Consider the following 71,441-nt stretch of genomic DNA (forward strand, 5'->3'; position numbering starts at 1 on the left):
TCAATCACTTGTAGGCTATATTTGTGCAACTTATCAGTCTACTATCAATGTACTAGACAGCTCAAGTAAGAAAAAAGAGGAAACGTTTTTTTGCATGCCAGGTACATTTTTTATTGAATACATGTAAGAAAATATTGTGAGTGTGTATTTTCATGAATTTATTGTACGTATATCTATATTTATGGTATGTTTAGAAAATATATTGTACTTTATTCTGTTCTCTCTATTCTGCTTCTGTCCATGTCTCACAAATCCATCATATTTCCCTCTCTGTCAGTCCTACACTGTCTGCTCCATGCCCCTCTTCCTGAATCCTGAATCGTTCTTCTTTCTCTTGTCCATATCATCAAGCGACCTCAAGATCATATCTGTGTCGTCATCACTGAACAAGAACTCCTCCGAGTCCGAGCCTGTGTCACTCTCTGAATCAAAGCCTGTCTCCGGGCGCTCCTGCTCTTTACACATGGCTCTGTTTGCGACTGTCTTTTCACCTTCCATCGCCATGAACACTTTCTGATCCCTCAGTTCTTTGGCCATATCAACAGTTTTCCCCTTGGCTTTTTCCATGCATATTTTCTTCTCCTCCAGTTCTCTCAGTTGTCTGGTCTCCTTCTCCGCCTTAAGTTTTCTCTCTGCCTCAAAGACCATTAGCTTTTCCTCCTCATCAAAATAGTCCTCGTCCGAATCACTTTCACTGTCTGTGTCCTCGTCAGCTTCCTCAGTCTTCCTCCTCACAAATTCCATAGCCACTTTTCGGAGCTCTTCTTTTCTGATCTCTTCCTCTTGATTTAGCTCCTCCAGGTCTTTGATAAGGGCCTTTGGTTTTTCTTTGTCCTTGCATTCACTGGCCACCTGCTTATTCTCTTCCACAGTGATCTTCCTGAACTCATCTTCCTTCTTTGTCTTATCCATCTCGTCAAGCCCGTCAAGCGACTGCAAAATCATATCTGTGTCCTCATCACTGAACAAGGACTCCTCCGAGTCAGCGCCTGTGTCACTCTTCAGTTCTTCGGCCATATCAAGCATCCTCTCGGCTTTTCCCTCACTTATTTCCCTCTCCTCCAGTTCTTTCCTCTCCTCCTCTGCCTTAAGTTTGCGCTCTGCCTCTAGGATCATTAACTTTTCCTCCTCATCAAAATAGTCCTCGTCCGAATCACTTTCACTGTCTGTGTCCTCGTCAGCTGGCTCAGTCTTCCTCCTCACGAACTCCATCGCCGCTTTTTGGAGCTCCTCTTTTCTGATCTCTTCCTCAGTGATCTTCCTCAATCCTACATCTTCCTTCTTTGTCTTATCCATCTTAAGTGACTGCAAAATCATATCTGTGTCCTCATCACCGAACAAGGACTCCTCCGAGTCCGAGTCTGTGTCACTCTTCAGTTCTTGGGCCGTGTCAAGTGTCCTCTCCTTGGCTTTTTCCTCATCTATTTTCCTCTCCTTGTGTTCTTTTCTTTCCTTCTCTGCCTTAAGTTTGCTCTCTGCCTCTAGGATCATTTGCCTTTCCTCCTCGTCAAAATAGTCTTCGTCCGAATCACTTTCACTTTCTGTGTACTCGTCAGCTGGCTCAGTCTTCCTCTTCACAAACTCCATCGCCGCTTTTCGGAGCTCCTCTTTTCTGATCTCTTCCTGTTGCTGTTTGTCCTCCAGGTCTTGGATGAGGACCTTTGGCTTCTCTTTATCCTTGCATTCACTGGCCACCTCCTCATTTTCTTCCTCAGAAATCTTCCTGAATCCTATATCTTCCTTCTTTGTCTTATCCATCTTGTCAAATGTCTGCAGAATATCTGTGTCATCACCGAACAAGGACTCCTCCGAGTCCAAGCTTGTCTCTCTGTTCAGTTCTTCAGTGAACTTCATGGCCGCTTTCTGGATCTGCTCTTTTGGATTCTCACCTGTCTTGCTCTCTTCCTTGTTGTTGTTGTTGTTGTTGTTGTTGTTGTTGTTGCTGCTGTTGTCTCTGTCTTTCTCCTCTCTTTCTATTCTCTTGATGTCAACAGGAGTGAACTTAACCGTTTCCTTGCAGGGCTTTCTCTCCTCCAGGTCTTTGATAGGGATCTGGGGTTGCTCTTCATCCTTGCATTCACTGACCATCTCTTCATTCTCTTCCTCAGTGATCTTCCTAAATACATCTTCCTTCTTCGCCTTATCCATCTCGTCAAGTGACTGCAAAATCATATCTGTCTCCTCATCACCAAACAAGGACTCCTCCGAGTCCGAGTCTGTGTCGCTCTTCAGTTCTTCGGCCATGTCAAGCGTCCTCTCCTTGATTTTTTCCTCACTTATTTCCTTTATTGCCTTGAGTTTGCTCTCTGCCTCTAAGATGATTTGCCTTTCCTCCTCGTCAAAATAGTCCTCGTCCGAATCACTTTCACTTTCTGTGTACTCGTCAGCTGGCTCAGTCTTCCTCTTCACAAACTCTATCGCCGCTCTTCGGAGCTTGTCTTTTCTGATCTCTTCCTGTTGGTGTTTGTCCTCTAGGTCTTGGATAAGGGCATTTGGCTTCTCTTTGTCCTTGCATTCACTGGCTACTTCCTTATACTCTTCCTCAGTGATCTTCCTGAACTCATTTTCATTCTTTGTCTTATCCATCTCGCCAAGCCCGCCAAGTGACTGCAAAATCATATCTGTCTCCTCATCACCAAACAAGGACTCCTCCGAGTCAGCGTCTGTGTCACTCTTCAGTTCTTCGGCCATGTCAAGCGTCCTCTTGGCTTTTTCCTCACTTATTTCCCTCTCCTCCAGTTCTTTCTTCTCCTCCTCTGCCTTAAGTTTGCGCTCTGCCTCTAGGATCATTAGCTTTTCCTCCTCATCAAAATAGTCCTCGTCCGAATCACTTTCACTTTCTGTGTCCTGTGTCTTCCTCCTCACAAACTCCATTGCCGCTTTTTTGAGCTCTTCTTCTCTGATCTCTTCCTGATGTTTTCTCTTCTCCAGGTCTTTTATAGGGACCTGGGGTTGCTCTTTGTCCTTGCATTCACTGGCCACCTCCTCATTCTCTTCCTCAGTGATCTTCCTGAATCCTACATCTTCTTTCTTTGTCTTATCCATTCCGTCAAGTGTATGCAGAAGTACATTTGTGTCCTCTTCACTGAACAAGGACTCCTCTGCGTCAGAGTCTGTGTTGCTCTTCAGTTCTTCGGCCATATCAAGCGTCCTCTCCTTGACTTTTTCCTCACTTATTTCCCTCTCTTCCTGTTCTTTCCTCGCCTCCTCTGCCTTGAGTTTGCTCTCTGCTTCTAAGATGATTTGCTTTTCTTCCTCTGCAACATACTCTTCGTTCGAATCAGATTCACTTTCAGTGTCCTTGTCGAGTTGCTCAGTCTTCCTCCTCACAAATTCCATCACTGCTTCTTGGAGCTCTTCTGTTCTGATCTCCTCCTGTTGCTTTATGTCCTCCAGGTCTTTGACGAGGGCCTTTGGTTTCTCTCTCTCTGTCCGTCCAGCTGCCACTTCCTCCTCATTTTCTCCTTCAATGATATGTCGCCTCATCACCTTGCCCTCTTCCTCGTTTATTTTACCCTCCTCCTGCTTTCTGTACCTTCTCTCCTTCAGCACCTTGAGCTTCCTCTCTGCCTCTACCATTATTTTATTTTCTTCCTCATCAAACCAGTCCTTGCTCAAATCCGTCTCACTGTCTGTGTTGTTCACACTGCTTTTTTCTGACCTCCTAAACACTATCTTCATTCCTTGGTGTTGTCCTTTTTCCCATGCTGTTTTCATCTCCTTCATAAGCTGTGTCCTTTCCTCATCAAACAGTTTAAGCAGAGTTTCCCTCTCCTCCCTCAGCAGCTCCTTTAAAGGTAAACAGTATGTAATTTTAGTCATCTATTTTCCAAATGTTTGCTGCCCAGTCACACATTTGATCTTTTCATGAATATAAAAATAAATGATGAATTCATATTTACTGGTCTGATAAAAGTACAATAAGGCCTATAGCCAAATATATCTATGACTGACTGGTAATTCAAAATGGTGAACATGGCGAAGGCACCTATTCGTGTATGGCAAGTGTGTTTTTCCAAGTCATTCTGAAAAGAACCTACTAAAAATTACAGTACATCCTCTACCTTGAACATTGTTTGCTGTTTCTGCAAGAGCTTCTGGAATTGTCCCCTTTCTTCCTGGAGCAGTCCACTTATGCAATTTTGGCAGAGCCTGTTAACGTGAAACGAGACAGTTAGTGTAGTGAACACTGGTGTACTGAACAATGTAATGGAGTAGAAAAGACACCAAAGACAGCTACTAATTTCCTGAGTTTGAGCGTGCCTGATTATAACTAAACTACCGTTACCTGAATCTACCTACTAAGACACCCCCTTCACAAGCACACACATACACACACACACACACACAAACACACACACACACACACACACACACACACACACACACACACACACACACACACACACACACACACACACACACACACACACACACAGAGAGAGATAGGCCTAATGCCTGACCCAGACAGTTATATCAAAACTACTGGCTTCATCTAGAACTGAATTTCTGCCCACACTTTGCCTGCTACTCATAACATATTGATTGCATTTCATCACTTTTCTTTATATGACATGTCTAGTGAATGATACATACCTATACACAGTTACTACATCATCCTGCGGCGATGTGCTCTCTCTTGCTCTCCCTTCCTCCTTCGGAGTCGCGCTGATCTGTACTCCTGCACTGCTCTCCTTCTGCTGGGCCCTGGAGGTTGTTTCTCCCGCCTCCTTCCTCTCTACCTGTGTAACTGGGTTTGTAGGAGCTCCTCTGGTCCTCCTCTCCTCCTGCTGCTGGGTTAGATAGGTACGGTAGGAGAGAAATGTCAACCCAAGTGCTTTCCAACTTTCATTCATAACAGAGTCCATTTGGCTTGCTTCCATGCAGTTTATTATGAATTTCGAAACTGTGATTTTCTGTGGGGAAAAATAGATCTGCTTGGAGGTCCTTGAAAAAATGTAAGTGTCCACCTACTGCGGGTTCTCTGGTCCTCCTCTCCTCCTGCTGGTTCAGAGTCCTCCTATTTAGGGCATTGAGAGCGTGCTGCAGCTCCAGCGTTCTCCTGTCATTATCCTCCCCCCTCTTCTGCAGCTGCAGACGCTGCTGCTCTAACTCCTTCCAGCTACCTGGCTCTCTGCAGACACACACACACACACACACACACACACACACACACACACACACACACACACACACACACACACACACACACACACACACACACACACACACACACACAGTACATTACAACCCATCATGTGGAGGCCCTCTTTGTGCAGGCGCACACGTGCACACACACACACACACACACACACACACACACACACACACACACACACACACACACACACACACACACACACTTATGGGTTATGAACCTGGAACTTTCTCTGATCCACAAATTAACCTCTAGAGGACAGATTTTGCAATCCATGTAAACCAAATGTGTCGCCTTCTTAAAACCTGACTAGGTTATACAGTAATTGGCTACTCACCCTCCAGAGATTGTGGATGCCATTTGGACACGGGATGGCACTCCCGCTGAGATGTCCATGTCAGGCTTCCGTAGAAGCCGGCAGGACGATACACACACTGAGATGAATGTCTGTATTGACGTTGTCTTATAAATAACGCACACTGTAAACAAAATGAGTGTCCGGTTAGAGATACACATATACACAGCCAACAGTTTGCAAACAAACACACCACTGCACCCCCACCCCCCAAATCAACACTGCAACAACAACAACATGTATTTATATTGCACAATATCACAACACACACACACACACACACACACACACACACACACACACACACACACACACAGGGCCGCTGGCACCTTTGGCTGGGCCCAGGACAAAGTTATCTGACTTCATTTTTTCGATCTGACACAGAATATTTTTTAATTAGACTTAAAGACACAGCATGGGTCTTGTTTAAACGCTGAGAACCACAGCTCTCCATAACTGAAAACGGTATTTTCCTAGCATCTACCAATCCGAAGGTAGCCTACTTTAAGTGCGGGGTTACTTTTCTAAAGATAGCGTTTTGTTTCCTTGGAAACGGAACGGAGATGAAGCCAGACAGACTGACGAAGCGATAAATGTATGTCATTTGACTCGGTTTTGCATTATGGATGCATTTCTAATCTTGACATTCTAATGTACGATCTGTGCGAGTTTCAAAATGCGTTTTTATATAACATGGGAGTAAAATGTGTTAACAGTACGCCCGTCTGGCATTTGTTAGCTAGTCCGCTAGTTAGCTAGCAAGTAAGTAATAGATATTAGAATCGATCTGTCTCAATGGCCCAGGCAAGCATAAACAAAGAAACACCAGGATTTGGATGTTTAATATCAGCAATTTGTCAAAGCAAAACATTTTTGAAAACATTCACAGACCAGTTCATTATATCCACAGCCTTGAGTGTCGGCAAATCTTTCCACTTTTGACACATGATGTAGTGTAGAGACCTAGTACTTGCTAGCTAACTAGCGGGCCAGCTAGTTTAACAAATCCCAGACGGGATGTAAACATATTTACTCCCATATCACATAAAAACACATTATGAAATTCGCATAGATTGCCCATTAACATGTCAAGATTAGAAATACATCCATAATAGTGCAAAACCAAGTCAAATAGCGTATGCGTGACACATAAACCGCGTCCGTTTCCAAGGAAACAAAAACGCTATCTATGTGCTGCGAAGCTGCTCTCAGAACAGAGTGTTGTTACATGGGTCGCTCTGTAATGTGCTCTAAGAGCAGAATTACCGGTACATGTGTGCATCAAATATGCCCTGAACCTGCAGAAAAGGTGCCCTAAGAGCAGGGTTACATGCGCTGCTAAGCATTACCATGTAGACAATAAAGACGCCCTCAGAGCAGCGTTACCGATATGCGGTGAAGCTGCCCTCAGAGCATAATTTTCAAAAATGCCGCAAAATTCCCAAAGGAGCAGCTAAATGTATTGAATGTATCTGGATACCGATAAGAGCAGAGAAAACGGTACAAAAACTCTATTGTAAGCCCTAACATTATAAGTTGCAATGAGAGGAACATAAAGCCCGGTTTGACTAAGTAGGCTAAGCTAACATTAGCCACCAACTGCTAAAGTTAACGTCTACCGCCGGTAGGTATTATATATTTCATTCTTCACGTGACAGTCAATGACGTCAGACGTCGTCGTGAATCGGACCAATCAGGGCTGCCTTAAATACACGCCCCTCTAAATACACGCCCCTCTAAATACACGCCCCCTGTCCTCCAGGACGCAGTCGGACTCTATTGACTTTGTTGCCTAACCGTAATCGCTCACACACACTCAGCCTCGAACATTGTAACATCGATCAGAAAAGACTATGTATCCTCCTGACTACCAGGGGAAAAAAGGTTTAAAAATCTTTGTTTTTTTCACTCCCCCAATTGTTTGAAGGCAAAAAATGAGATTGACAACATTTTTTTCGAATTTTTATTTTTTATTTTAAAGATTTAATGTGTCCATTACAGTGGACATTGGAAGGCCGTACATTGAAAATGTACCTTAATTGCTATCAATCAATTTGGATGAAAAAGCATAACAATCAGTTTAATAATTAGTAAATTTGAGCATTTATGAGTTTACAATGAGTGTTTTATTGGTTTGAGGTGGAAACTGGATGTGTCTGTGACCATTATCATTCATGCAGGTCATCTCAAGTCAAAGCAATTTTGTTTTAAGCAACTGGACTTGCAGTTGAAGCTTGAATGACATGTGGTCCCTCAACTGAGAACTTTCACCAGAGTTGACTAATTTTATAGTTCTGATGTGTGAAATATGGATTATTATCTCTGGAACAAACATGTGTTCATGTCTGTAGGATTAATTTAGTCTTAATTTAATTTTTGGTTGAAATATTGTCCTGCATGCCCAAAGTTCAGACACACATCAGAGTCATGCTCCACATGGGGCGACAAATGCATCAATAGGAAACGTTTTGCTTATTCTGATTCTACTTTTCCTGCTTGAAATGAATCCTAAGAGGTCTCTGAACCTTCAGAATCTTCCTCAAACATCACATCTAGGATTATTTATCAATAATGTGCTGTAAAGTGTCTCTCCTTCTGATTCTGATACTGACTTTTTGACTAGAAAAATACTAACAAAATGGAAGATGTCACTACCAATGTCCATTTTAGAGGACATTTCTTTAACGCCTAAATATGGGAATTAAATAATGTTACATTAATTTAGAATGGTTTAATTGTGCTCTGAAGAGATTGAAATAACATATAAAGATGATGTTTTAAGACAATAATTTCCCACTTTAAAGTATTATGCATTTACTTTCCCTTTAGCCAAAAGCGGCCCATTTTTAATGGACACAATTTTCCTTGCAAAGAAATAGAAAGTTCCCAAAACCCCACCCCTACACACATGGTATCATTGGAAAGCTCTGAATGTCCTCTTCAAAGACCATTGGGAGTTAGCACAGTAGTGTGTATGGGGTGGTAGATATTGCGGTTTACAAATGTCCTCTAGAGAGGACAAAAATGAACTGCTGGTAGTCAGGAGGTTATGTAGAGGAGGCGTTCTCATTGCAAAATGGAAAAAATCGCCACCTCTGATTGAGCTGTCAAAATGCTCCCTTCACCCTTTTCACTCAAGAATTTGAATCGACTGCATTGTAAAATGCCTGAACATGGTAATAAGAAATGCACTGCTGGGGATGTTATGAAAATATGATTCCGGTCATTAAAAGACAGACATCTGCCAAAACAAAGCCACAATACGATATCTGCTATCTGGGAATATCTGTTTATCCCCATAGCACATGATTTCATGTAGAAATTTGCCTTGCGAGCCCACGTCGCATTGAAACCAAACCAACAGCAAATGACTGCATTAAACAACCCGTAGCCAGGCCCTGATCCCAAACACTTTCTCCAGTAGCCTATTTGCGCAAACTCAACTCAGTCTCTTTCATATGGCACGTTTCTTAACTTGCTCAAACGAGAGGCTCGCGGTTGTCAGCAGCCGCATGTTCTTATTAAACTCCGCACGAACGATTGCACACCCCTGTCCGTGAAATAAACAAAGTAATGGTTATTAAAACAGTCCTACGTGGACCGATTGAAACGCCTTCCGCGGAAAGTCAAGGTCGCTCATTTAGATGAGGCATCGCAAATCGACAGAACACCACTATCGAATAGGGCGACCGGTCGCTCATCTCGACGAGGCAACACATCTAGACAGGACACCGGCACAGCCGCGCTATCAGAGATTCTAGGGCGCCTAGGCTATTATCTTATCCAGTCTCTCTGGTGCTATTCTATTAGATAGTATTTGGAGCTGGACTTTTCAATCAATGTTCGAAGCAAGTGTTATCGTTATAAACACGTATTGTTTACACCCTATATTGTGAAAGCACAGTAGATTCATTTAGCCTACATATAAATCATAACATTTCGGTTTTGCAAGGAGGCCTTGCAATGGGCAGAGGAAAGATTTTTGTCCAACTTCATTTGTAGGTTGAACGGGAAAAACCATCAGGACCGATGCTGCCGATAACACTATCCGCACCTGAGGCGAGATGATAAGCCTCCATGTTATAAAAACAAACAAACAAACAAACAAACTCGTTAGTGAATAGCAAGACGATTCTATTGGCTGGACTAGGCCTATTACATGTTAATTTAAAATAAAATAAAAACCCCACATTCTCATGTTTTAAATATGGCAGCTTTGTGTCCTGCAGCTTAGCCCTAATTGTTGTCTGTGCGACAACCTGCACAAATAACCTGCACTTATCGGCAGGGTCATCTTTGTCTATATTTCTCTATTTCTAATGTGCCCACCACATGCGGTGTTATAAGTGAGTCTAACAGTCGCTTACCAGATTTTAAGTAAATATATCATTTCAATTGAACGACCACGTAGGGCCTATCTCATTTAATTTCCATGTAGGCCTATCGTTGCGTCCGGTGTGTAGGGCCTAACATCACATCAGTCCACACACCAATAGCTGCGGTGCGCCATAGTCATCGGATGAATCTGAAACGACGAGACGCCCACGAGTAACACAAGTGACCTAACTGCAAATCAGAAATATTTTGTTGTTGAACATAACGGTTTTGGCGAATGTCTTGGTCATTGCCTAGCCTATGGTCCCATATCTCACTCTCTGCCCCGGGCATCTTCGAGTTGCCATGATGGGACTAAACGACACGACATCTATTATTGTAACAGCACAGGAAAAAGCCTATCACTCAACAGATAATTTGGAATGTGGCAATGGATTTAATTTTTTACTGCATAGCTTTACTGTAGGCCTACTCTCTCACACATCTTTAAAGGGGTATGCCACTATTTTGGGGCTTAATACAGTTAAAATCGTTGGCTGGGGTTTATAAAGGTGGTAAAGTGTCTTATTTTTCATGTAAGCCGTTGTCTTATTTTAAGACAAGTTAAAAGAGGGAGCATGTCGCTAAGCTAGTGAAAGTCAATGGATCCGTGTAGCATGTAGCAATGCTACATGGATGCATTGACTTTCACTAGCTTAGCGACATATTCCCTCTTTTAACTTGTCTTAAAGCAAGACAACGGCTCACATGAAAAATAAGACACTTTACCACCTTTATAAACCCCAGCCAACGATTTTAACTGTATTAAGCCCCAAAATAGTGGCATACCCCTTTAATTCTGAGTTCTTATATGATGATCATTGCGCATTTCACTAGTCTTGTCCAAACTTATTTGAGACTTGTGTTGCAGTCATACAATTTGAAATGTAGGTGCATCTGATGGGGTCCAGTGCACACGTCGTCTCGTTGCTCATGATGGTGACTTGGAAAACAAGCAGTGCGCGTGTTTGTGAGAAGACCCTGGAGCACTGCGTGAAGGCCCAGTGAACATTGCATCCAGCAGGCAGGCCAGGAGCAACATGGTTTCAATGCCCATGCTCACGCTCCCAACAGTATACAAAATGAAAAAAAGTCCTCTTCAACCAGGATTTTTTTGCTCCCTCTTTGCTTCTTCTTGCAACTTTTTTTTTATTTTATTTTTTTTACATTTTGTTATGTTGTCATTTGGGTGTCCTGCTCCTAGGTCAGATGTTTTTAAGCTACCACATTCATCCAGTATCATACACAAAAAAGTAACAGAAATAAAACTGGAGAGGGAAACAGGGATCTGTTATAATAAAACCTCTTTATTCAACACATGTGAATTCAGAGGAATCACTTGACAGTACCTATAATCACAATTATTTTACAGAGAATATTTACACATTTCACCAATTTTTTAAAGGAGGTGGGGCATTCTGTGTATATAAAGACACATTTTTACAGATATTGTCCTTCAATAATGTCAATAAAGTAGGTCTACATTGTTTGTTAGGCATCCTCTCTTTGGATTTTTCCACAGCCCCAGTTTTTTGACAGCCAAACAAATGGATGCACAAGTGATAATAAAATAAAGACATCCCACATTCCCACAAAGAGCCACATCATACATGCCATCTCCCTGCATAAAAAAATAAATTACATTTAAAACCCTACCTCAAAGCACTACCTCATTTGTTTGTTTTCAATTTAAAAAGACTCATTGTTAATAGGCAACATGAAAGCACAGTACACCTGCAAGTCCCTTCAACACCCTTTCTTAAGATTTCATCTGGTGGCTTCCCGACAGCAACACAATGTATTTTTTTGCATCAAGTTATTGAAGACAGTTTGACACTCTTCTTGCATTTCTTAGTATTGTAACTGTACATCTTTCACCTGTGACATTGGAGCATGCATTTTTAAATCTAGCGCATGAAATACAGTTTTAAGCAAAATGGCAACAAGTCAGGCACTGACATTTTAAGCTATGTACAAAAAAAGACATGCACAGTATGAACCTAAATTAAAAATCAAATGTACATTTCAGGGCCAGGAAAATGCTACACCCACTGTGGATGGACAGCCAGTGCAGCACGGCACCCTATGAAGGAGCCAGGCAGGCACCAATGACAAGAAAGTATAGTACCGAAATCCTTGGCAGTGGAGCACTTCTGTACTCCCCTGTTCTGTGCTAAGAAAGGAGACAAACTGGAAACCAATGCAAAACAGGATTAAAAAATATATGAAAACAAAGCTCCCAAAACTCCCATAATACCTCAGCAGTGGAGGGTCTTCTTCTGCATGTGTATGTACAGTTCATGGAAACAGAAACACAGGCAGGACGATACACATGCAGGCAATTGGCTCACCTTGTCATTGGATTGGATTAAAAAAATAAGCATCATTATTTTTATGATGTCCTGGTTCACATGTCGCTCACACAGCGCTCTAAATTAACACCAGCCAACCGGCCAAAACCTGGTGAAAACCCTGTTTAACTGGTAGACAAGACCAACTTGCAGCCCCTTTCACCCATTCCTGAGTGTGTTTGGCTAGTAAGACAAACATCTACTACTTTAGCTGTTGATGAAAAAAGTAAATTTAGGGTCATGTCTGTCACAGTACAAGAAAAAGATATTAAAAGAAGATAACGTCGTCTTTTTTCGTGGTTCCTGCCCTCCTGTGGTGAGGATGGGGCTCCTGGCCGTGAGCTGCTTTCCGGTGCATACTGGCAGAGTGGGAGGGCTTGGTGTTGGGTGGCAGCTTGTCTGGGTGAATAAAGGTATCTGGAGGAAGAAGAGAGACAGCGTGTCGGTTATGTAGAGGTTAGTGCATTGTCTCGGTATATATGCATACCTGCACACAAGTCAAAAATAGACAGATGTACCTGGATGGAGCCGGCGAGGGCTGCTGGACCTTTTGGCCTTCAGGCTGCCCCCCTCTTTCCCAGCCACCTTGATGGGGATGACCTGGGACACTTCAATGGACGCTAATGCACAGAGCAGACATGGGAGGAGGATCAATTTAGGGCAATAAATGCTACCAAAAAGCATGACAAAAAATACAAATGGCAGAAGACACCTTCTAAACCAGTGGTTCTCAACCTTTTTTGAACAAGCGCCCCCTTAACCTCATCACAAGCCTCCCAACGCCCCCTTGACCTCATCACAAGCCTCCCAACGCCCCCTTGACCTCATCATAAGTCAGAACGCTCCCCATGGTATTAAAAAATTAAATGGACTAATGCCCCCCAATGGAAACCAAGCACCGCCCCCTCTCATCTTTATCCTTCTCAACGCCCCCCTAGACCTCCCCAATGCTCACTGGGGGGCTGTACCACCCCCGTTGAGAAACACTATTCTAAACAGAGTGCTATCTGTGGTGTAAAATCATGGATGATACTACGTATTTGCATGAATGAATTGACTGATGAAATTATGCAACACAAAGTAACTGGAATTATTAATTAATAATGAATTCTTCTTCTACTACTACTGTACAACTACAACTAATAATAGCAGCAGTAGCAGCAGAAGTAATAAAAGTATTCACAGCAGCCTATATGTGTACAGTATGATCCATACTACCACCCAGCTCAATGTCTCTGCTTTCACAGATGCTTTGACTGACCGGCGCTGTTGGTGCGGTGGTGGGACTTGCCCTTGCCGCCCTTCTCCTTGCTGCTCTTCTCTTTGCCGCCCTTCTCCTTCTCCTTGCCCTTGCTGAGCGTCGCCAGCTTGGTGGGGATCTGCTGCTGGATGGCTGCGCCGGCCTTGAGCGACTGCTCGGTGGTGGTGCTGATCAGGTGGATGGGACGGTCGCTCTTGGTGGCGGAGGGGCTGATGCTCTCACGCCGCGGTGGCACATCGGGTGGCCTCTCCAGGAAGCCTGAGGTGGCCTGTGGCAGGCTGGGCCGCACGTGCGACTTGGTGCGGAAGAGGAGGTCCTCGCTGGCGGGTGTCTTCACAGACAGACCCCATTCGCCAGTGGCCGAGCTGGCCAATAACTGTTGGGAAGGGGAAAAGATTGCCATAGATTGTAAAGGGCACATCATCACCTGTCAGCACACTACAAAAGCTCAATCAATGACCGTAAACATTTTACAAAACATGTCAGGCTTGATGATGCTGGAGCTAATGGGCAACAAAATCTGAATAATCTGAAGCATTATGTACATCTCATTATCTTATCCATTAAAATGTGTTCATTTGTAAAAATATATATATTTATGTTAAGAAACTGGCATGAACATCTAAAATTAACATTCCAAAATTTCCCATAGATGTAATTCATGATGGCTGGCCGCTGTGCCATCAGCCAGTTGGCTGCTCTGCCCTACAAAGGCAATAACTACATAACTTGTCAAAATTGAGTTAAGATTGAAAATGGTTTTCATTACACCCCCTTTATCTTCTGATCTATTATCCATCTATCTAGTTATTGCTATATCAAATTTGCAGTAACTACAATATCAAACCTAATACCAAGGCTTTCAAGGCATTTTTCGTAGGCGTAGTTACTTTCGTTGGCGTAGTCACTGCACTTTGCCTTTATAAAGTAGTGCTATGGTGCCCTAGCCCGACAGGCCAGACCATTCATTTTGAATTACTTTGTAATTCACAAAAGGTCTGATTACCCTTCTCTGCCGAGGGTTTAGTTGGCTACTAGACTCTGGCCATTTAGCGAACGCATAATAACATACGTCATGAATGTCAACTGTCAGCGATTGTTCAGAGCAGGTCCACTCATTTCAAACCAGAGCTGATCTCACTCCTCCCACGTAAGTGCCCCAGGGCATCGAGGATCCAGACCAAAAATGAATTACAAAGTCATTTATGTGGTCTGGTGAAACCAGGCTAATGGTGCCCACCTGCGCGGCCTCGTAGTTGAAGCTTCCTGGGTTGGAGATGGTGTTGGGCTTCTTCTGCTTCTCCAGTTTCTTGCGCTGCTGCTCCAGCTCGTCGCGCTGCTTCTCCACGGTGCGCGTGGTGTCCCGCAGCCGCTCCAGGTCCTGCTGGTAGGCCTCGCGCTGCCGATTCAGCTCCTCCTTCTCGGCCGCCAGCTGAGCCTCCGCACGCTCACACTCCTCGCGCCGCTGACGCAGCTCCGCCTCGGTGACCTCGGCCGCCACGCGCTGACGCTCCCGCTCGCGCTCCCAGCGTTCCGTCTCCTGCCGGTGCTGCAGCTGCAGCCGCTGGAAGTTGGCCTGCTCCTCCCGCTGCTTCTCCATGTTGCGCTGCTTCTCCTGCTCCAGGAGCACGTTGCCGCGCTGGCGGCTGGCACGGTCGGCGGTGGCAACGGCGCGCTGGAGCTCGGCATTGGTGTCGTGCTGGGCGATGACCGCCTGGGGAGGGAAGAGGAGCAAGAGAGGGGTGTTAAGACAATAGGCACTGTGTTAAGGTGATAATGGTCTTCATACAAACGTAATACATAATTCTTGGAACTGTAGACACAGAAGGGAAAAAATACTGCTCGCTGAACCCAAAAACAAGGATTTCCAGTGACATACCTGCAGGCTGTATAGTTTTTGGGACAGAGCCACCAGCTTCTCTGAAAACTAGAAGATAAAAAGCAAACCACCATAATCATCATACAGTACAGTAATATTACATATAGCATGTTTGAGGATGAAAGTGTGAATTAATGTCAAAATATCGACAATAAAGTTCACCTCTGCTTTGGGGAACATGGCTGCTTCCACCTGCTGGGTACTAGCGGTGACCTCCTCATCAGCCTGCAGAGTCAAGTCAAGTCATTTTTATTTGTATAACACATTTAACATAACATAGTTGATCTCAAAGTATTTTGCAGGCACAATAATAAAAGACAAATATATAGACAGTCATATACTACAGTATAGATAGAATATATAATAATAATTCAATAAGTCAATAATAATGATAATTTTAAATTAAAATTGATCATCTGTCCAATTGTTTTGACCACCCTTAAAATAACAACAGGACAGGTCAGTAACGGCGAGCATTCACTTCAACTCCTGCAGTCCTTTTGCAAACGTCAATCTTCGTTTGAGCCTTATCAGTGTGCTGTGTGTGCCTTTGGGGTTAGCCCAGTTCCTCTGTTTACATACAGGATCAAAGTCAGCCATAGTTCATAAGCAAAGCCAGTGACAGAGATGCATGTATGTTGAGAGAATGGAATGTAAATGTTGTTGATACTCGCTGACCTAGATATAGGTCAGTGTTGATACTACTACACACATGCCGTTACAATTAGCAAGGGCTTGCATGCCGACAATATTAAAGCAACAATGGGCTGTTTTTGGCAACTTTATATTTGCCTCGTTACCACCAAACCTAATCACAGATGAGATTTTCTTTCAGATCGGAACGATTGTGCAAGGCAGCATGGGATTTCCTAAGCTAACTTTACTGTATATAATAAATAATTCCAAAACTGTTTCAGTGGCTCGTCAACATCAATAGGTTACAAATACTCTCATACTGTATGCATGTTATTCTACTATAATTTATGACCCCACACACGGCCATTTGTTTCACCAGCACAAAAAAACGCCTGGATTTTGCTACTCGAAAGGTGGCAGGTCAGGTATGCTGCAGGGTTTATGATATGGTAAGTCGCACTGAGGTTCTGGGGGGATTGACCTGTAAAAATAGATGAAAATCTGTATCTTAAGCCAAGAATGTAACTCTGCTTGGTGTTAAATAAAAGGAGATTTAAAAAGGTGTGCTGCAGGGTTGAGTGTTGGTGCCGTACCGATTGCTCCATGCTCTCCTCCAGGTAGTGCTCCCTCAGCAGGGGATCAGAATTGGGCCGCGGTGCTTTCTCCTTCGGCATGCTCTCTGTCTGCAGCGCTCCATCTATCAAAGCACACACGCACATAAGTACAAAATTATACTGAATGTTATCTCCACACAGTAGCATTGCAACCTAATCCAAATGATCAATTCATGACTGGACAAATTTTATGTGGAGAACTCTGCATACCACAACCATTAAATCTAACTGCGTCTTTAACATCTGTTAAATGGATCATCAAGTCCCATTTCACCATTTCTCAAATAATTTAATTTGGCCAGACTGCCACAATATGACGTTACAACAATAAACACAATCATTATAAACACAGCAACACCACAACACTAATAATCCTAATGCAACATTTCTTCAACATTATAACAAAGGTATGACTAACTTCTCCTGTCGTAGCTCTGGAAGGTCTGAGCTCTGGCGAGCAGCGTTGCCGGGTCAGGCCCCACCGCGCCGTCCACACAGTCCTCAGCCTTCTCCGTCCTCAGGAGCAGCACCTGCAGCGCCTCCACTGGGGGACAAGTGACATTGCAGAATCACTTTGTGAACTGTTTGTCATTTTGCTCAATTACTGTAATATTGGCAGTGATTGGAAGTCGTTGTTGTATGAATGTAAGAGAGGTCCTTGCTTTTGGTGTTGTCCCCATTTCATGTCAAATGCATAAGTGCACGTGGATTAGGGCCCTGTAAATCTTTTATATAATAATCACTGACTGTGAAAACCATTTAGTACAATCAAGCAGTGTGTGTGCACTTGAATAAGGCACTCTAGCCTAAAACTAGAGTTGAATAAAGTAGAAGTAGAAGTGCTTTTACAGATGTAATAACACTAGTGGGATGATATTACATGGTTTCAACTTTGTAATATCATACTACTAGTTTTATAATTACGTTTGTAAAAGTACTTCTTCTTCTACTTTATACAACTCTAAAACAGCTATACTAGTACTTCCCAGTCTCGGACTCTTACCATCAGCTATGGCGCCTACGAGAAGCTGCTCCCCCTGCTGGAGGTCAGGGGTAGAGCCACGGAGCAGCAGGCGGTGGTGCGGTGTCAAGTCCTCCACTCCTGCTATTTTCTCTAGCAGCTTTGCAAAGGCGTGCAGCTTGTCCTCGAGGTGCTGTACAATCTGGGCGTCTTTTGTGTACAGTTGCTCTGTTCACAAACAAAGATATACTTTTTTTCACCACTCATATCTGATAGAGGCTTCAACAAAATATTACATAGAAAGAGAAGAACTGCTCTCGCAATACAAGATACCGGTCAGGGTCAGGTAGGAGTAACTCACAACCAATGTTGCGTCTCACTGAGACAAAATGTACATTACTGAAGCAGCAAGGCACTCAATCAGAGCACTGACAGTGTGTTCTAGCCTCTTGCATTACCTTGGTATTCTCTTATCTTTGAAGGGATGGCCTCGCCTTGCTCACTGGCTAGCTCCTCGTCTGTATCTTCAGGGCAGCTGAAAGACAACCCAAACTTAACATCTAAGGGGATGGGCCTCACAATCTGTTTTGAAGCATGGTCACTAAGCTGAACAAGCAATAGTATATTAATAATACAACAACATATGCAAGTTTATACATCTAGATATTGTTAGAAGAAAGACAACTACATAGACAGTATAGACAGTGTTAGTAATTACTATGTCCATATCTAAAGTATGTCCATGTCTGCATGGGAAAGTAAGAAACGTAATTTCATATTCTTTGTATGACCAGTGCATGTAAAGAAATTGACAATTAAACCGACTTGACTATACTATTACAGTCAGAAATATGGATTTTGATCTACCCATGACACTGACAGAGACAAACGGACAGGGCACACAAAGTCCATTGCAGTCCACTGCACATGTAGTCCACTAGTGTGTAGTGAATGTATACACAGCCCACCATAGCAAACAACAGTCCATTAAAGCCAAACAGTCTGTAGTCCAAGGCTGCGTCCCATTTCTACCCTGTCACACCTTTTTATGTTAAATATTCCAATCTGTTCATACATAGTGGGGATCCCACCCTCACTGTGTTTCAAGGGGAAGTTTGACGGGATTTCTGTCACACTCTCAAGCTGTCCTGTCCTGATTAAAGTCATTAAAAGCCCCCAAAAAACATATCTAATGCAATGTCATGGGGATTATTTTGAGGGTCCCACCTGCTGGCGGCTTGCCAGATGAGGCCGATCCAGCGGTCGCGCTCCTCTTTCGATCCCGTCAGGATCTCGTACATCTCCGGCACGTCAGACAAGGCAGAGATCAGGAATATGGCCTTCTCATCCAGCGCCACATTACGCACAATCAGCTTTTGCAGGGGAATCACAGACGATTTGTTGTCCTGGTGGTGAGGCGATGGAATGGAAATGTTACTTGTATTGGGTTGATTGCAGGTTGGTGGTATTTCAAGGCAACTAAAACTTCAGTCATTTTTTTGTCATTTAATAGTAAAATCTCACACTTACCATCACAGTGGAGAAGACGTATTTCTGGTCTTTCTCTTGCAGTAATATCAGCACATCTGTCAGTAACACTGCATTGATTTCTACAAAAAAAAAAAACAGAGCAAAAGAGTAGAGATTCAAACAAATGAGACAACACTGTATGTTTAGACAAGATCAGGCAGGTCATTGCAATAGTGGCAATACAATAGTGGCATTGGCTGTAGTTGCACCATCCTGTTGTTTGCTACTACAAAAACGTCAGAGACCCACACGAGTACGTATATATTCATCACTTTGATCACCTTTCAAGCGTCCGGAGGCGTTGCGGCAGCTGACGGGTCCCTCGTGGAGCAGGCGCCGCCCTCGGCACAACAGGTCATCTCGACGGAACAGCCGGTCGTTCTTCATGCGCACCATTGACTTGGGCTCCAGCCGAGCCGCAATCTCGTGCAGCCGCTGCGCCTTCTCGTACTCATTGACGTGGTTGTCCACCTGCGAGATGGTGTGCTTGATAAGTGCCAGTGCCTGCACCAGTGCAGCGTGCTCCTCTGTGCCAGCTGTGGACAACAGGGCAAAATGTCAATGAGGTCAAGGTCCAATTGATGAAACACTGCTGGGTGATACTGTACAACAGGCTAAGCAGGTAACTGCTTGGGCTCCCCAAGCGCCAAGATGGTGAATAACAGCTCACACAGAATCGACAATTTTGTTTAAAATGTTCATCTGTTTGAATTTTTGCTTGGGGCTCCAACTGACTCTAGAGTCCCCTCTGACACTGTAGAATAGGATCCACATGGTCACTACATGGTCATGGTCACCACAGACTGTAAGATGACGTGTTGAGCAAAATTAATCATTTTTAGATGCATTTCCACCAATTTATGAAGTAATACATTTTTGAAAGAAAGTTATGTATTCTTTTAAGTAATGTATTTTTGCATGCATTAGAATTTGTATTCACCCACCCTCAGTGTTTTTTATGATGCGTTCGACCAGGACGGGGTATTTCGTGATTCGCTGAGTGACCAGGAGAATGCACGCGGGGATCTCCAGCCGCCTCACAATGGCCAGCTGGCTTATCCTCTATACATGTGACACAAGTGAACGACAACATCAATACAATATAGAAGAGTACACTCGCCTCCAAAAGAGTTGTCGCCTACCCATCTGTTTGGAATAACAGCTAATAACCTGACTTTCAATTAATCACTTGGCTTCAGAAGTCACTCATATGAAAGCTACAACCCTCTCGAATGAAAATGAATGTACAAAAATAAATTTCATGCACCAAAGAAAGATTGACCCTTTAATGAACACAGACAGGGCAGATTTTGACAAGACAAAAGTTTTGTCGCCTATCGAACATAATGTGAAAATGGGCAGATAAGTCACTTCAAAACACTTCAAATACGCAGATCGGGTGTCATACTTAATCACTGATTCACTCACACCTCTCCAGAAAATCAACTTTGGCCTTAGATGTATGTTTAGGGTCATTGTAATCATGAAAAGCAACACAATGAAAATCAATGGAGTTCAATGAGAGATGGTGACATATTTGCTATTCGTAGAGCAATACATTTTTAACTTCATGATGTATTCGACTTATCTGCTCATTTTCACATTATGTTCTATAGGCGACAAAACTTTTGTCTTGTGAAAATCTGCCCTGTCTGTGTTCAATAAAGGGTCAATCTTTCGTTGGTGCATGAAATTTATTTTTGTACATACATTTTCATTCGGGAGGGTTGTAGCTTTCATATGAGTGACTTCTGAAGCCAAGTGATTAATTGAAAGTCAGGTTATTAGCCGTTATTCCAAACAGATGGATAGGCGACAACTCTTTTGGAAGCGAGTGTACAATATACAGTAAAATTTACAGTATATAGCGCAATATCACAGCTATGAAACCGACTCAAAGTGCTATCAAATGCACAGAAACATTAAACACATACACATTCCCACATTACCACATGAGCTCTGGAGGCTGCCGTATGGGGTCAGATGCAATCACTCATATACAGCATTCTGTACTGGGAAATGTGTCAACTTGTAGATACCTATATCTGTACTTAAATAGCAAATGAATTAAAAATGTAAAAATTATTTTTGGGCTCTATCTTTGAAGTAGTAAGTAGTATTACAACACAAAAAACACCAAGTTGTAGCTCTAGTTCCTGTTAAACAGCATCAGGCATAATCCTTACTGTACCCTCATGATATAGGTCAGCTTCTTGTTGTTCTGGACTTGCTCTTTGTAGAAGCTGACAGCCTCGTTGTGGTGGCTGCAGAAAACCCCATAGTGCTCCTTCATCAGGTCTCCCGTCTCTCCTGAAAACTGAACCAGGAAAAGAAAGAAAATGTCATTGAGACCATCACTTTTGGTGGTAACATGATATGGCAATCCCCCAAGTGCTTAAAGGGATATGCCACTATTTTGGGGCTTAATACAGTTAAAATCGTTGGCTGGGGTTTATAAAGGTGGTAAAGTGTCTTATTTTTCATGTTAAGTGTTGTCTTGCTTTAAGACAAGTTAAAAGAGGGAATATGTCGCTAAGCTAGTGAAAGTCAATGGATCCATGTAGCATTGTAGCATGCTAGACGGATCCATTGACTTTCACTAGCTTAGCGACATGCTCCCTCTTTTAACTTGTCTTAAAGCAAGACAGCGGCTTACATGAAAAATAAGACACTTTACCACCTTTATAAACCCTGGCCAACGATTTTAACTGTACTAAGCCCTAAAATAGTGGCATACCCCTTTAATGTAGCGTGTAATATGCAGGCATTTGAGAAAGTTTCGCCATGTCATGTGGCATTTAAAGAGTTAAAGAGCTTCCCACTCCTTGAGAGGAAGATTGGTGAAGGTATGTGAAGAATCACTGTGAGAATCGGCTCAGTTTCAGGTTACATCGTTGGTACCAGTGGGTAAAATAGATTAGTAGTTCAAGGACAAGGCATAGCCTATTATTCAGGGCTGTGGTCTTCAGAGGGTTGCAGGTTCGAATCCCAACTTTACCTTTCCTTGTACCTGCATCCATGCATGAAGTGCCCTTGAGCAAGGCACCTAACCCCACATTGATCCAGGAACTGCAACAAATACCTTCTATATAACTATAAGTCGCTTTTGGATAAAAGGGTCGACTGAGTGTAATGTAGTGCAATGTAATGTACAGTAATGCACTGTAGCTGTGGCCCTATCTGCTCACACACTCTCTGGGTTATGTCCACACTGACTCCTGTGGCCACTCGGGTAGTGGCAAAGGGTGATATGGGGCACCTACAAGATTTACAGACCAAAATAGAAACATCAGAGTTGCAGTAGAAGCAGAAGTACTCTTACAGATGTAATTACAACACTGGTAGTATGATATTACACGATTTCAACTTTGTAATACCACTGTTGTCATTACATTTTGTAAAAGTACTTCTACTTTATATAACTCTGAGAGACATACTGTAGTAGTAAAACAAAAAGAGTGGTTTTTTTTTGTTTAAATAAAAGCCACCGACCCCTGATTGAAAATCCTTGTTCTACAGGTCCTCGGGCATTGCACATCTCATGCAAACCGCCACCAAAAGCCACAGAAAAAAAAGGAGGGGATCATGCCCCCTTAGGAGATCGGGCTTGAGCACGCTCCTTTACCTTGGTGAGGCGTAGTTTGATCTTTGCTCGGACCTCACCTGTGCGCACAGGAGGTCTCCAAGGCGCTGCATGCAGTAGTTTTTGTCGTTGCCAGGCGCCGCCGACTGTTGCCGTCGCTCCTTGAGACAGGACAGGAAGTGCAGGTGGATGTTGAGCAGCCCGTCGACCGGTGGGAGGAGCTTGTGAAGCCGCGCCTCCTCCATCTGCATGGAATCGCGTAGCTCTTTCACGAACACGCCGATCATGATCCTCAGCACCCGCACATAGTTGATCTCCGTCTGGATCAGCTCTGTCAAGACAACACAATATCAGGATCTAGTACTACTGTAGTATTATCCTTGTTATAATAATTAGCATCAATAGTAAGTCATTATGACAGAGAGCATATATGACCACAATGTCAATGGCAGAAAAGACTAAAAAAACCAACACTAAAACACGCATAAGCGGATCACGTGTTTTCAACTAGTCCAAAAGGTCACACACATTCTGCTGTACTGCTTTGCCTTTATTTTCTAACCTTATTTCTAGTCTATTAATAATGTTAATAACATAACCCTTTGCAATATCAACTTTATGCAAGTTTGTGGTCTATGTCCCGTTTTGCCCGCATGCCCACACAGCCCACATTTACACAATGTTTTTAATTCTGAATTAATAATTCAGAATTAGATAGTTCTGTCAAGTTTACCTTGCACTTTCAATTAAATCTGAACTGTGAAGTGATAACAATTACATGATGTTTTCAAAGTGGAATGAAGCTTTCTTCAGAATTAAAGGGACACTGTGCAGGAAATGGTCAAAAAGGGTACTGCAACTATGCTGCTCATTGAAACTGGGCTGCCAATTGCCAAATTTGATCTTTACATGAAAGTTTTCTAAGTACTAAGTAACAAGGCCACTATCTGCCAGAGGATGGTTCTAAAAAAAACATCGTCACGTGACCCTGGCTGAGGTATTTCCCTTCTTCTTCAAAAGGTGCACTGCACTGTAGGGAATATTGCACAATACACCTTTAAAACCATCGTCGTGTGACCCTCGCTGAGGTATTTCTCTTCTTCTTTAAGAGAGTAAACACCGAGACCTTATCAGCCTTTCCGTAACTCAGCAGCAGCAGGGGGAGTGGCTCAGCCAGGTCATAACAGATGACACCTTCGCGAAAACACTAGACGTGTCATAATAACTGGTGCGGAAAGGAAGCGAGAAGAAAGGCAGTCTATCTGGTTTATTTATCAAGGCTTCAGCAGATAAAGGGAAGGAAAACACACTAAGGGCCTCTGCATACCGGCTCCGAGAAAGTGCAGAGCACTGCTCCGGGACATCGGCTAGAGATTAGAGACGAGTTCTATTTTGTCGGAGCCGCTCATTGGCTATCCATGCTATGCTCGTGCGAAATTGGGTTTGGGGGTCGGAATGGTGTCAGAAGCGAAAGTGCTCTGCAGTGCTGTCGGAACCGATGTGCGGAGGCCCTAAGGCCCTGGAGGAAACAACAGGGCATGCCTTACCGTAGATGACCTCCTGCCTCTTGACCGCCTCCTTGGGGAGCTCCTTCATGTACTCTGGGTCTACACTCAGCCCCCAGGTCTCCGCCTCAAAGCCCTGCACGTCTGCCTCCAGATCCCCACGCAACTGAGCATAGTGGGCATCTAGAAAAGTGGAGGAGGTGCACTCATTAGGGCTGTAACAATATTGCATCAAATCGAGAAATCGTGATGCGCAGTCAAGATGCAGTGCAAGAAGGATGTATGGTGATACACCCTTTCACAGTTCTGTTACCCTTCAGTTTCATAGTTTTTTAAATTTATAATTTTATTTTATAATGTTGCCAAATGTGATGCATTTAAAATATCATGGGCTGTGTCGAACTGTAAGTAGTTCAACTGAGCAGAGTGGTCATCTACAAAAATCACCAAATGGATAGTTCAACTTGTTAGTGCATACACACACACCCACCTTCAATGTTGATGGGCTCTGTATTGGAGAGGATCACAGACTCTTCCAACTTCAGTCTGAGCGCGTCGATCTCATCCATCATCTTGAGCTATAAGGCTGGTCTGTGAAGAGGAGAAGAAAAGGGAACATGACTATAAAATATGATGATGAGGATGACAAAGAGGAGGAGGCAGATGAAGAGGGAGAGGAAGGTGGCAACAACTGATTGATGATAACATTGATTATGTGCTTCCTTGACATTTTTCTCTCCAATCAATATAGCGGAAGGCCATTAAGTTAGTTAACATCTGTGGTGCTCAAGCCCTCAAAGGTCTTCTTTATGACCACTGTTCAATGATCTCTGATTCCTCTCTGAAATACTAGAGGAGAATTCTGACTGTTGTATCTCAACTGTATATGGTCAAGCAATGCCAATCCTAAGCCAAGTAAATTGTTCTGTTCAAAGCCACCGTAAGCCTAGCATGTTTATCTCATGCCCAGTGTGTTGGAGTTAGTTAGTTAGAGTTAGAGTGAACTTTATTGTCCCCAGGAGGGAAATTTGTCTTGGGCTTCAACAATCACTGCATAACATACAGTACTCACTCACATACCCATACAACATAACAGAGAGAACACAAGAAACATACAAACATAGAAAACATAAAACATAAAAACACGTCAAATACAAGAGAGTAGTTTCCAACACGGATCCAGTACACGTGCGTGTGTGTGTGTGTGTGTGTGTGTGTATTTATATGTATGTGTACACCGCATTTCACATTATTACGCAAATGACATTTTTTGCCGTTTTCCTAAATAATCAATAGAAATGACAGTCGTCATAATTTTCAAGTAATCGGCCATTAGAGTACAATTCAAAAGTTTTTGAATGAACCTTCCAATGATAACGGTATTTTTTTAAATAACAAAAAACTTAAAATGCCCAAAATGCTCTGTTCCAAATTATTACGCAAAACAGTTTTGTAGTGTTGTAATACAAATTTCTTTCTTTTTTTCCCATTTACATTAAAACAGTTGGCATTTGGTACCTTCTAAATTACATTTCGATGTTCAAAACTTGGTCATAAGCTGTAACTGGAATGCTGCGTTTAACATTGAAGTCAATGGCAGAGCATTGCATGGGAGTTATGGAAGCCAAGATATCCTTGATGCTTTGCTCTCAGCTGTTTTTGTTTGTTTGGTCTGGTGACCCACACTTCACTCTTCAATATACCCGTAGATTTCCATGCCACGTGTAGGTGCTTTGGAGGTGATGACATTCTAACTCACCAGACATAGCATCCCATTCATTTTCAATGGGGTTTTATGTCTGGTGCGTTAGAATGTCATCACCTCAAAAGCACCTAAACGTGGCATGGAAATCTACGGGTATATTGAAGAGTGAAGTGTGGGTCACCAGACCAAACAAACAAAAACAGCTGAGAGCAAAGCATCAAGGATATCTGGGCTTCCATAACTCCCATGCAATGCCCTACCATTGACTTCAATGTTAATCGCAGCATTCCAGTTACTAAGACAAAGAGCTTATCACCAAGTATTGAACATTGAAATGTAATTTAGAAGGTACCAATTTCCAACTGTTTTGAGGTAAAGAGGAAAAAAAGAAAGAAATTTGGATTACAACACTACAAAACTATTTTGCGTAATAATGTGGAACAGAGCATTTAAAGTTTTTTATTATTTAAAAAAATACCGTTATCATTGGAAGGTTCATTCAAAAACTTTTAAATTGTACTCTAATGGCTGATGACTTGAAAATTATGACGACTGTCATTTGTATTGATTATTTGGGGAAACAGCGAAAAATGTCATTTGCATAATAATGTGGAATGCGGTGTATTTATATGTATGCGTGTGTGTGTGTGTCTTTGGTTGTCCATGTGTGTGTACATGTCTGTATACTGTGTGTGTGTGTGTGTGTGTGTGGTGGTGGTCCCCACCTGTCCAGCTGGAGGGTGATGGCGAGCTAGGAGAGGCTCCGGGTCAGGACTCCGGCCTCCTGCTGCTGCACATGTCTGGACAGTAGGGGGGGGGGGGGGGGGGGGGGGGGTCAGGACGTGGGGCCAGGAGGGGGCAGGACGGGGGGCTTTGGGGAGGAGGGACGGAGGTGGGCTGGTGATGCAGGCAGGCTTCCCTGGTGGTCTGTGTTGGCCGTCCGTCAGGCCTGGGGATCAGGAGAAAGGCGAAGGGGTCAGTGTTTGTGTGTGTGTGTGTGTGTGTGTGTGTGCGCACGCGCCTGGTGGGGGTGTCTGGCCACAGTCATAAAAAGAAGCCCTTCACTCAAATCAACAGCCAGAAGAATGCGGCTTACCCAAACACAAACGACAAGATAAGTGTGAAGTCCCTGTGAGGGAAAATGGTGATGACACAATAGTTTTTTGGAACTATCCAAGCAAATGTCAGTAGTCTTGCTTTAACCATTGTAACTATAACTGAATAGCTGGGGAAACAATCTGTTACTTGTAAACTTGCAGGTCACTTTAATATTCGTTTTTAAAAGTATTTTAGGGGGGCTTTACATGCCTTTATTGGTGTTTTATATGACAGGACAGTGAAGTAGAGACAGGAAGCAAGTTGGGAGAGAGAGATGGGGAAGGTCTGGCAAAGGACCCGGGCCGGGAATCAAACCCAGGTCGGCCAAGTAGTAGACGAGTGCTCTACCATTAAGCCACGGTAGGGCCATTGCAGGTCACTTTAACCCACTAAGGCACCTGGCTGTTATGATACTAGCCAAGCCCTATTGTCATCAAAACACAAGTAGTTTATTCCAGCAGCCAAGCCGGAACAAAATAAATGGACACAAATCCTGTATGTGAAGACAAGCTTGTATAGTCAGTTCAACCAGCTGGAGCACGAACGAATCAAATGAAACAGAAACAAAGAAACTTCTCCATCAGAGGAAAGGAAAAAAAACACCATAGCATGACATCTCATCACCATTGTCAAGCTATCATGGTCTGATGAATCCTGTTGGTTTGGTTCCTTGAATCACCACATATGTCCAACAACTTCCTGGGGATTACGCAATCAGCCAAAGAAATAACACCAAAATGAGCTGACTCCAAGTGACCATGGTCCAGAGTCTAGGAGCAGAGACATGAAGAGGTGACAGGCAGCAGCAACATGAACATGTTTAAGGGTCAACGGCATGCTTTTGGGCTCAGACGGCAGGTAGTGCAACCACAGCTAATTCCCAAAGATGAATTAGTAGAGATAGTTAGTAAATTAGTCATTTATAATTCATATTCTACCATGAATATGCCTGAGAATATGCTGCAATGACTCTCAATCATGTGATGTCATGTGCAGCTCACTCAAACTTTGAGTGATGATGACTCATGTTCCAACCCTCCATCACAGACATGTAGAGGACATTCCCAAGATTATACTTTAACCTTTTGTTCCATCTATTCACTTTTGTAGTTGGATAACAACAGCATCAGCAACCACAACGAAAGCAACAACAGCTTCTCTACCACAATACAAGACTATTAAGTCAAGCAGTTGTATATAAGCAATTGAATGAGATGCCAGATATCACAACACAATTTCAGAAAGTAAAAATATACTGCAAAGTGAGAATCTGTGGAATAAGGCCTCCACTAGAGAAAAGACGTAGGACCAGAGATTTGGATTTAAAGTTGGTGTGTGTGTGTGTGTGTGTGTGTGTGTGTGTGTGTTATTTCAGACCCAGTATGTGTGCGTGCATGCGTGCGCTAATGCAGCAGAGAGAGAGTTCCATAAGGGAGTCCATAGGCATCAGTGGTTCCATAGCAGCGCTGGGAGAGGCAGACAGTGAGCAGACCCGTGCCAGAAGAATGCAGAGGAGGAGTGGGAGAAGCTCACAGGAGCAGAGCAGGGTGCGGCAGATAGGAGGAGAGGTGTGGTGGGGTCAGGGAGGCTGGGTAGGGTGGGATTGGGAATGTGTTTTTTCCAGAGTCCAAAAGCTGGTTTACAACATGTAGGCATGGGCGTAAATGTAGCTGTGGATGGTGGGGACATGTCCATACAACTTTTGTGATAAAGATAGCTTGTCCACACCACTTTTTCACAAATATAACGGAAAAACAGCATACCCGTACAGTTTGCCATTCTGATGTCCCTTCTACTTTCTAAGCCAAACCTACACCTTTGCATGTAGGCATTGCCGTTTGCCAACCAAGTTTTTTTCACCTCTTGACAAATACAAGCAAGACCTACGGCGAACTTGAAGTACCGTTTCTACACACTCATTGAGAGTCGACACACCTAGCCTTACCCAGAGCAAGCAGCAAACTTAGGCTGGAAAAAAACCTTGAGTGAAACAGTCTCTAGAAACTTGAGCAAAGAAACCTGGATAGGGGCTCTTGTATCAGATGTTGGCACCTTATTTAGAATCTACTGTACCCAGGGTTGTCACTAAACCGTGGGCCTGAAACAAGGCCAAGATCTGTGGTACAAGGCTGTCCAGCGTAGCTGCCACATAGGAGCACACATAACAAAGGAAGTCAAAAACCCACAAACAGAAACCTGTATATGTGAGCGTGTGTATGGGTGTGTGTGCGGGCGCCGTGCGCGAGCGCGCGTGTATGCGTGCATATGACGTTGAGTGATTGAAAGGGGAAGGGAGCTGTTTAGGGTAGAAACACACACATCTCACAAAAACACCGACCTGCATGAAGCAGCAGAGCTGTGGAGAGTGAGGAGGGAGGCCAGTAGGCTATCAGGGCAGCCTGAGGTGTGAAGTGATCCGATCGGAGATGAGGAACGGCAGGGGAAGCGGAAGGCACTCCCTCCCTTTCAGCTGCCAGAGCAGGGCAGAGTTTACAGCAAGTTCAACGCTGGAAGGGGGAATCTCGGGGGGTAATACAATGTTACAGACTTTGCCGCAGGTCTTATGGACTTTGTGCACTGACTGTGGCTACCTCACATTCCTCTGGGGTATCAGGAAACTGCTGCAGGTTATCACCTGGCTGAGCACATCACAGTGGAAATACCAAACTTAAAGGGACACTGTGCAGGAAATGGTCAAAAAAGGTACTGCAACTATGCTGATCATTGAAACTGTGTCGCCTATTGCCAAATTGGACCTTTTCATGATAGTTTACTAAGTAATAAACTAATATTTTCTAGTATGGCCCAAGTACAGTCATTTTTGCAGCTAAAAATGGCTATTTCTGGAAACTCAAAATGGCAGACCACGGAGAAGATCCCCATTTTCATGTATGAAAAGTGCAATTTTTCCAGTCATAATGAATACTTTGAATTTCATGGTGGTGGTAAATATTCATGAAAAAGTTAACATTAGTGAATGGGTAGCATGAATTCTGGAAATAAACAACTAAAAATCTCACACAGTGTCCCTTTAAACAAAACAGCGGAAAGGGAAAAGAAGATCATCATGTAGCCTCTGTACGTAGCCACGCACTGACATATCACAGAACTATTAGTCAGATAGTCTATGGTCACAGAAGACTAAGTCAGCTATGCATACGTGGATCCAGCTAAGTTGGCCTAACATGTGAAGACGCATGTACAATGTGAATCTCAAGAGAAGGGAAAAGACCCTGCTCACATGTGTTTTTACTGTGGCTTGTCAAATAGTCTTGGGATGCATCTCAGGTAATTGATTTAAAAGTAAGCCAAGGGGTGTGAATCAACCATAAAACAGCTAGATGGTGGACTTATTCCCCCAATAAAACAAAGACATGGGACTTCACTCTCTTCTAGCTAGGTTTGTAGGAAAACACTGTACTTGACATAAAAAGCAAGGCTACACTTACTCATTCCAAAATACCAGCAAAAAACCCCAGTGAGAACAGCTAACAGTTAGAACAGAGAGCAGTGAGAACACCGAGAACAGAGACCAGTTAGAGCAGAGAACAGTGAACAGCACTACACCGACTTCATGAGGAATAAAACACAAGCTAAATAGGAAATGGCTAACAAAAATGTCTGGTAAACATCAATGACAGCATGATCTCTTTGTAGCCATAAATGTCAGAAGACTAACCTTACCTTTGGACTCTTGCTGTGCTAATCCCACACTGTAAATATTGTTCTTCCATTGCCCACAACGTCACTGAGCGCACCTCACAGGAATGACAGGCATCTGTATCCCCCTCTCACATTAATCACTTCATTCACAGAGGCCCGGCCTACAGAGAAGTTTATGTAGCAGGTTAACTTCAAAACTAGGTTGCATTTGACCCAGCCGTGGCTTAGTCGGCGGGGCACTGGATCGCTACGTGGACAACCCAGGTTTGATTCCTGACCCAGGTAATTTCCCAATCCTCCCCCCGTCTCAAGCCAGAATTCATAGACACAGGGAGCTTCAGCAGCAGAAGTGTCACTGGTCTGGATCAGATCCAATATCAAATATGGATTAATATTTGAATATTCCAAAAGATAAATAACGGAGGGATGGAAAAAAAAATGGTCAACATGGATCCCAGTGGTGCACTGAATTAATATGCCATTGTACATGAGGACCCACGTTTGAATCCAGCCATTCAGTCATTTTCCAACTATTTCCCCATCTCTCCCTCCCAACCATTGCATGTCTTCTGTCTAATGTCATACACAGTATACTGTACTGTATAATAAAAATACAAAGGCCCCAAAAGTATAATAAAGTATAAAAATAATTTGCCAACATTACAATCCACCTCTATGAATTTGATTCAAAATGACCATGAGTTTGTTGATTTCGCTTTGGTTGAACAAATATGATGATGGTAAACAAACCTTGTGCAACCCTTGCTTTGCCTTGCCTCTCTTAAGTAACATGAAGGTAGTGTCTGGAAAACACTGTCGGGCACCTTGCCAACATATAGGTGTGTGCGTGCGTGCGTGTGTGCGTGTGTGCGTGTGTGCGTGCGTGCGTGCGTGCGTGCGTGCGTGCGTGCGTGCGTGTGTGTGTTTTTATGCATGTGTTGGCTTCATCTTCAAAAGCCTCCCCCAGCTTTGTTTTGCAACCACAAAGCAAGAGACAGAGGCTGCGCTCCGGACTTGTTCTCCCGCTCCCCCAGCTCTCCTATGGCTCAAAAGAGGTCCTCCATATGCCTCCACCTCTGCTTTGTCTCGAGACTGACGGCTGCACTCGCTACCTCCTGGTTGGGTCACACCCACTACCCCCATCGTGAGTCACACACACGCACACAAACACAAACGCACGCCAGGCCAGCCCAAGGCTGAGACTAAGGTGTCTCTCAGTGCCGGAACAGGATTAGCCGGCTGGGCCAGGTGCGCCGTGGCAGGTGGAAGTGTCGTGATGCTTGAGATCGTTTGTTACTGTATGCCCCTTCTCTGCTCTCCTTCAACACACACTCAGGAAGGAAGGGGGTCCACATACACACAGTGAACATGCCGAGTATTTGATACTCAAGGTTCTTGCATTATACTGTACATTCTGTAATTGTGTGTGTGGAACAGAAAGTATGAGAGCAAGAGAGAGCAAGAGCGAGAGAGAGAGAGAGCGAGAGAGAGGGGTAAAGAGAAGGGGAATGATGGGTCTCATATGATGCTTCCTAATAAAAGGAACAGTCCCAGCAGCACTCCCAAAACCAGTGTGGAGTCCATGTCCCACCGTAGCCATCTATTTACACCAGAACATCAAAGCGCACGCCTCACAGATCGCCCTGCTGCCATCCTTCATCTACCTCCTCAAGGGCCTCCCCATGCTGTTTGTCTTCTCTGTTAAATAAGCAGGGGCTCTCTCTCTCTCTCTCTCTCTCTCTCTCTCTCTCTCTCTCTCTCTCTCTCTCTCTCTCTCTCTCTCTCCTCTCTCTCTCTCTCTCTCTCTCTCTCTCTCTCTCTCTCTCTCTCTCTCTCTCTCTCTCTCTCTCTCTCTAGCGCACACACACACACACACACACACACACACACACACACACACACACACACACACACACACACACACACACACACACACACACACAGTATACTTTAAAAGACAGCCAGATTTCCTACTTCCATGGGTCCATGCTGAGGCGAGGGCCATGCCAGTGGTGGAGGGCTAATCCCTGGGGCTGAGCAGAACTACCACACTCCCCAGACCCTTGCCTCCAGCGGACACAGTTATCAATCAACATGTGAAGAACGGACCATCATTTCTTGGCAAACTTACCGCACTGTAGGCTGTGAGAGTTTTCGGTTACAGTCTCTATGAGAGACAAATGCATTGGCCACACAAAACGTGTGGTGGGTGTTGCTCTATGAATAATGGCAGGTGACATTTCCATTCCAAATGATCCCAGGGTTTCCTGTAACACTATCCGAGTTAGTTAATGATCAATTCAGGATACTCTAACCAAGGTCTTCTTATCTTGACTCACACACCATCAGTCTATCCATTAGGTTATGGATATAAACGGAGTAGCCTTCATTAGAATGTCATGCTTTTCTTGGGCCATGAGGGTAGGCTATGTGCCTATGAACGGACAGATTGCGGCCCCTGTTCCTCTTGTGGAAAAACATTAGCGCTAAATAGGTGCAAATACCGGGTTAAGTGAAAGCATCCCTAAAGTTAACATTACAGACCATGACATCAGCGAAACTTGCATGCCACCAAAAGTATGAGAAACTTCTTTCATGAGCAGAGAATGAATGGAATGCGAAGGTGAAGAGGAGGTCCATACTGACAACACGAACTGACCCCGATTTACATCGGACGCAGCAGTGACACTGACAGTAATCTAACACTATGCTGCTGCAATTTTCGTTGATTCGGGCAATGAACTGGTGATTGTAGGCTCGCTCTCTCTCTCTACCCCAAGCACCACCACGGTCTAACCCAGATTAGATTAAATGCGTTTGCATAAAAGTTTCCTTATGGAAAACCCTTCTCCGTCCAGCAGTGATGAACCTCGAAGTAGGCCACAGATAAACAAGCTAAATACTTCCCATAAATGCAACATCAATAGAGAGAGCTCGCGAAAGAAAATGCAATAATGGTCACTTAGCTTGTTCCACGGAAGTAGTTCTAGAATAATCGTAGGCTAACATAGGCGAAGAAAATGATACAATGTAAAGAATAGGCTACACTGTAACAGCGGAGAGGGCCGCTTCGGTAAGAAAACGAAACAGCTTTGCAAGGTAGAGATTCACAGTAGCCGAAGTTTCAAAGTTTTTGTTAGTCCCTCACCATATCCGAAAATTCCTCCGTAGATTTGCGAAAACCCCTTAAAACACCCCGTTCCAAAAACTGCAGTGTCCGTTGCGCGAAGTACGGAGTGGATGGGTTAGATATTCCACAGACAAGCGACAAGTGCACAGGCTCAGCACCGCCAGGGAAAAGTCCCACACTGTGGAATTATTTATATGAGGTTGTCCTCTTTCCTCCCAAGGCATCATGGGAAGGAACCCAATTCACCGCGCGGAGCAACAATCACATTCCACAAGTTAATTCCGCAAGACCTGTGGCTTACTAGTCTTGTTTAAAGAGACACCATTTAAAACTGAATCGTCTCATTGTGCAGCAATAGCTCTTAAGATCTCATAGCCTACGTCGTGTCTGTTGTTGAGGACAAAACAAAAACAAAAAACTTGTATTTATTTTTATGGTGACACACTTCTGACCAAATATGAAAAGGCGCAGGAGCCCATATCTAAAAACAGTTGAATAGCCTATTAAATCCATTAAAATCAAATGAAAACAAAACAAAATGAAATAAGCATATTCATAAGTATTTTCAATATATGCCTATTTTATTATTTCTAAGTGATCTAGAGGCATGCTTGTGCTGAATGCAAGATGCGCCCTGAAGGAATTCTATTGTAATTATTGGAATCCCGCTGTATCTAAGGAAACAAAATAATAATAAATTGCAATCAGTCGTGAATGTAGGCTTTCAATAACAAACACTACAATTTATCCACTCATCACGCCGCCGTCTGTGCATAAGGAACTAAGGTCGAGCCAAATTGAAGTTGAAAAATACTGACTGAGGTAAGGCTGCTTAATTTATTGTAGGACTATCCAATTTGAAACATTGATTTTGCCATGTTGCCCAAATTTATGTCTTCCTCGTCATCCTCCTCCTCCTCCTCCTCTTCTTCTTCTTCTTCTTCTTCTTCTTCTTCTTCTTCTTCTTCTTCTTCTTCTTCTTCTTCTTCTTCTTCTTCAGAACAGTTTCTTTAAATTATTTTAAAATAAGTTTAAAATATTGTCAAAGGTTTTAAAGGGATTTTTGTTGTTGTGTCAAGTAGGCCCCACCTTTAATATAGACATGGGGATGGATAACCTGGGCCTCAGCCTCAGAAAAAAATAGCCTAATAAAATACATGTTTTATTATGTTGCCCTGCTGCTTCAAGGACCATCTAATTCATTTAAGTAATCTAAGTCATTTTGTACATTATTTCTCTTTCTTCATGCTTCAAGCACTGTAAGTAGACACACTTAAAACAACCTTATCATACTTTTCAGTAAGCCAGGACAGGAGGTCAGGCCCAGGACAGGCCCAGGACAGGAGTTGAGGACCAGGCACAGGACAGGTCAGCTCTCTGATTGCTAACACCTCAACTCAACCTAATTTAAAGTATGGGGAAGAAGAGGAGGCATGGGCATGGGGGAGTCAGGTCATCTGGAAAAGGGGACTCCATGGGTCCGCCTGGTGATGAGCACTGCTATGGTGACAGTAGAAAACCTGTCCAGGCAGGGCCTGTGCCTGGTAAGGTGGTGCTGCTCAAAAGAGGCCTGGCCACGTCTGGCGATGGCAAAACCACCACTACCCCTGCCCCTAAAACCCCCAACAAAAAACTCACACCGAAGAAGAAGGTGGAGTGGATTCCGTACACGTCGTCCCCCGCCTCTGACGCAGACCTAGACTCAGTGTGGCTTATTAAGGCCCGTATGAAAGCCACCCTTCCCAAGGAGCCAAGCCCTGAGCCCCCCACAGACCGCCTGAAGCACCTCAGCTTACTGGAGCCCCTCCTTCCCTTGGACATCGAGAGCTCGGGGGCCGGGGAGGGTTCTTACCTGCAGGGGCTCCGAAGGCCGAGCTGGACCGAGAGCAGAGCGGTGACAGGCAGCTGTGGCCAAGCGGCACACTGGGAGTCTGGGTGGTCCTCCTATTCAGTTGGCCAAGGAGAGGACGCGGAGGGCCGCTCGGAGAGCCCTGACAGGGGGAGCACCTGCTACTACAGCTGTGCCCCGGCCTCCAGCGAGGACATGATGCCCTTCCGGCGCAAGAAGGCCGCCAGCCGCTGGCCCAGTGTGTCCTGGGCGGATGATGACTACTGGGCCAGCTGGGATGGCTGGGACGAGGTCATCGACTGGGACGACGACAGCGGGCCCTCGAGGAGGAGGGGGGGCAGATGCCGCCAACAGGCCAAGAGGAATGCCCAGCGCTGGGGCAACAAGGGGGGCCAGCGGTGAAGAAGGCAGCAGTCAACGGTGGTCATAGGATGACCAATGGGTTGGACATCTGATTTAAATTACATGTCTTATTTTGCTACTAAGTAATAAAGAGAGCTATTTTTAAGCGAAAGGAAATTGACTCAATGCATAATTTGATGTAAATTATGATCATTATATTATTATGATTAAGCTTATATATTGTTGTATTGTTATAACTTATTATTATTATTAGTAGTAGTAGTAATCATTTGTTGTTCTTCACCTAAAAGTTCATGATTATACTCTATGTATGGTACTGTATTTAGGTTACTCAATGCATTCAGTAGACTAAACATTATTCACTAGATGCTCAGAAGTTCTGGATATTTTGAGAAGAGATTGATGACCTAATTAATCTGTAATTCAAAACAGAATGAATAGGTTTAACTATAAGTCAGCTAGAAGTGGTGCTTTGGTGGATGGATACAACCACAAAATGATAAACAGTGAGCTTTCAGTTTGGTTGCATAACAAAACAACACAAAAGTAACCCTAGTATTAATATTATATTTAAAACAAGATAAGTATTAATTTTTCCTGTCTTCAAAAAGGAAAACAATCTTGTTCTGGTTCTTTCGATTATAGGTAGTGCTCTACAGGTGGCATTCATTTCATATAATTCATATGTTCTGTGGGCAGTCATGGATACTCGGTTAGGACGTCAGACTTGTAGCCCAACTTTGGTTGTTGGTTCAACTCCTGACCCGCCAGGATGGTAGGGGAAGTAATTAACCAGTGCTCTCCCCTATGAGCATGGTACCATCCTGCCACATTCGGGAAACACATCGGGATGGGACATGAAGCATTTTGTTTGTGCTTAGTGGGTATGCACATTCGGTAGTCATTCAGTAGTCAGTCAGCATCTGTGCAAATACTGTGAGAACTGCATGGTAGCTTCTTGTGTACTAAGTACTAAGCTGCATTTTCCTCAGCACTTCTACAGTTGTCAAGTGTACCACCTGACAAGCACTGAATAAGATGGCCTGGATGTTCTGTTGACCATCCTCAGCTGGGTCAGCTGATCAGTGCCAGGGTCCTTTCCATTATTATATTATATTATATTATATATTATATTATATTATATTATATATTATATTATATTCCATTTTCCCCACCCTAATTCCAGTCCTCCCTTGTGCTTGTAGCCTCGTGACGACGTTGCAAGATGTTTAATTCAATATCTTGCAAAGCCACAATTCAAAGGTAATTTTCACATTTGTAATCGAGATGTTGAATGAGGAAAAGGTCAGCGGGGAAACTTAATTGTTTTCTCCGCCAAGGAGGGACATCAGTGAAGCGCGAGCACAGGTCGAGGATGGGAGTTAGGACAGTGGATTGTACCCCCAGTATTGGTTTGATTCTTCTCCCTTGATTTCTTCTCATCAAAGCAGACAAATCTCTCTGAAGTCACGTTTTCTGGATAAACCACTGTCCATGGTGCACACTATTGCTGACTGCATAGTGAAGACTTTTGACTCTTAATTGATGAGTATAACCAAATTATTTTTCCCTCCTATTATTTCTGTCAGTCTCCATTTATGTGTTATAATGTAAGTCTTAAGTAGACCTGTAATAAAAAGAACGTAGAGTTGAGTGCCATCTTGTGGAAGAATGAGGGAAAGTGCTCTGAGGCGCTCTACCTGACTACCAGTTGTGTACCTAATAGTCGAGTACATCTATGGCCTTAATACACCAAACCCCCCAAAAAATGATACAAAAGGTTTTTCAACTGATTCCAATACATCCAGTTGTACTTACTAACATACTGAAAATCTAGGAAAATCTAACTTCAGGAAAGGTGTAATTTTCAAGAGCAAAGTTTTTCAAAATAAAGCTTATTACATGATAATTACATTATTAGCTAACTTCAAAAGACCTATTTATTTTATATTGGAAACCCAGAAATGTTGTATTTGTGAAAATGAAATGAAATGTTTTGTCAGCAATATACTGTATACTTGTCAAAATTGCCAGATGCTAACTTCCTTATATTGTTCAACTTCACTATGTCATGATATTTGCATGAATTAACATGTTTTCAGGATCTGTTTGGTTGGAGTGCTGTTAGGCTGGATAAAGACACTACTGCTATGGTAATATCCATGTGCTGTTTGTCAGGGCACATCATCAGTGATGAATCATGGTGTGCTGAACTGAACAGACAGGGGCCACTACTTGTGTAAGAGGGCAAGATGAAATGGTTGGCACGAGGATGGCAATGTCCTGGAAGGAACATGGGGCTTTAGCATAGCTTTCAGATACGCCAGAGTAGGGCCTGCTGTAGTTTTGTAGGGACATTTGCAAAGGTATTATTGCACAAGCTGGAAGACCAGTCAGGAGAGAGTTGCAGTAGTTGAGGTCAGATGGACAGTAGGCCTACCAGAAGTGGAGTCATTTAGGTCAGGCAGTCTGATTATATGTATATTTAAGTTACTGAGAAGCGGCATGACTGGGAAACTGAGGCTATGTGGTCAGAGGATGATAGATGGTCATCAATAATGACACCTCGGTTTCTTGTGCCCTTCTTTGAGGCAACAGCAGAGTCCATATTGAGTTTGATATGGTAGCCTGAATCTTTGCCTGGGATCACCAGCAGTGCTGTTTTAGCGAGGCTCAACTGCATTCCATCATACTTGTGGATAGTTCAAAGAGGCAAGCTGTAAGGTGTGCGTAGACCATGGAGTCATATGTCACAAATTACAGATATGACTGTGCTTCATCAGTGTAACAGTAGTATGAGTATCTGTGAGAACAGATGACATGACCCAGTGACGTGGTGTACATGGCACATAGGTGCCCCAGTATCAGCCCTTAGGATACCCCTGTTGAGAGGCTATGAGTTGAGGACAGCTGACCTTGCCATGATGCATGCTAAGAATGATATTATCAGACTCATAGAATACCTGGGAGAACTTGAGAAACATAAAACTCAATTATTTTAATCTAAGACAGGTCTTAAATCAGGCGCGGAGTGGCCATCGGGAGATCGGGGACTTCTCCCGGTGGGCCGCGGCCGCGAATTGTATTATAGCGGCCGCGTTATGTTCCCAGTCGGCCCCAAAGTGTTTCTTAGTAACATAGTTTCGTTTTCAGTATTTCAAGAACCTGTGATATTTAGATTGGTTACCAAGGAATGGAAATATTAGTAAGTTGTGATTTATTTTCCGATTTCCACATGACTGTTACAGTTTACAGTCTGCCAGTCCAGATTCACTTGCTCTGTGGTTATTGACTTGGGTTACGAACAGACTCCACCAAGTGGTAAGGAGGTGAACTGCAGCTAAGCAGGAAAATACGTTGTACATGTTTTGATGGCATTGGTTTGTTAGAACTAGCGGTAGCTCTATATCTCCTTACAGTCGAAATAATGTTATATCATACATATATTTATATGTGGCACATTTAGGATGTAGCCTATGTAATGTCTGAAGAAATGGAACAAAATAATTACCACACAAGATTCTGATGTGAGCAGTGCTGGGTGTGTAGCCTAAACTGTGGATTAAAATGTAATTGCAAGAAACAAAGACATTTGCTGCGACGAAGACAGTGTTTTAAGGTAGGCCTACACCGTTTGGTTATTAATTTTGTTGACTTTGGGTTGTGCTTTGAAGTAGCCTAGGTTTGGCTTAGTTGCTGCATGGTGGGTTTATTGCACAATGTAGACAGACTTTTTGTAAGCTATAGCCTTCTAAAAATCCCCACACTCAAAACTTTGTGCCAGTGCTCATCCTGTCTTCCTGTTAAAGAGTAAAATTCTAATAGTAAGAGTCTAGGACTTGAAGTGTACTAGTGAGTACCTTATCTTTTATTGTTTGTTTTTTTAAAGTTTGCCTGGGCTTATATCTAGGTCATAGTGGGAGCTACCCCACTTATGCATTTTTGGTTTGTGAATTTTGTTTCTTTATAACTAGTGAAAGAGGGGCAATTACACTGTTTTATTTGTTTTACTATTGAACCTTTTTGGTATTAAAATAAATACTTCTATTTTTAAATATCTTATAGTACTTGTCAGACTCCACTCACTTAAGGTAACTGCATTACAGGTACACATACTTGCTCTAGCTCAACAGGAACCCACTTTGGTCCGCTTATTTATCTGAATGGTAAAGGGAGGGGCTACATAAATGGCTTAATACATAAATGGCTACATAAATGACTCTTTTACGATATTTCAATTGGCCTACAAACTGTCAAAATGACAGTGGAGTGCACATTTTCATGGAACAGTAGCGTGATGTAGCCTAACCTGCAATGTTCTATGGTGAATGCTTTGGACTGTGATGATGGTTGTGTAGGCCTATTTCATCAAGTGTAGGCTACAATTCTCCACTTCAGGTTGATATTTTGACAACACTAATGTCCACATGTAGTACACCTACGACTGCAGATTTCGTGTTTTTTGTCTTTTTGGTTAGGGAACCATGTTGTTCGCGTTGTTGTTGTTGGTTTTTTTTTTTTTGGTGTTGGTGGAGGGGTAAAAAGGGCCGCTAAGGGAAAAATTCTCCCGGTGGGAATACTCTTCCCACTCCGCCCCTGTCTTAAATAACCATGTTTTGAAAAAAATTGCTAGCTGGCGTGTCTGCACAAAGATCTTTAGATTTACTACAAAACAAAATGAGATGTCCATACTCTCTTCTGAAGATATCTTTTGGCTTACTAGAAACAAAATTAAAGAGTAATTTTAAGCCTAGCTTTTTCATTTTTGCATTTTGAAATGTAATGCACATTTCATTAGCCTTAGTCTAATTACCATATTAAAACATAACATTTCAGAAAACTTGCAATACATTTTTTTCTCACAAATATTTGAGTGATCACCGGGTAAGTTTCATGGTGATATTGGCAAGCTAAATTGTTTGGCCTATTCACCTGGAGTGTCTCTCCACCCTTATAATAAGCCTACAGCAGCCATGTTGAAAATAACTAATTTCCCAAAGTCAGATTTTACTAGATTTTTAGTATGTCATTTAGGAGGTCCAATAGTAATAGAATCTGTGAAAAAAACTTTTGTATCATTTTTTTGGGGGTTAAACCCAAAATGTACTCACCTATAAGGCCAAAATCCTTCTCAGTCTCATGCATGGTATTGCATAGTATGGTATTCACAAATATAAGTGGTGCATTTTTTCAAATCTGAAGTGATTTGGACAGTCTGCTCCTGGCTGTTATGATCACGAAGTGATGCAACATGCAATGAGTGTCCAGAATAGTAAATCAACTTAAGTCGCTAGATTCTTTTTCAAATTTCCAAACCAATTCACTTTGCATGTACCTGAGAGGTGAACATAATTATGAGGGGATACCGAAATCAGTTTTAAGAAGAAAAGACCATAATCCATATTATTAACTTTCTGCTATGTACAATATTCCGTCTGCCATTATTGATGTAAAATAGTCATTGTTGATGCCTGAGGAAAATCTATGATCGAAACGTTGCTCCAAATGAAGTCTTTTGCAAGCAGTGTGCAGATCCTTTCCCTCTCCTACACGTAATAGTCATTGTTGGTACACATTCACAAATACATTCATCCACACATACCGAAGAGGAAAAATGGCTTTGGTCATTTCATTTTACACAATGTGGCATATGTTTATTATTTACATTACAGCGGCCTGTACAGTTACAGATGTCATATTGAAAACCCATGAAAAATGGTAAAACGGTGGCCACAGGTGAAAAGCAGCCCCAGTGAGAATAAAACCATGTATGTGTATGTGTGTTTGTGTAGTAACACTTGCATTGGATCAATGAACTTGTGCAACCAAATGTCCGATGATTCATCATCCCCGAAACACACAGAGGCAGACAGGGACTGGAAGGCATCTGGTATGTATGTAAAATCCATCCACAGCAGACAAACAACTGAGGCTCTGCCCTGACAATGCTGTTCACTTGCGAAGAGCCAGCCTCAGTCCACGGTTGGTCCCTTCTCCTTTGGGTTCGGGACCTTCTTTCTTCTTCCTTTTCTTTTTTTTCCTTTTTTTTTTAGACACAAACACCTCTGCTGGGTAACTGTTCCTGAGTAATGCATTCATGTACACAGACATTTTTTTATTTATAATATATTTTCTTTTCTTTTTTTTTACGAAAAAATAAATCTTAGTCCATACCAGTTCTTTCTCTGTCTTTTACATGAACTGACATTCCAGCTTATCTACTTGCGATGAGAATCAAAGTGTAAAAATAAGTATCTTTCCTTTTAACAAAATACCTCTTGTCCCCTTCGGTGGACATTCCTTCATTACTTTCAGGCTGGCTGAACTCATCCTGGGTTCTGAAAATGTAGTGTCTGTTTTTCTTAAGGATACACCTGTGTGTGTGTGGACATACACATTTTTTCTTTCGACAGTGATGCCAACAAAAACGAACAGACAACGGAGACCCACGGTCAAGCTTGTGCGAGTGCTCTATCCCACACAAAGAAATGACAACCATGCCCAGGGGCTCTTGTCGAACGCACCGCCTGCTGTCCTCCTGGTTTTATTTACAGCAGTGTTTTCAAAATGATATCAAGGGCTGACATCTGAAGCCAAAGGCAACTAAAATACTCCTCCTGTGTCTGATACAAAAACAAAAGAAAGAGAGAAAGAAAAAAAAACAAACATAAAATGTAAAAGAAAACGAGCAATTGGTGCGATTGGCAGATGAGAGATTCAGAGGATGATTAGTAGGATTGTTGTTGGATTAGAAAAAATAAAGATTAGAGACAAACGTAAAAGCATCTCTACAAACAGCAACAACCTCTTTTTTCAATGACAACATATCACTATGTACAAAAACATCAATATAATATTTATATATACTTTTCATCTTCTATCCCCACTAATATATAACAAAGCAGCAGCTATTGGTCAATCTGAGGAACCCCGGTCAAATGTCTTGAAAACAGTTTAAATATCCTTCAGCTGTAATGTAAGAACACAAGAGGAAAAAGAAACAAAATAAAAAGAAAAGAAAACGCAAATAAATTAAAAGCAATGTCCCTAAAATAACAGACAACTGTTCATTCTCTGTGACTGTTTGGAATACTGAGGGGAAGGGGGTTGTCATGACAACAGAGGAGGGGGAGCAGGTGGCTCCTAGCACTCTCATCCGCACGGCTCCTCAGCCAAGAGTTTTGTTCGTGGATGGGCAGAGCAGGACCACCTCCCCCCACAGTTCCCAGAAATCTCATGCTTTTATTTGCCACTGACATCTTGAAGACAGAGAGCACAAGACACACTCACATCACACACCTTTCACTGTTCTGTTAAGTTCGTAGGCCACCGATACGTTAAGGCCACTTCAGCGCCTGGAGAGGAACCCAGCGAGGGAGGGGGTTGCACTGGATATGTGCGGGGTGTGTGTGTGTGTGTGTGTGTGTGAATGTACGTGTATGTGTGTGAGGGGGACTGTTGCCATGGGTGACAGTCTGTGTAAGGATAAAGTAAAGCAGCCTTTTTGGTTTAGTCAAAATGAGGTTCATTTCACAGTTTGTTCCATTTGACCAGTCCTGGAAACTTGGCAATAATTTCTTTTTTTCTTTATAAAAAAAAATAAAAAATAAAAACAAAATACAGTCAGGTGAGAGGCGAAAATGTTTTTGTCTTTTAGCTAAAATACAAAACCGGGCAGAAATCCCCTCCGCTGACATAGTGTGGCAGCAGAGAGAATAGAAGAAGAGGAGGAAAAAAAAAGTCCTGAGATCGTCTGATTTTTTCTTAAGGGCCACTGTAGAGCGTGATAAAAAGGAAAATCTATGAAATGAAGAAAAAAAACAAAAAGAAAAACCATAATATATATATAATATATAGACGAAGCTGTGTAATTTCTCTGTTGGGGTAGTGGGACAGTCAAAAAGTGTGGCGGGGTGTTTTTTGGGGGGGAGGGGAGGGGATGGGGGCAAAGGCAAGATCAGGGCCAGGGCTAGGGCAATGGAGGTAGGAAGGTAGGTGTGTATTAGGAAGGGCTGGAGCGTGGCAGGGAGAGTATGCGTCCATTCTTTTTGCCGCCGTTCATGTGCGTGTAGGGCACGTGCTCCTCGTAGCTCCCCCGCAGGCCCACTGACGAGCCCTCGTCCCCCGCCAGGCTGGACTCGCGCTGCGAGTACGACGACGGGTCCAGCGGGATGCTCTCCATGTTCTCCAGGTCCAAGTCGAAGTCCTCGGTCTCCGGCGGCTTGTTCTCCTCGCTGTAGTAGAAGGACATCTCCTGGAAGGAAGGGTGCAGGTCCTCCCGAATCATCTCGATCACCTCCTGGAAGGGCGGCCGCATCTTCGGGTTGTAGTGCCAGCACATCTGCATCAGGCTGTGCCTGTGGAGCGGAGAGGACACAGGAGGAGGGGAGGGGAGGGGAGAGGAGAGGAGAGGAGAGGAGAGGAGAGGAGAGGAGGGGAGGGGAGGGGAGAGGAGGGGAGAGGAGAGGAGAGGAGAGGAGAGGAGAGGAGAGGAGATGAGATGAGATGAGATGAGATGAGATGAGATGAGATGAGATGAGATGAGATGAGATGAGTTGAAGGGAAGGGAGAAGAAAGAAGAGGAGAGGACAGGGGAGAGGAGAGGAGAAGGGAGGAGAGGGGAGGACATAGGAAAAGAGGAGGAGATGAGAGGAGAGGAAAGGAGAACAAAGGGGAGAGAACAAAAGAGGAGGTGAGTTGCCCTGTACTATCATGACATACTTGTGACACGTTTCTAACCATTTACTCCATTGTGTGATGCAAATACAAAACATTAGATTTTACCTTGGTCTAAAAACAGGGCAAAATAATAATGCATAGTACATAACATGAAACACTTCTCCAAAAGCGCTACTTCTTCCAACACACAGTGAGACTGAGACCATACTTACAGGCGGTCTGGACAGTTCTCTGGGCGATCCAGGTATCCCCCCTCCATGACGAACTTGAGCACCTGCTCGTTGGACAGGCCCTGGTAGGGCTGCTCCGCCAGGGTGCTGATCTCCCACAGCACCACACCAAACGACCTGCAGGGGGCGGCAATCAGCCAGCATGGGTTAGGTATGGAGGACACGCGCATAGCAAACATCAGGGCTCTAAATGAACACTCGCCAACCGGACAAATGCTGGTGAAATTTGGCTGGTAGAAAAGAGAACTTATTAGTCACTATGACCCATTAGTGAGTGCTTGGCTATTAAGATTAACATCTACTAGCCATTTCAGCTGGTAATGAAAAAAGTTTTAATTTAGAGCCTTAGAAAACATTACATTACACTAAGCTCACGCTATTGTCCAAAGTGATTTACAGATATTTACAGGGTACTGGTAAAAGTAATCAACCAGTGTTTTCCACTATCCTCCTCAACGACTGAGGTACCCTGAGCATGGTACAGTCACACTGCACTGCTCCCTTGGGGCGCCATTGGGGGCTGCCCTTTTGCACGGATGAGGCATTAATACAATTTCGTTGAGTGCAGTGTGCACTCGTGTGCTGTGTCACTATGACAATGAAAGTTGGTGTTTCCCAGCTGGGCCTTCACCTTTCTTTCCCTTTCCAATGTGGGGCTGCCTAGGGAGGTGCCTTGCTCATGGGCACTTCGGCCATGGATGGAGGTGGCTCATCTCAAGACCACCTCCCTAATCAGTAGGCCACCACAGCTGCCCAAAACCATACAACTCCTGCATGCACTCATGAGTATTTGTTGCAGTGTTAATTCAACACTTAGTGGAATTTAACACCCATGGTGTAGGCCCTACTACTCCCTGTGCTGAATGAACACTGCTACAGTTACTGTGCATGTGATTTTGAATATTCACTAAATAATGTGTTATTTGTTAAATGTTCCTCTAAATCTTTTCCACACAATGAAACACAGAACAGCACTTGTATGTGTGTGTGTGTGTGTGTGTGTGTGTGTGTGTGTGTGTGTGTGTGTGTGTGTGTGCACATATATGTGCTTGTGTGTGTGTGTGTGTGTGTGTGTGTGTGTGTGTGTGTGTGTGTGTGTGTGTGTGTGTGTGTGTGTGTGTGTGTGTGTGTGTGTGAGTGTGAGTGTGTGTGAGTGTGAGTGTGAGTGTGTGCATGCCTGTGTACTCTACTCACCAGCAATCTGAGTGGGCGGTGAAGACCCCGTCCTTAAGCGACTCGGGGGCCATCCACCTGACCGGCAGCAGCCCCTTCCCTCCCTTCCTGTAGTAATCCGTCTCGTAGATATCCCTCGTCATGCCGAAATCTGACAAGGACACAATGATGGCAAAAAATGAGAGAAAATTCTCTGACTAAGGCACTCCAAATTAAAATGTCTTTATCATTTAGGACAAGTCCTACTATGGACATATCTAAAAAGGCCCACACGTAGCGGCATGAGTGCCTTCTTCAGGGCAGTGACACAATTAGATGCTTAAAGGGGGAGGGGGGCTTTTCAAGCCTAAAAAAACCCGAGATAGTGCAGTGAAGATAGTGACAGGAAGCAAGTTGGGAGAGACAGGGGAGGGTCGGCAAAGGACCCGAGCCGGAATCTAACCCGGGTCAGCCGCGTTAAGACGAGTGCTCTACCGTTAGTGCCACGGTAGGGCCTAGATGCTTAATTATTAATCACAGACACCAGATTAACACGTACAGTTCATGTTGAAATGTCAACATAACCGCCTTTGATTATGTGAGCGTGTCAACTGAAGGAATGTGTCATGAACTCTTTATTGAGTAACTGTGGGGTGTGTATTTTAATGTGCATATTGCTTTGCGTGCAACTAAGGGATAAGCCGATATTGTCTCATGTCAGAGTACAGCCACATAGGGATTACATTACAACCAGTATTTGTCTTGCACAAGACCATCCACATGAAATCTTCTGAAGTTTTTTCTTTGAATAGTCCTGTTCTCTTTGTGAGACCGTGTGTGTGCGTATGCGTGTGTGTGTGTGTGTGTGTGTGTGTGTGTTCCTCACCTCCTATCTTGACGGTCAGGTCCTCTGCCACCATGCAGTTCCTGGCGGCCAGGTCTCTGTGTACGAACTTCTTGGCGTTGAGGTAGGCCATGCCGTCCGCAATCTCAGCCGCCATCTGGATCATCTCCTTCAGGGTCGGGGGAGGACGCCCAGGGTTGTTCTGACAAGCCGAGGCAGAAACATACATATTTACGTGAACAAAATTTAAAATTGATCATACACACAGACACAAATTAAGCCATTGCAACATTACAGGGTTGGAGGAAGACGACCGGGGTTGTTCTGACGGGAGGAGGCAGACAGATAGTTTTGTTTTACAAAGTGTGCTCAACTTTGTTTTTTTTGTTTGTTTCTTTTCACAAAAGGTCTACGCAGAAGAAGGCTCAGGCCGAAACGTCTGTGCGCCTTTTTCAGTGTGCCCCACTGAAAAAAAAATACAAGCTTTGCAGTCGAGTGTGCGACTTTTCTTCAAGAAAAGTAGACAGATACACATTTACTTCTCCGTTTGGGATCACAGTTTGAAATTGACCAGACACAAATTTAGCTATTGCAAAGTTACTCAGACGTGACTCTGGGAACTGACAGCTACACTCGTTGACCACATCAAAGAGTTCTTATGGCTAAACACAGCATCTTCTTCAAATATCTCTCTCTCTTACAAGCACACGCACGCGCACACGCGCGCGCACGCGCACACACACACACACACACACACACACACACACACACACACACACACACACACACACACACACACACACACACACACACACACACACACACACACACACACACACACAAATGAAGTACAATTGTTTAAACTACAACAAGATCAGAACAGTCTGCCATTCAGCTGAGGGTTCAAATCATGTCAGGTGAGTGTAGTGTACCTCCGCGTCGGGGCGCAGGGAGCGCAGGAAGCTCTTCAGGTCGCCATGCGTCATCAGCTCCATGACAACCAGGGTGGGCTGTCCCTTGGATACCACACCAAGAAGCCTCACCTGCACACAAGAGACGTTGGGAGGTTGAACACAACACAATTAATACCTTGACTGTGGATCATCAATCTTGCTGTCTGGTGAAACACAATTGAAATACTCTGTAATGCTTGTTATGCATTTCGTTTGTATATCTATGTACACTTTATTTGTATGTATAAAAAAACTTTGACGCATAGTTTAGTGTCATCTTTGCACTGTTTGTGGCCTTGCCATTTAGTTTCATTGTACAAAGAACTGTATGATAAAAGTCTTGAGGTTCAACATCTGTCCAGGTAGGGCAGTGGAGATTGTGGTTAACTCTTGCCCTGGTTGCTGCTACTGTATGTCATGGTGTGTGTGTGTGTGTGTGTGTGTGTGTGTGTGTGTGTGTGTGTGTGTGTGTGTATCTAAATAAATCCTCTGGCTTATGAATTTAGAGTTGACCTTTATTGCATTGGCTGTGGTCTGCTGGGGATACACCCTACTACACGTCAGCCTGTGCAGGGGACCGTTCGACTTGCTGAATGACTTTTAAAGACTTATATAACCTACCAGTAACAACTACACGTGAACTTCCACCCCATTCAGTGCTTTTCAACAGCAATTTCTGCTAAAGATTTAGAAATTCATTAAAGTCACTATTATTGTTGGTAGTATTACTACGAACTGACACACTCCCCCCCCCACGAACATACACACACACGCGCGCGCACGCACACACACGCACGCAACCACACGTTATGATTATTTACAATTATTACTTGCCATTATTGACATTGCTTACTATGATTATTAGTATCATCATCATTATTACTAATGTTAATACTAATGTTGCTATTATTATTGTATAACAAGAAATAATATTGCTACTATTGCGTATTATTATTATCATTGTTATAATTATTCTTCTTCTTAGGGTATTTTTATATTAATATTACCGTTGCTGCGTACCACATGGTGGCAACATAAGGCTTTTATTATCACTAGTATTACCACCATTGTTATTGTTATTAAATAATAACATTCATAATATTACTGCTGCTGCGTACCACGTGGTGGCAGGTGAAGGCCTTCATGACGGAAGCCTCGTTGAGGAACTCGATGCGTTCCCTCAGGCTGGCCGACTCGTTCACCGTCTTCACCGCCACACGCGTCTGCGACTCGCCCTTCACGATGTCCTTGGCGATACCCTCGTACACCATTCCGAACGAGCCCTGCCCAAGCTCCCGAAGCAGGTTGATCTTGTCACGTGGAACCTCCCAGTCATCCGGCTCATACACTAAACACACAAACGCATTACGTTACATTACATTACATTTGGGAGAGGCTTTTATCCAACACGACTTACAAGCGAGGGCATAAGCCATACCAACAGCACAATACATACAATCAGGGCTATAAATGAACTTCTTTATATCACCAGCCACTTTGGCTAGTACATGTTAGTGGGTGTTATGTTAAGTTTTGCTTTCTACCAGCCAAAATAAATTTTGGCCAGCATTTGCCCGGTTGGCTAGTGTTAATTTAGAGCCCTGATTACATTACCTTTGTCAGATGCTTTTATCTTAAGCGACTTACAATCATAGAATACATACGTTGTCATAAAACACAATTGCACAATGCATAAAATACAATACAATTATAATACAATATACAGCACACACAGACTGGGAGGCAGGTAAAAGGTACGAGACCAGGTTAAATCAGCTCCCTCTTTCTTGATCTGGAACGAATTGGACAACAGCAGATGATGGATGTTGGAAGTCGTATGCTATTTACACAGCCTCTCACTGCTTCGGCGTGTGTGTGTGTGTGTGTGTGTGTGTGTGTGTGTGTGTGTGCGTGTGTGCGCGCGCGCCATGGTTGCGTATGTGTTTAAGTCTGTGCCTGTGTAAAAATAACAAGTGAGGCCACAAGTTCGCAACATGTGAAGTTGCTCTGGTTCGTCAATATGCGATTAGGCTGTGATTGGCTGGCTGGTGATAAATGAGAAAGTATCTCACCTTCGTCTGGGCTGAGGTACTCTGGGTTGGGCGACGTGTACAGGCGTCCAGTGGGACCCTCCGTTTGCCTTTTGAGTACACACACACACACACACACACACACACACACACACACACACACACACACACACACACACACACAGTATCAGTACCGCGATAACAGGCACACCAGGTACAGCAGCACCAACACCACCATGACATCCACCGCAGTCAACAATGTACCACAAACATATGAATGCAGAAGATCAGATTCAAACTAAAAGTCCTCCTGAAGAAAATCTCTCTAAGAAAAGGTGGGGAACACCACAATGCCAATAGTGATATAAAATAAATGTATATAAACATTCATGAATTTAAGAACAGGCGAATGCAACTTACTTTTTCTTGAAAACGACGAAGCCAACACACATCACTACAAACAGAAGGCAGATGCAGATGACGGGTCCGATGACAATCTTCAGCATACTGGTCGGGTCCACTCCTGTCAGCAAACAGACACGCACACAAAAGGTGTAAATATGTCAAGTTTGATTAAGTGGTCAGTGCAGTTCTCTACAACACAGTGGCCAACAGTCCTCTATTGAATCAAAGATGCCTGGCGTAACATGAAAAAGGCCCATCTTCAAACAAATAGAGTGGGAGGATGTTTTGGAAATCAAGTGGGTCAGGGTTTTTTTTTTTTTAAATGTATATATATATATTTTGACTTTTTAATTTTTTTGAATGATAGGACAGTGAAGGTGGTGACAGGAAGCGAGTGGTGAGAGAGAGACGGGGAAGGGCCGGCAAAGGACCCAGGCCGGGAATCGAACCTGGGTCCGCCGCATGGCAGACGAGTGCCCTACTGTTCGGCCACGGCAGGACCGTGTGTCAGGGTTTAAGGAGGGAGTCATATAGTGTATAATTGGGGCTCTGTGATGAGGCGCTGCTCTGCCCTCCTGTGGAGCTCTGAGGGAGAGCACCACACTGCACTCTGGGGCAGAGACACCACTCACACTACCTACCAGGTACCAGTACCACACACACTCACACTTCTACAAACACATATTTGCAATAATAACAATAATAGTAATACTACTACTACTGCTACTAATAAGGCAAAACAGCCCGCTCTCAGCATGCATGTGTACGCCCCAACCCAACAGTGTGCAGAGTAGAAGTCAGGTTGATGCTTACGGTCTTGCACGAAGAAGTGCGTGGGCTCAGTCCAGGAGCCGTTGCCGGCAAGGGAGGTGGGTCGGATCCGCACCGTATAGTTCCCAGGGTGCACCACTCGGAGCTTGCAGCCGCCGTCCGTCTTGTAGCTCTGTCTGGACACACACTGCAGCAGCTCCTGCAACAGCACGCGGGCACAGGCACACACAATATTGTCAATACTCCAAAGCCAGGCTCAAACTATAGGCTAAAACTACACTCATCCAATTTTGACGTTGGGTTGTGCCACACACGTACAGAGTTGCAATTGTCAATCTTATCTCTGACTGTAAACACAGAGACAATACCCATCTGTCTATTTCGAGGCAGATTTGTGTAAATTGAGCACGCCTTAATTGAGGGGCTCCCAATCTTTTCCAACTTGGGGCCCTCTCACAAATGTTTGCAGATCACCTCTGACCCAAACAACTCAAAGACAACAGCACCCCCCACCCCACACACACACACCGACACACACACACACACACACAAACAAATATTATTTATTTCGATTTCCAGCATTTTTTTTCACAGCCCACTTGGAGTACTTTCACGCACCAGTGGGCCCAGGCACACAGTTTTCATGCAGAAAATTAACTCTTACAAAGCTTCTGAACAAATTATTATTTTCCATAACTTTCTCACAGTCTGATAATGGATTTTTTTGTTTTCCACATTTTTCACGACCAAACATACCCTGTACCCTAGAGGTCACAAGCACAAAGCATTCTCAGTAGACCCTGGATTCATTGGACTGCTACTATGCATGAGTACTATGTTGCTTTAGTAGTATATAGTTTTTTGTTGTTGTTGTTTTTAAATCCAATTAAGAATAGACAAACTTAAAAAACAAAATCATCTAAACTGAGATGTTTGTTGATGTTCAACCTGTTAATTTTAAAAGCGCTTTTCCCCATAACATGACTCCCACTCTGTCTGTGTGTACTCATATCCATGGAAACAAGCCCAAAAAAACACTCCCAATGTTCCGAGAGCCAGGCGCCCTGCAGTGAGTATTGCTCAGAGCAATACCGATTAGTCCAGTGGTGAGCGCTGAGACACACAACACGCCAACAAACAAGGACAGCAGCCAGCACCCCCTCCACCCCCACCCCCCTCATTATGAGGCCTATTGCATTATGGGTAAATCATGGTGGAGGAGAGGGCACAGTCAACCTCTTTCGCCCAATATTCAAATGAAAAGCAACAAAATGTTTTTCTTGAGGTGGCTAGAGAAGAATACTAACACTAGCTACACACGTGTAGTGCAACCTTGTATAATTTCTTTCCATTCCTTGTGTTTGTGTGAAGATGCCAGGAGTTTACACATACCTCAGTGTCTCCGAGTCTCTTGTAGCTGACCTCGTAGAGGATGATCATGCCGTTGGGGTCTTTAGGTTCGTTCCACTTGATGTGTGCCGTGTAGTCGGTGACCTCGAAGGCGATGGGACCCGGAATGTAATCCGCTCGCACTGTTTCAAGACAAGGGCAATAAAAAGATGAGCTTGTTTAAAGATGAGTGTAATAAAAAAAACGCTTTATGCAAGATGCAGCCTCTTTTTTTTTGGGGGGGGGGGTCTTTTTCGACTTTATTTGATAGGATCGTGTGAGAGGTGGACAGGAAGCGAATTGGGAGAGAGACGGGGAGGGGTCGGCAAAGGACCTGGGCCGGGAATCAAACCCGGGTCAGTCGCATGGCAGACGAGTGCCCTAACTGTTGGCCATGGCAGGGCCTCTTTTTTGAAAAATTGAGTTGAACATTTGGGCACCCCCAGAGTCGAAGAGGTAGAAATTGAGGTACAGAGTAAGGACATTAGAACGAAAAAATTATAAAAATAATAATAAAAGCATATACAAATTCATCATTTTGTTACTGTGTTTGACCAATACCAGCAACAAGCATAATAAATATTTAAATGAAAAGAAAGAAGCAAATGGGATGAGTCAGAGGGACGTGGTGACCGTGGATGGTGCATTAGTGTGTGCCTATTTTCTGCCATTTTCCATTCATTGATGTGTTGACAGTGCTTTAGCCCTCTTCCCCACTGAGCTGTGGATTACTCTCCTACATGATAAAAGCCCCCTCATTTCCTGTAGTACTGTTATTTATTTTTCTCATTATGAACTCCTGTCCCGTACTCAAGGCTGATTGGTTTAAGGAACAAAAATAACGCAGCAAAACAACAGGCTTTGGAGAAGGGGTGGATCAAAAACACTAAGGACATCCATTGTGAGGTTTTTTTGTATGGGTAACATAAAAACACATGCATTTGTGCATGTATGTATGTATTTATGTTTGAATGAACCTGTTTATATGTTATGTTTTGTTATGTGTGTATGTGTGATAAAGCTCCATCTCACTGTACGAGGTTCAGCACATCCTTCTTACCTCCCAAACGCTTCAAGAGAAAGTGATTCATGGATTAACTATCTCAGTCTCCTGACCTTATCCACACTGAAAACCTCTTATAGGTGCTTAATCAGTGGCTCTATGCCGTTAGAAAGCAATACACAAGCAAGGGGAAGTTGGAACTTCGTACTCAGCAAGCTATGTCCGACTTAGACAGTTCTAAAAAGGAACAATTAGCACTGTTTTAAGTATTCAAGACCAGTTAAGGTAAAGGAGTCAATGAAGGGTATAAATAAGATGCAAGGAAGATGGCTATGGGCTTATACTAGAGGATAAACATTAAAGGAATACTAGACTTGCATATTTTTAATTGAATCACCTCCAAATGTATGGATAAATAGGTAAAAACTCCCAAAAACGCAAACCTCCTTATCCACCTATTTTTTTTTATATACATTTTTCCACTTAAAATTGGTAATATTAATCGTAGCTTGTAAAAAAATGGTCAGTAATTGTACGCTCATGCTTGGATGTCACCATAAAAAGTAGAAAGAAACAGCACCAAAATGTTTCCAGTTATCACCAAAAGAACATGGTTGCATAATAGCCATAGCTTCGCTGTTAGTACTTATGCTCTGGTGTGTCTGTGTGTGTGTGTGTGTGTGTGTGTGTGTGTGTGTGTGTGTGTGTGTGTGTGTGTGTGTGTGTGTGTGTGTGTGTGTGTGTGTAGGTGTGTGTGTGTGTGTGTGTGTGTTTGTATGTGCACGTGTAGGTGTGTGTGTGTGTGTGTTTGTATGTGCACGTGTAGGTGTGTGTGTGTGTGTGTTTGTATGTGCACGTGTAGGTGTGTGTGTTTGTATGTGCACGTGTAGGTGTGTGTGTGTGTGTGTGTGTGTGTATGTGTGTGTGTGTGTGTAGATGCTATAGTACGTACGCTCGGGCATGGTGCGTGCGCTGACGTAGGCGGCCATGCTGCAGCGCGAGGGGTCGGTCTCGTGGTTGCAGGCGTGGATCTCGATCTGGTAGCTGGTGAAGTGGCGCAGGTTGGAGATGACGGTGGACTCCTTGTTGATGACCTTGAGCTCCAGCCTATTGGGCTCGGGGTCCTCCTCGGGGCCGTGCGGCGGCGGCCGGCTCTGGGCGCTTGATGGGGTCGTCACGATAACGGAGCGGTTCGCTACGCTGCCTAGCGACCGGCGCTGACGGGACGGCCTGTCGAATACAAGGGTGGGGGGAGGAGAGGAGAATGGAAGGTGGAAGAGAGTGAGGAAAAGTTTGTTTGTTAGTGCAAATACAGTCATCATAACGGATGACACACAATGCACACACTTACCATTCCTGACAACACAATAAATGTTAGCCAGAGTACAGAGAGATGAACTAAACTAACACCAGCGTGTGATCTTAGCTGTGCAACAGAGGGCATACCGTACAATCTACACAAGAAAAACAGAACAACAAGAACAGGGCAATGTGGTACAAAGTAAGTCGAGAACACAGCCTATTTGAGTCGTTGAGGACAAGAAAAGCTAAAAGAACCCGAGGTGAGTTATGGTTCAGTGGGACAATGTTTGGCTTAAGCTGTGTGGCGAGTGATCTGTACACCAGACTGGGAGTTTGAAGGGACCCGTCATCACTGCATCCCTTAGCACAGCACTTTAACACGCACGCACGCATGCACACACGCATGCACGCACACACACAAACACTGTTAGTTTTCAATAACTCTGGACAAAAGCATCTGCTAAATTCAATGTCAAAAATATGAAAAGGAACAGGCTATGAACTACGGCTGTATTCACGTTCATTCACTATATTCACTAGATTGCACAGTGACAGAAAGTACATGTTGGGGGATTAAGTCCCAAAATTGTACCAGGAGAGGGGCAAAGTTTTTGATGTCTCTTTCAGCATCATGTCAGATATTATGAATGGTGAATGGTTTGTATTTTGAAGTTTCTTATGCAAACTGTCTTCGACTGATTTTTTTCTCCTCAAACATTAAATGATTTCAAATAGTCTCCACAACTTTTTCAATTAGGTAGGCTAATAAGTGAACACATTTAACACTGTTAACAACAGAAACTGAAAACAAAGCAACCAATGATGGTAAAATACAACTTCCTTGGGAGGAAGTAATGAAACTCAGTCAACAGCACAACTTCAACTGAGCTACAGAAAGAACAGCATCTCAACACAGGCCACAAGTGATATCACCAGTTGGCCACCAGATGGCAGAAGGCGTACACCATACAGGCCTGTGTGTATGAACTCCCGCAGACTTACCATCATGACCTGCATACGTTGACCTTTTCATTAGGTTCTACACACAACAGATGAGAGACGGGGTGAATGCTTCTCAGCTCAAGTTGTGGCGGAGGGACGCAAAACCCAGTACGTTGTTTGGGCTGGCTGCCAGGGTGTTTCTAGGCAGCCAGGGCCAGAGGCTTTTTTTAGTCCAAAATAAAACCACCAGGGACGCCTTCAGCACGGTGGATTTGCACAACCCCACTCTCTCTCAACTCCCTTCCCAAAACCGCGCCAAGAGAACTTCTCTGCACTGCATCTGCTCTATGTTTTGTTGAAGGGGACACTTATTTTATGGTGGAGAAATCGTAACCTGAGATGCATACAGTAGATGTGTCCTGCTATATCAGAAGCAGTAAGTATCGGCAGGGACAATTCTTGATCCTCAAGAATCCTTTTGAACTGTCATTTTCAAGTCACTACATTCTGCCTTGCACTCAGCACTGACACCGCACTGCACTGAAATATTCACTCGTTTCACTAAAATGTACTGGTATGTATGTAGGCAAACACGACTGACACGCCCCTGTATGTGGTGAACATTTAAGAGAAAGAGCTCTGCCACTGTGGGGCAGCGAGACGGTAGACCATAACATACATGCATACTGCAATTAATACCACAACATAGCATTATTTTATTTTTATTGCGTGCAGCATTTAATGAAGTCAACAACAGTCTTCACAGACTGTATTGCCACTGCAAGCCTGGCGTAGTGGCATCAGCTCTCTGTAATCTTTCCAAACTTCAAAAGAGGTTCCCCACTCCCAATTTTGGTCTATGCTAAATGTAATGTCATGAAATCAGTGTTTAAACCCCCAAGATCGAGACCCTCTGTATGATATTAGAGGTTTGCATGTGATGGCAGACACCTTTGATTCACTTGAATGCATTTGAAACAGGAAAAGTAGCATCTGGTGACAACACTGACCCTGACGGCTCTTTTTGTGTTATCCTTTTGACACAATGTGCAAACATGCATCAAAAAATATGTATTTGTCTTCTCCTATTTATTTTACAGTGTGCTGCCGGAAAGTTTTTGATTTGCCGTCTCGTCGTGACCCAAGATGCACTTGGTCACGTTGTCAGGAGGTGGGGCCAATGCTTCCGGCAGGTGTTATGGCTACGTGAAGAAGGTAGTCGAGGTAACGGGGCGCATGGTGACGACAGAAGGGGGGGGTGGGCAAGCCACATTCCTCACATCACGCCACCTGCTCTCAACACGGGCCACTGACTGAAGGCCACAGACACGGTCTAAGAAACACACACACACACAGGCACAAGCACCCAAGGCTACAAACATGCGGAATAAAAGGAGGCTACGTTGTGTTCAAGAACCTTGAACATACAGGTTTGACACACTGTAGCAACTTCGAACGCTCTCCCAGCCCTTTCCTTGTCATCGAGCCAAATGTCCCTCAATGGCATGGAATGTACACCAACAAACACACACACACACGCGCGCACACGCACCAAGCACTGCAATGATTAAAGTCTATGAATGAAAGGGCAGTTCTTGTAGTGTAGTTGAAGGCTAAACTGTGGGTAATGACATACAGTAACTGAGCTGGACTAAGCTGACTGAGCCAAAGAGGGCAAGGGGGCACAATCTTGACTCTGCATACGAGCACAGTCCAATTGACTGCATGCTCTTTGGGTAGTGTGGGTCAGTGTGCATGGTGCACAGTGGTTAACATGCATGCTGCCCCACAAAGGCAAAAGATTTCAACTGTCCAGTGTGAAAATTTGACAAAAAAACAATACCATTGTCTCTCCGTGTGATGACGACGTCAGTCTAGTTCCTCAAATCTCATTGATATTCCACATGTCACAGCAAAAAAAAACAAGTGTGCACCTGTGCTAGTGTTGACAACACACACACAGATATATTCATCAATGTCTGCAATTACAGCAATTTCAGTGACAAATAAAAAGGATTGAGAGCTTGCAACTTCTACAACTTCTGATTTATGTGCCTGGCGCATGTGGTGTGTGCCTATCTTGGACTATCAAGTCCTTGTGGCTGCTGCTTGTCAGTCCCAGAGGATGAAGACTAGATGCATAGATTCTACATGTCAAAAAGACTGTGGCACCACATACATGTGCACACCTTCCACAAATGTTGAGTGTTCTGCCAGAATTAGTACCTGATGAGGAGGATTAGCTGCATCCTACATGTCAAAAGAAGTGTAGGGCCACCACTACATGTCAAAAACATGGCACAGCATGTGGTTAGGGCAGTGGTCTTAAGATCACAGGACTGCCAGTTCAAATACCACCCTTACCTCTCCCTACACCTCCATCAAGGCCTGAAGTGCCCATGAGCAAGGCACCTAACCCCACATGGCAAAGTCTAACCTAACGAGCAACGTAGTGTAACATAACGCAAAGTAGTGTAATGAACACAACGTTCTGCCAGTGCCTGCCGTTACCTGAGGTTGAAGACCTAATCCCACAGCTCCAGGGTCTGTAACTAATACCCTGTAATGTAACGTAATGTAGCGTAACGTAAAGGGTGGTTTATGCCTCCAGTCCAGCGTCCCTGCGTCGTGATGCAGTGAGCCGCGCAGTTAACGGAGTGAAGCCCCCCCCCATCACGCAGGTACTCTGGGGCACCTCCCCAAAATTGTGTCTCGACGCAGGGAGCGACGGTGCGAAGTGCGAAAATAGGTCTCTGATTGGTCCTCTCGACCAGCCTGCTCTGTCCTCGAGTCGAGAACAAGCTACTTCCTTGTTCTAACCTTCGTCGGTCTACGGACTGTGAGCTCTTCATTAAATAAGTTGCTCGTGCTTTGTCGTTTGATTTATTTACACGAACCAAAGACAACACGTGCGCTTGCAAGTTACCACGCTGAAGTTATTTGGACAGTTGAACAGTGGTTCCGAGGACGAGGAAACATTCCGCTTCGTCCTCGACAAATGAGCCACTTCTTTGTTCAAAACTACCACGGTGGCTGCCAGTGCGATCAAACATGCACGTGATATAAAGATGTAATGTTTCATTTTCATTGTCGTCGAGTCTGTGAAGCGAAAAAAACAACCGACACGTTTAGGTTACTCTTTGTATTGAAGGCAGTTTGAGCCTGGAATGACATTGCGCAGACCGTGCTTCAAAACAGGGCATAAACCAAAATTAACTGCATCATGGCTGCGACAAGCTCACTCTGTGGCACAAGTAGGAAGCATAACCCGCCCTTAAGGCCCTGTCAGTGTCTGGCGTTACCTGAGGATGAAGATCTCGTTGTGCAGGTAGTTCTCGAAGGTCTTGCGGTACTCGGACTCCTCTGCCTCCTTCTTGAGCTGCTTCTCGGTCTTGGGGCAGGCGCAGCACTGGCCGCTCTGGCTCTGCTCCTCCGTCTGGTTACGCCGCTGCTCCTCCTCGTTCTCCACCTGCGTAGCCATGCGCGACGGGGCCTTCATGCCTGGGGAGGAGAGGAGAGAAGAGGAGAGATGGAGGGAAGGGAAGGACAGGAAGGAGGAGAGATGGAGAGAGGGAAATGGGCAGAGAGAGAAGGGTGAAAGGAAGGAGAGGGGAGGAGATGGAGAGAGAAAGAGGAAGGGAAATGGGGAAGGAGAGAGGGCATGGAGAGAGAAGAAAGGCAGGGGGATGGGGGGAGACAATAAATATATTTAGAAATGCACATTACTTTCCAGTGACAGTCTACAGAAGGTAACATAAGGGATTGTACTGTACTTCTGCAGACTAATTAGGCACTTCCCCTTCAAAGGTCTGTGACCGCTTGTCTCCTACATATATACAACCCAATACTGTAATACTGAGAGAAAAAACACATGAAATGCATGGATGCTGCACATACTGTACGTGTATATGTGTGTTCACATTTGCAAATATGTGCGTGCCCAGTATGTGCCCAGTACGTGTATGCTCATGTGCATGCGTGTGTACAGTACATATGCATGTTCATATGTGTGTGTGCGTGTGTGTGGTCACGCAGTCTTCTCACCTTTCTGACAGTAGTCGACCTTGAAGAGTGCGCTGGCCTCTGAGAGCTGCTGGTAGTACACCAGGTAGTGGGTGATGTTGCCGTTGAGGTCGTTGGGAGGTTTCCACTTCAGCAGGATCTGAGACGACGAGTTGGACGACGAGATGGGATCCAGAGGCACGGATGGCTCTGTTGTTGTCGTTAGGCAACACACAAAATCACACACAGACGCAGGCAGGCACACACACACACACGCACACACACGCACACACACGTACACACACGTACACACACGTACACACACGTACACACACACGTACACACACACGTACACACACACGTACACACACGTACACACACACGTACACACACACACACGTACACACACACACACGTACACACACACACACACACGTACACACACACACACACGTACACACACACACACACGTGCACACACACACACACGTACACACACACACGTACACACACACACCAGACAAGAGACAAAAGGGAAGAAACCATCAGCCCCATCCAGAGAATGACAGCAGGGAACATGTCAAACGCTGTCGCGCCCTGCAATTAAACCCAGTGTTACAGGAAATGGTGACAGTGGTGGGGACGGCTGTCGGGCGACGAGTCGAGCAACATTTCTGAGCCCTGTGCTGGATGATGACACGTGTAAGTAACCCAAGGTCACCCTGCCCGGCCCGAACTCGTGACCTCGTGACAGCACAACCGAAAGAACTCCACTCACTGGTGGCATTGGTGCGGACTGAGACAACTCTACTCACTGGTGGCATTGGTGCGGACGTAGAAGATGGGGCTCTTGGCTCCGTGGACCTGGTGGTCGTCCGAGGCGGACAGCTGGGTCTTGACCATGATGGCGTACTGCGTCCAGGGCTTGACGTTCTGAATGAGGTGGCCCGGGTCGGGCTGCGGCTCGCCATCCTGCTTCCGGGGCGGGGCCTCCTGGTCGTGGATCACCCAGCTGTTGGAACCGCACGCGTCCTGCCCATCAAACTCAGTCACGTTCGCAAAGGGCCTGAGGAAGAAACGACAAACAATTTCATAATTACAAAACCAAAAACAAACAAAACAACAGTAATCTATTGAGCCTGTCATCCTGCCTTCTGGATGATGGATGGGGTTAGGGTTATGTGTCCTATTCATCCCAGAGCCCCAACAACCAAAATGTGTCAAAATGTGAACATGTCATCTGCTGTATGCAAAGTCAGTCTTCATCCCCTCTCCGTTCATCATCACCTTATTACGTCGTCACTTTACTAATGACTCATGTACACATTGGCTGAGAGAAATCTTACAAATTTTAATAAAATACCAAACACTTACTTGAAATGCTTAGCTTTTTGATTCTGGTGTTTTTCTCGTTGGTGTGTGTGTGTGTGTGTGTGTGTGTGCGTGCGTGCGTGCGTGCGTGCGTATGTTTTTTATAAATGGCAGACTGCAGGGTACATACGCTTCCTTGTAGAGCACTATGAAGCCCAGCAGGTCTCTGAAGTCTGTGGGCCAGAAGGGCTCCCAGCGGATGAGGATCTTGTCATACGTGGTGCGGACCGTGGTGATCTTCAGCTGAGCCGTCTCACCTGAGGGGCAGGGAAGGTAAAGCACAGAGGTTGATGGTGAAGATTGTGCATATTGGTGAAGATTGTGCATATCCCAGGAAAAGGTGCAGGACAAAGGCTGACTGTAATTTCTGGAGTGAGGAGTCAGTACAATTAAAGGACCACTTAAGCCATTTTCAATATGCTGTTGTATTGCTCATGCTACCCTTGACTTGTCAGTACCCAGTGATGCTGCATTTTTCGGCTCAGCCCTTTCTGAGATCTGAGCTATTCCCATGGGGGCAACTTTTGTTTACATTTAAAAAATTCTTAACATAGGCCTACTCCAAATATTTTCCCAAAAGGTATCACTGTTTGCTAGTTGCCTGCCGATGTTGCATAACCTTTTGGTTTTTGGGAATAAATCAAGATGGTTTAAAAAAAAAATGTAAACAAAGAACTGCCCCCATTACAATGACCAGGGTCTCGGAAAAGGCTGAAGAAGAAAAAAAAAATCACGTCCTGACAAGTCCAGGGTAGTGTGAGCATTACAACTGCATGTTGAAATTGACTGAAGTTATCCTTTAAAATCCATCTTTGTTTTCAAAGCTGGATTAAGTTTTGACTTCATCAGACACGATCCGGATCCATCAATTTTTTGAAAAAGATTCTTCACCATCACACTGATGAAGTCGACACTCCAGTCATGAAAAAAACAACAACAACAAAAGGATTTTAAGTGTGCATACTCCTCACTACGAAAATTAAGGGAAGGTACGGAGACAGGTAAGGATGAGTAAGTGAGAATCCTGCAGAACTCAAACTCAAAGTTCAGCTTTTGGTTTTAACTTTGCTAAAATGTGGATTTTTACAGTGCTAGTGAAAGCTTATTTAAAAATAGCTTTCACATGTTTCTGACTTTGCCTTTGGGGAAGGCCAGATTATCATTTGACAGTTAATCATACTGTATAACCAAAAATGTTAAGAAAAATGTTAACAAAACCAAAGTGTATTGAGCCTGCTAACCAAATCCTGGTCACATGAACACCAGTGACCCATAACAAAGTGATACAAGAACATTAAGGGGCTCTAGAATGTTCAGGAGTTCTTACATGGAGCTTGATCTCCATTGGTCTTGGGCGCAATATCATTCTTCACGCCGCGACTCTTGGTCCCCGTCACCTCCTCCATCTTGTGTATTTCGGACATGCAGAGCTTGGCGTTGTAGTGGAAGAACATGCGCCCGCTCAGGATCTTCAACTTATGCTTGCTCCAGTCCCACAGCTGCCGAAGGTTTTGGTTGTCCAGAGCGTAGAAGGAGTAGTTACTGTACGAGAGAGAGAGAGAGAGAGAGAGAGAGAGAGAGAGAGAGAGAGAGAGAGAGAGAGAGAGAGAGAGAGAGAGAGAGAGAGAGATTACTATGTTAATATTAGAAGCAATTAAAGTGACCAGAGCGACACAACAGAAGGCAAGGTCCGTTAACTACACGGATGGGCAATGACATAGTTCAGTGAAAATTCATTGGACTGTACGTGTCTCTGATGCCCAAGGTTGACAAGCTAGAGCCACTCTGAGATCAGCTACATCAAACAACTCTATGACAAATAAAGCAATTTCAGCAACCTCACAGATCTGTTAGCTTTGATCACTTTTGATCCGGAAGAACAGTTCAAGTACAAGACCCCAACTTTCCTTCGCTTTTTTTTTCATTTGAAAAAATTAGACAAAAAAAACATTTAGTTGTGTTGTTCAACACAGATTTGCACATTTTCATTGCAGAAATAAAATCTACTAATTGGTTGATTTCACAATAGTCTAAATGCAAAGGCACTCTTATAAGTCACTGTCTATCTGCATGTATTGATACAGCCAACAACCTGTCTTCCCAAACTATCTGCCCAAGTCCATTTTTTGTGGGAATATGACCTTTAAAGCAACGTTTATGATTATAACTAAACCCTCCCGTGCCTATAATTCAGAGAGGGTGGGAAAAAGAGTTGAAACTAATCTGAAAGATAATGTGTCGCACCGAACTCCTCCAAAAGAATTATTGGTACTCTATTGGGACTTTCCCCCCACAAACATTAATTTTACACTAGATACTACATTAGACACAAAAAAACTCCCTGAACCTTTCAAAGAGTGAGGTAAGAGTGTCAAATAAAATCGAGCTCATCCCTTCGATGAGTGGGAGGTGGGTGTAATATAAGTGTGTGGTGTGATGTGGTGTGTGTGTGACTATAGGCATGCTCACCTGTTCGTTAGTGTGTGTGTGTGTGTGTGTGTGTGTGTGTGTGTGTGTGTGTGTGTGTGTGTGTGTGTGTGTGTGTGTGTGTGTGTGTGTGTGTGTGTGTGTGTGTGTTTGCCCGAGCTGCAGAGTGTATGTAACATAAAAGCGAGGCTCACCCGCCCTCCTGTGTCTCCCCGCGGATGACGCTGAGCTTGCGCAGGAAGGAGAGGGACACGAGGGCGTAGGAGCGGCGCACCATCAGGTAGCCCGTGATCTCCTCCAGCTGCCCCAGACTCGCCTCCAGCTCCGCCGCCACGTTATCTGCAGATACACAGATACAAAGCAAAAACATTACATCACATGACATTCAGAAGACACCTTTGACCAAAGCCACTTAACAAGGAGGAAATTCAAGGGGTCAGCACAGAGTACAGCAGTATACAAGTAATAAGAAGCAACATTTAGATAGCAGACAAGGACCTCTAGGCGCAGCGTACAGTTGCAACACTGACAGCATTGTCCAACACATGGTAAAAGAAGATGTAGCATACAATAATAAGATTCACAAAAAAACACACATGCAGCCACGTTATCTGGACACAATACAGGCATTACACATCGCCCACATTATTTTAAATTAGCTTTCAAATGCTTTTTAGTTTGCCTTTGGGGATGGGCAGATTATCATTTGTGCGGTTTATCATATAAGTTCATCAAATAAGCAAAAGGCAAACAGTTCATTGCGGTGTCTGTTAAAAGAGTACAGGTTAACATTTGGAATTAGTTGGAATCAACTTTTCAGAGATTTAGGGTGTGACGTGTAGTACTACTGAATTACATAATCTTAACTTGCATCTATGCGTATGGGAGAGAGTGGCAGAGAAACAATAACTGAATATAATGTGAGCTCATATATGAATGGGTAAAAAGAACACTTGACTTAGAGGAAGAAATAGCCAGTCCCTCCAGGATTTTGCACTGGGATTTTGTGATTTTTGCGGTCAAAATGTCTGATTTTGTGGCGGCATTTTCTCATTTTTTGCAAAGATTTTGCGGCATTTTCTCATTTTTTGCAAAGATTTTGCACCCCTTTCTGGGTTTTTTTTTGGTAACTGAAAACCACAATCAGTCTAAGCAGGCTTAAGACAAAAGAGAGAGAGATTCAGAAACACACTTCCTATATAATAGAATAATAAAATATTGACAATAATAAAATATTGTGAAAAACTGCCAGAGCGTCTTATAAGCCAGTGCGTCCAATGTGTAAAAAAAAATCATGGCCGCGACACTCATAAATCTCTGTCGATAGGCTATTTTAGAACGACTTCGGGGGAAAACGGGACTGCGCGTCATGAAAAAATACTTGTGGGTATAGCCTACCAGTAGGCTGATGGAGAGCGTCGCGGGGTACAGTAGCCAGGTTGTATGCAAGCGTTACAATGTCACCTGTTGGAAGACGCGTCTCTCTCTCTCTCTCTCTCTCTCTCTCTCTCTCTCTCTCTCTCTCTCTCTCTCTCTCTCTCTCTCTCTCTCTCTCTCTCTCTCTCTCTCTCTCTCTCTCTCTCTCGTGCTCGTATTGCAAGCTGTTGCATATTATTTGCTTGATGCAAAGTTGTGATGGCATACACGCTCTCGTTGACTTCCTATCTCGGTATCCTTGACTGAAACAAGTTGCAAAACTCCACACTTCCGAATCCTTTGCGATCGGCACTACAGTGATTGTTATCAGAAGGCTTGTGCGTGCCTACGCATAGACATAGACCCTTAAATTACAAACATTAGCGAACATTGAAAAAAGATCAGACAACGACCGTCGGGTAGCATGCTCATGACAGCGACAGGGGAGAGTGGAGAAGTAGCGCAAAAAATGTAACCTTAGATGTTTGCTACTGTGCGACAGCACCGCCACTATTTAATGACTGCATTTCTTCGTCATGGATAAATGGGCAACAATACTTTTTCCAGCCAGGATTGCACTGAAAAGTAGGCTACTGCCGTTTAAAAAAAGGTCACGGGTGAGCAGCATCGACACCTGCGTGTATGTGTGAAGGAGTGGAGGAGAGAGACGCGGAGCAGCTGAGATCAGGGTCTCGACTTGCGAAATAGCAGGCAATTATTTTTCAATGTTTCAGTGACATATTAAGAAAAATGCTTCCTATTGGTTTTCGTCTCCGGTGGTATTGTAGTCACATTTTTATTTTTTTGACGAAAATATAAATCAATAAACTCCACAGAATGTTGAAGGGGACAAAGGGGAACATTTGCAGGAAAAATGCGGCTTTACAGGAATTACGTGGCATCGTGAAATTATGCGGAATATCATTGAATTTGCATGAATCCACGCGATCGCTGAATCGCGAAAAACTGGAGGGACTGAATAGCAGTGTGTGTGTGTGTGTGTGTGTGTGTGTGTGTGTGTGTGTGTGTGTGTGTGTGTATGTTTGAAGTGTGATATAACAATGCTCTCCAGCACAGAGACAGACAGACAGACTTGGCCAGAGCGAGGGGTATGAAGGCTCGGGAAGGTGTTGGTAAAGGAACCGGAATGCCTCAGGGCGGGCGACCATAGAAACCGGCGGAGCCGTGCTCGAGGCTCTTTAATAGCCTCAGCTGTCTGTTGGCCCAGTCCAACTATCTGCACTTCCATCTATAAATCTGTCAGAGTGCACCACAGCTACAGGCACCCTCAGTGCCACTGTTCACAGGCCCTACGCGCTATGCCTATGATTAAAATGTGCTCGCTACAGTACACACACACACACACACACACACACACACACACACACACACACACACACACACACACACACACACACACACACACACACACACACACACACACACACACACACACACACACACACACACACACACACACACACACACACACACACACACACACACACACACAGGGGTTAGCGAGGACATGATGGGTGGGGCACGCTCTCTCACACACACACACACAGTTTCCCTCTCCCTCTCTCACGCACACACATACATGTGCAATTGCTCACACATATATATGAACGCAGGCACTCTGACACAAACACACCCAATTACTCAAAGGTACAGACAAATAATGACAGGCACAACCATAGAGCACACACACACACACACGCACACACACACACACACACACACACACACACACACACACACGCACACACGCACACACGCACACACGCACACACGCACACACGCACACACGCACACACGCACACACGCTCACACGCTCACACGCTCACACGCTCACACGCTCACACACACACACGCTCTCACACACACACGCTCTCACACACACACGCTCTCACACGCTCACACACACACACACACGCTCTCACACACACACACACACACACACACACACACACACACGCGCACACACACACTCGAAAAACACATCCTCATGCCAAAAATGTCTGAGATGGATTTTGCCTCTAGCATTCTTCATAGTTTTCATAATTTCATCACTGTTTACCGGGAGTGCACATGAATAAGCGTCTTCTACTGTCACGCTTTAAGGCTTTCAATGGGCTGTAACATGATTAAATATAAATACCTCATCTGTCTAGGTGCAACAGGCAGGCACACACGGACCTCAGTGTGAGTGTGTGTGACAGTGTGTGAAAGAACACCATGATCCGACTTGAATAGATGTGACACACATGTATGACCCGGTCCCCCCCCCCCCCCCCATCTTCTCCTCTGACTGATGGGCTGACTCGCTCTCTCTACCTCTCTCTCCAGTGTGCGTGCGCGCGCGCGTGTGTGTTTGTGTGTGTGTGTGTGTAAAGAGTAGACAGTGGCCAATGGGACCAGATGAGGTCAAAACACCTCCATTATGTTGATGTGAAATCTGGAGGCAGTACTTCCCATGCAGATAAAACAAAAACAAAACAAAGTTTACCTGCACACACTGCGGCTCCTACGATTTTATTGAACAAAAACAATGTTTTGAACATCTACTGGTAGATCTAGAACATCTACGTCTAGTTGGTTCAATGCGGGTATATTTCCTGCGATGTGCCTGCAGAGTTTGATGTGTGTGCACTTTCGCCAGGCAAACAGAACCAGAGCCCCAGCACAACACCAAGGCCCAGCGGCCAGAAGTGTAGCCATTTGGCTAGGGCCTGGCTGTAAAGTTAAATGGTTTAGGAAGTCATGCTCCGTCAGTTTTTGACAACATTTCATTATATTAAGTGCGCCTTATGGTCCGAAAAATATGGTACTCTGGTGTAAGCGCCAAGCGGTGAGGGTGGGCTATGGCATGGGATTGGGAACCAGTGTGGTTAGGTGTGTTGATCTGTACTGATCTGTGTGGGTTGTTTCTGTGGTACGTACTGTCTGTGGTGACCACTACTTTTGGTGTGTGTGTGGGTGTGTGTGTATGTGTATGCATGCGTATGTGATGGTGTTTAGACTTGTGCTGGTGCGTACTGTGGTGTGTGTGTGTGTGTGTGTGTGTGTGTGTGTAATACTCACTATGCCCCGGATGTTGATGACCAGACTGCTGTTCAGCACAGTGTGGGTGTGTGTGTACCAGGGCTTGACACTGGCACCTGCCAACCGGCCAAATGCTGGTAAAACTTGCCTATGGCTAGTAATGCTTTCAGTGCCACTAGCCAATTTGGCTGGCAGCTTCCTTGGTATGACATACGTATCATAGTAGCCTATATTCTGTTGTTTGCCCCTTGTGTATCAATTATTTTATTTAAGTTCAAGAAAAGATCAATCACTGTTTCTATTTGCTTGATATACTTTTATGTAGAAAGCTATACACTGATCTTGCTGTAGCACCTCATCTTCTGAGGTTAGACGTACACTATCATGATAAAGAAAAAAAACAATATATAATCTGTGGCTAGTGGAAACACCTGAAAGGCTAGTGACTCTGGAAAACCAATAGCCATAGTGGCCGTTGGGTGAAAACGTTAATGTCAAGCCCTGGTGTGTACGTGTGTACGTGTGTACGTGTGTACGTGTGTGCGTGTGCGCGCGCTGGTGTTTAGACCTGTGCTGTGCGTACTGTGGTATGGTGTCATGTGTGCGATACTCACTGCCGCCCCGAATGTTGATGACCAGGCTGCTGTTCAGCATTGTGTGTGTACGTGTGTGTGTACGTGTGTGTGTGTGCATGTGTGTGTGCATGTGTGTGTGCATGTGTGTGTGCATGTGTGTGCGCATGTGTGTGCGCTCGTGTGTGTGTGCGCGCGCATGTGTGCGTGTGTAATACTCACTGCCGCCCCGAATGTTGATGACCAGGCTGCCGTTCAGCACGGTGCAGCCCCGCAGCTCCTGGGCCGTGGTCACAGACTCGATGGTCTTGCGGCCCACACACACCTTGGGACAGAGACCCGCACAGGGGGTGCAGTGTAGCCTGGAGGACACACACAAGAGAAGACGAGAGGACACGGGATTACTGATTTGCATATACACGCACACAACATTTCATATTTATTTATTCACTTTTCAACTTTGACAGCCAATTGTGATGACAGGAAATGAGTGGCAAAGAAACACGGGAAAGGATCAGGAATTGACCTTAGGTTGGAATCGAACCGGTGTCTCCACTATAATGGTACAGTGCTTCAGCTTATTGAGGCAAGACACCCCCCAAAAAATGCTTTGTAATAGGTGACAGATACAGTGTGTCACAGAAGAATGCAGTCGGAACATTGGAAAGCTGAATTTCACTAAAAGAGACATCCATGTCAACATGTACTTTGAGTACTGACGCAGTCGATCAGTCGATACTCACTTTTGAGAGGCAAAATTTGTTGAGACATTAAATGGTTGTATTGCAAATGATTTTGAGTGAACAATAAAGTGAAGCGGTTATATAAGTTGTACACTGTTCATTCTGTCAAAGTGAAATTTCTTAATAATGTCCCATGAAAAGATATGCTTACAAATCTACGGAAATCTGCAGAAATGTGAGGTGAGGGGTGTCCTCACTTCTGTGACAAACTGCATAATCTCACGCACACAGAAATGAGCAATACAAATGAAGAGGTCTGAAGCTCAAAGTCAGTCACATACAAACATACAGACTGCATCCGGAAAGGGGGCGCAGACAGACAGGCATGCAGACAAAAATATTACTATTACAACGTAGGCAGACACCCTGGAGATAAACTCAAAGTCAAGTACCAAGTCAAAATACAGATTAAGATGCTCACGTACAAACAGGAACACACACCAGCAATGGCACGCATGCACGCACGCACACACACAACTCCTCCACCCCCACACACATATCCCAGGAACATTGCAAATTCCAAGACAATGTCCATTTCCAGAAGTGAAGAAGTGTTTCTATTTGTGGGCGACGCCTGCAAAGGATCTGTGGAATCAGACAATAATAACTGATTGTTCTGTGAAAGGCGGGCGGCCCCGCTGGGTAAAGTGTCAAGGGTCTGTTGCCGCATCCGCAGCAGTGGAGGTGGAAGGGGAGATGACCTTGCCAGGCCACACTGAGGGAAGGGAAGGCGAGGCAAGGCAGGGGGTGTTGGGATGGGGTGGGGTGGGCGCATCCAAAGATAACCGGGACATTCTTCTCTCAGACGGGAGGTAAACAGAAACTTAATCACCAATTGTGTTTTCGCTTCAGCAGCACTTCACAGAGTCTTTCCACACACCACACACACACACAAAAACGTGTGCATGTACATACACACATGCACGCACACACATCCCTGTCCTGCCACATTGCCAACTCCGCTATTTTTGTGTGAGCTGCTTCCTCCAGCAGTGACCTGACACGCTAAGGCACATTCTTGTGACACTTGCGTCTGCATCAATCAGACACATACAGTTAACACGCACTCAAACTAATGTCTCGTGTCTGACAGATACACAGACGCACTCAAACTAATGTCTTGTGTCTGACACAGACACACACACACTGACGTCTTATGTCTGACAGACACACACACACACACTGACGTCTTGTGTCTGACACAGACACACACACACTGGCGTCTTATGTCTGACACAGACACACTGATGTCTTGTGTCTGGGCTGACGGCAGCAATGACTGGCCCACCTCCGCCACCAACATCCCCCTGTTTGTCAAGTCGCCTAATGGTAATGGGCCTGATGGACCTATAGTGCAGGTGAGGCAATCCAAAATAAAGTTGAAAAAGGTTGTTTCAAAAAGCATTTTGGCTCACACTTTTCTCTACTTCTTAATTTTTTTTGTAATGTGACTTTACAAGACAATGGGCCCAGCAGAAAGGGCCAGAAATGTGGTGTGTGGCGCTGGATCGCCTCCCACACTTAACACCTGCACAGCCAAGCCAGTACATTCTGCTGGCATGAGTCATGCATTCCGGCATCCAGCACATCTGGTGTGTTGCGCTGATTGAGAGAACCATGTTTTGCACCTGAATGTGTGTGTGTGTGTGTGTGTGTGTGTGTGTGTGTGTGTGTGTGCGTGTGTGTGTGTGCGTGTGCGCGCGTGTGTGTACACACGAGTGTGTGTGCGCATGTGCATTTGTTTACGTGTGCGGGTGTGTGTTTGTGGTTGTGTGCGCGGGTGTGTGTGTGTGTTTGTGGTTGTGTGCACGCGCGCGTGTGAGAAAAATAGCAGTTTAAGTGGGTAAGACAGTCGGGACACAGTACTATGCTTTGCCAACTGGGAGATAGCTACAGCTTTCAGGCTGAGGGTAGAGGACGACTGATGTGCCGGGAGGGTCAGGAACGACCTTCAGGAGCAACCTCCTCAGATACACCAGAAGATACAAAACATCAGAAAACAATACAAACACTCTGATAACACAGGACATCTCTCCCAAGGTCGAACAGTTGCAACATTCTAAAGCTATGCCACAACAACGCCCTCAGTCCAGCTCTTTTTTGCCTGTTTTTTCAGACTAACGTTTTTGTCTGTCTTTATTTTTTTCTTT

General features: G+C 44.2%; 4 protein-coding genes across 7 annotated transcripts in view; 1 reads left to right on the plus strand and 3 right to left on the minus strand.

The window, feature by feature from the left end:
• Positions 1–5,636, minus strand: part of LOC134465049 (trichohyalin-like) — a 5,647-nt gene extending 11 nt beyond the window's left edge. Inside the window, exons 1-5 of the mRNA XM_063218450.1 lie at positions 5,496–5,636; positions 4,975–5,134; positions 4,597–4,790; positions 4,065–4,152; positions 1–3,789 (exon numbers count right to left, since the gene is read on the minus strand). The exon at positions 1–3,789 is cut by the window's left edge and continues 11 nt beyond it. Coding sequence (XP_063074520.1) covers positions 280–3,789; positions 4,065–4,152; positions 4,597–4,790; positions 4,975–5,134; positions 5,496–5,554 — 4,011 coding nt within the window. The 5' untranslated portion in view covers positions 5,555–5,636 and the 3' untranslated portion in view covers positions 1–279. The remainder of the gene's footprint in view (positions 3,790–4,064; positions 4,153–4,596; positions 4,791–4,974; positions 5,135–5,495) is intronic.
• A 5,538-nt stretch (positions 5,637–11,174) lies between these two features.
• On the minus strand, positions 11,175–34,007 carry arhgef18a (rho/rac guanine nucleotide exchange factor (GEF) 18a). 2 transcript variants are annotated; one of them, XM_063218452.1, is made up of 19 exons: positions 33,822–34,007; positions 24,698–24,798; positions 24,250–24,390; positions 22,783–23,033; positions 21,311–21,436; positions 20,064–20,181; positions 19,401–19,655; positions 19,120–19,199; positions 18,817–18,995; positions 18,048–18,124; positions 17,632–17,817; positions 17,047–17,172; positions 16,608–16,711; positions 15,541–15,603; positions 15,379–15,426; positions 14,740–15,213; positions 13,500–13,875; positions 12,757–12,858; positions 11,175–12,655 (listed from the first exon to the last, which is right to left on the minus strand). In XM_063218452.1, the coding sequence occupies exons 2-19, from the start codon at positions 24,777–24,779 to the stop codon at positions 12,507–12,509; spliced, it is 2,937 nt and encodes a 978-aa protein (XP_063074522.1). In that variant the 5' UTR covers positions 24,780–24,798; positions 33,822–34,007; the 3' UTR covers positions 11,175–12,506. The 2 variants fall into 2 exon arrangements, with proteins under 2 accessions (XP_063074522.1, XP_063074521.1); XM_063218451.1 differs by lacking the exon at positions 33,822–34,007 and adding an exon at positions 26,638–26,722.
• Positions 34,008–34,486: 479 nt separating this feature from the next.
• Positions 34,487–36,175, plus strand: LOC134466241 (uncharacterized). 2 transcript variants are annotated; one of them, XM_063220141.1, is made up of 2 exons: positions 34,487–34,625; positions 35,104–36,175. In XM_063220141.1, exon 2 carries the CDS (start codon positions 35,218–35,220, stop codon positions 36,052–36,054), a length of 837 nt encoding a protein of 278 aa, XP_063076211.1. In that variant the 5' UTR covers positions 34,487–34,625; positions 35,104–35,217; the 3' UTR covers positions 36,055–36,175. The 2 variants fall into 2 exon arrangements, with proteins under 2 accessions (XP_063076211.1, XP_063076212.1); XM_063220142.1 differs by having other exon boundaries at positions 35,108–36,175.
• Positions 36,176–42,524: 6,349 nt separating this feature from the next.
• Positions 42,525–71,441, minus strand: part of insra (insulin receptor a) — a 79,463-nt gene continuing 50,546 nt past the window's right edge. The window contains exons 4-21 of one of the 2 annotated variants that reach the window (XM_063218454.1): positions 68,771–68,910; positions 63,710–63,854; positions 62,416–62,630; positions 61,219–61,345; positions 60,533–60,783; positions 59,760–59,927; positions 59,018–59,216; positions 54,424–54,701; positions 52,472–52,611; positions 51,122–51,278; positions 50,324–50,426; positions 49,946–50,013; positions 48,992–49,221; positions 47,853–47,963; positions 46,963–47,122; positions 46,119–46,248; positions 44,907–45,041; positions 42,525–44,372 (exon numbers count right to left, since the gene is read on the minus strand). In XM_063218454.1, the coding sequence (XP_063074524.1) occupies positions 44,018–44,372; positions 44,907–45,041; positions 46,119–46,248; positions 46,963–47,122; positions 47,853–47,963; positions 48,992–49,221; positions 49,946–50,013; positions 50,324–50,426; positions 51,122–51,278; positions 52,472–52,611; positions 54,424–54,701; positions 59,018–59,216; positions 59,760–59,927; positions 60,533–60,783; positions 61,219–61,345; positions 62,416–62,630; positions 63,710–63,854; positions 68,771–68,910 (3,112 nt within the window). In that variant the 3' untranslated portion in view covers positions 42,525–44,017. Of the gene's footprint in view, positions 44,373–44,906; positions 45,042–46,118; positions 46,249–46,962; positions 47,123–47,155; positions 47,245–47,852; positions 47,964–48,991; positions 49,222–49,945; positions 50,014–50,323; positions 50,427–51,121; positions 51,279–52,471; positions 52,612–54,423; positions 54,702–59,017; positions 59,217–59,759; positions 59,928–60,532; positions 60,784–61,218; positions 61,346–62,415; positions 62,631–63,709; positions 63,855–68,770; positions 68,911–71,441 lie in introns of those variants that run through there. The other variant, XM_063218455.1, reaches the window with a different exon arrangement.

Source organism: Engraulis encrasicolus, chromosome 16 (genome assembly GCF_034702125.1).
Source record: "Engraulis encrasicolus isolate BLACKSEA-1 chromosome 16, IST_EnEncr_1.0, whole genome shotgun sequence".
In the NCBI taxonomy this organism is placed as follows: domain Eukaryota; kingdom Metazoa; phylum Chordata; class Actinopteri; order Clupeiformes; family Engraulidae; genus Engraulis; species Engraulis encrasicolus.

Coding starts and splice junctions, on each gene's coding strand:
- arhgef18a (XM_063218452.1), bottom strand. CDS start 24,779: ATGATGGATGAGATCGACGCGCTCAGACTGAAGTTGGAAGAGTCTGTG. Junction 20,182..21,310: donor AGCTGACCTATATCATGAGG/GTACAGTAAGGA, acceptor TCACATGTATAG/AGGATAAGCCAGCTGGCCAT. Junction 18,996..19,119: donor ACGTCTTCTCCACTGTGATG/GTAAGTGTGAGA, acceptor CCTCACCACCAG/GACAACAAATCGTCTGTGAT.
- LOC134466241 (XM_063220141.1), top strand. CDS start 35,218: ATGGGGAAGAAGAGGAGGCATGGGCATGGGGGAGTCAGGTCATCTGGA.